Source organism: Neophocaena asiaeorientalis, unplaced genomic scaffold (assembly GCF_003031525.2).
Source record: "Neophocaena asiaeorientalis asiaeorientalis breed wild unplaced genomic scaffold, Neophocaena_asiaeorientalis_V1.1 scaffold134, whole genome shotgun sequence".
NCBI lineage: Eukaryota > Metazoa > Chordata > Mammalia > Artiodactyla > Phocoenidae > Neophocaena > Neophocaena asiaeorientalis.
Window position 1 is genome coordinate 8,546,647 of NW_020185339.1, and position 72,089 is coordinate 8,618,735.

At 39.7% G+C, this 72,089-nt stretch overlaps 2 protein-coding genes across 4 annotated transcripts; one reads left to right on the plus strand and one right to left on the minus strand.

Annotated features, from left to right (window-relative positions):
- Positions 1-1,610: 1,610 nt before the first annotated feature.
- KRR1 (KRR1 small subunit processome component) lies at positions 1,611-18,363 on the plus strand. The gene is made up of 10 exons (XM_024736502.1): positions 1,611-1,698; positions 8,809-8,981; positions 10,320-10,454; positions 10,651-10,776; positions 10,864-10,947; positions 12,255-12,311; positions 13,988-14,158; positions 16,159-16,236; positions 16,342-16,435; positions 18,051-18,363. The coding sequence occupies exons 1-10, from the start codon at positions 1,614-1,616 to the stop codon at positions 18,191-18,193; spliced, it is 1,146 nt and encodes a 381-aa protein (XP_024592270.1). The 5' UTR covers positions 1,611-1,613; the 3' UTR covers positions 18,194-18,363.
- Positions 18,364-18,847: 484 nt separating this feature from the next.
- On the minus strand, positions 18,848-52,157 carry GLIPR1 (GLI pathogenesis related 1). 3 transcript variants are annotated; one of them, XM_024736503.1, is made up of 7 exons: positions 52,068-52,156; positions 36,902-37,175; positions 35,856-36,101; positions 26,431-26,543; positions 22,252-22,337; positions 19,402-19,428; positions 19,052-19,302 (listed from the first exon to the last, which is right to left on the minus strand). In XM_024736503.1, the coding sequence occupies exons 2-7, from the start codon at positions 37,073-37,075 to the stop codon at positions 19,148-19,150; spliced, it is 801 nt and encodes a 266-aa protein (XP_024592271.1). In that variant the 5' UTR covers positions 37,076-37,175; positions 52,068-52,156; the 3' UTR covers positions 19,052-19,147. The 3 variants fall into 3 exon arrangements, with proteins under 3 accessions (XP_024592272.1, XP_024592273.1, XP_024592271.1); XM_024736504.1 differs by lacking the exon at positions 19,402-19,428 and having other exon boundaries at positions 18,848-19,302; positions 52,068-52,157; XM_024736505.1 differs by lacking the exon at positions 52,068-52,156 and having other exon boundaries at positions 18,848-19,302; positions 36,902-37,169.
- Between the last annotated feature and the right edge of the window lie 19,932 nt (positions 52,158-72,089).

Genomic DNA, 72,089 nt, shown 5'->3' on the forward strand with positions numbered 1-72,089 from the left:
GTGTCATGTTCATCAGCTGTTTGGATTTGCTCTACTATAAACTTCTATATTTGTCAGGGTTCTCCAGAGACACAGAATATAGAATTACTTAGGTGATTATGGAGGCATGGACAGTCCAAAATGTGGGCTCTTGGCAGGGTGGGCCAGCAGGCTGGAGACCCAGGGGAGTCGATACTGCAGCTCAAGTCCAAAAGCTATGAGGCAGAAAACCGAGCCCTCCTGCTAACATATTTGCAACAACTAATCCTTTTGGTATAGTAGCCTTTCTGGAGCTATTAAAGGTCAAACTGCTTGGACCTGAAGTCTAGCTCTCCACTTACTGGTGACTGAGTTCCTTAAAATAAGGATACCAAAAACCTGCCTCATAGGGCTTCTGGGAACACTGAAGCTGTTGCTTCTCACTTTATAACTTTCACCTGCTGTTATTTGTTCTATTTTAGGTTTTAGGGATTTATCCTTTTTAAAAAAAAATTTTTTTTAATTTTAGCAAATTGCTAAGAATATAGGGATGAAATCACTGCCTGTCATTTAGAAGACACACAGGATAAAAGCAAAAACCTTTACATAATTATGTGTCTTGTGATTTTCTGTCCCTAAGTAATTGTTTATTTTATTCATGTATCTTATAAAAGAAAATCTTTTATAGAAGACACAAAAGGGTGATTTTCAGATAAACGTTCCCCCTTTCACTAATGCAAGAAATTCAACCTATCAAACACTTTCCCTATTTGTGCTGCAGAAAAATTTTAAAACGGCAAGCAATAAGACCATTCATCAAAAGAAGTCTTACCTTTATCGTGTGTAAGAACTTTTAGGTTCTGAGAAGTATAAAGATTTGTAGTAGAGATGAACCTCACATCTTGACGTCAGCTATATATGCAGTGTTGGGATACACAGGAGTTAGTCATTTGGGGAAATGTTAGGCTAGGTGAAAAACTTCAGAAGGGTCGCTTAGTTACTACACCTCTGGCCTAGAGAAATGCCACGATCCAAGAAAGTAACCATCAGAAGCAATGACTTTGAAAGCTTACTTTCCAAAACAAAATCAACCTTAGAGAGGTTTTAACTTTGTTTTTGTTTTAAGGATTAGAAATAATGCAAATAAAGTGCCCGGCACAAAGTAGTCTCACAATAAATGGTAGTTATTACTGTCGCTTCTTGCCATCATGGACCGTATATTCTCATATCTGTACCACTTCCCAACGCCTAGCACATATTGGTCGATCATATAAATATTTATCGAATGAGTGAACGAGTGATATCAGTACGATTCAGGTTGCACTCCGGCTAAATGCGTTCCGCGTTAGACCCTGAGGCCAAGAGAAAATGATAGATAAACCCGTCTCCGACTCACCCCCAGTGCTAAACTACAAGTCCCAGCATGCTGTGAAACTCCGTAGTTGCAGCGTCCGGGAAGAGAAGTCTCCGGCTCGCCATTGGCTCCGCGGGAGAAGCGTAGTAGTGTATGCAAATACGCGGGCTCTAGCTTAAGCACACACGGAGACTGCGCAGATCTCGTCTGAGCTCTGCGGAACTCACTTTGAGCACGCGGATTTTAGCCGGTAGGATTTAAGAAAGGGTTCACTTCCGGTAGCTCCGGAAGCAGTTTGAAGATGGCGTCCTCCAAGCAGGACGGGCAAGCTACAGCGTCTAGGAAAAGTGAATTTCGTAGCCAGAAGCCGAAGCCGGAGAGCCGAGGTGAGGTTGTTTGAAAACCAAAGACTGGGGTTTGGGGGTTTTGAGTTGGGATTTTTTCCTTTCGCTGGCTGGGAACGTGTAACGCCGCCTTGGAACGTGTAACGCCGCCTTGAAGTTAAGTACCTGTAATTGCTGAAGGCTGGGGTTGTTGGCCGGACTCGCAGGAACGACTGGCCTGTATGGCGCCGGCGCGTGTTCCTAACTAATTGCTTTTGCTGGAAGCCCCCAAAGTAGGGGTCTTGCTGGATGCGTCTTCTGTAAAAGAATGAGGAAGGCGCTTCGGGACCTTAAACTTGCGGCGGTGTCTGTAAATCGTTGGCAGAGTGAGGGGTGGGATGAGGTGGGAGTAGGAGGTCGTTATGCATATGAGTGAACGAGTGATTGATAATGAAGGACTGAGACAGACATAGTGATAGAAGGAGATACCAGGCGTGTTTTTAGTGCTAGTTTGTCAGCCAGGGAAGAAATTTTGGAACGTTTATTATTGTTCTTGTTTATCGGGTTGCTGAAGTATTGCCAACACAATTCCTGTTCTTTCAACTGCGTTAATTGCTCTCTTGCTTTGCAATCTTGTTTTATCCATTAACTTCTGTATGATTGACAGAAAGAGAGGCCAGAGAAATAGCCCGGGGCCTGCTCAACCAGACTTACTGGAAGTGTTAAAAACCTTGAACTCTCATTCTATGGGCATAAGGGAGATATTAAACGTGATTCGTTGTTGTTTTAATTAAGTGTATGGCAGAGAGGACAGTATATATGCAGCTTAAAGAATAAAACCAACAGGTGAAAAGGAGCACACTCAGACCATTAAGTAGAATAGAGCATTACCATTCCCCCAAAGCCCCCTACATGCCCTAAAGTAACCATTCTGAATCGTGTTGATTATTCTGTTTCCTTTCTTCATAATCTTGACCACCTATGCACAAAATGTTTTAATTTCGTCAGTATTTGAATTTTATATGAATGAGAAAGGATTGTAGATATTCTTCTGTGTCTTGCTTCTTAGGCTAAACTTCATTGTTATTATTCAATCAGGGCAATACTTGTAGCTGTGATTTATTCTTTTCCCTACTGTATGATGTTCCCTTGTATGAATACAGGCTAATTTATGTTTTCATTTTCTTTTTCTATCACACACCCACCCCCACCCCTCGCCACTTTCCCCCATTGGTGTCCATACGCTTGTCCTCTACATCTGTGTCTCTATTTTTGCTTTGCAAATAAGATCATCTATACCATTTTTCTGGATTCCACATATATGCGTTAATATACGATATTTGTTTTTCTCTTTCTGACTTACTTCACTCTGTATGACAGTCTCTAGATCCATCCACGTCTCAACAAATAACCCAATTTCATTCCTTTTTATGGCTGAGTAATATTCCATTGTATATATGTACCACATCTTTATCCATTCATCTGTCGATGGGCATTTCGGTTGCTTCCATGACCTGGCTATTGTAAATAGTGCTGCAATGAACATTGGGGTGCATGATTTTTTTTTTTAAATTCTATTTTTATACTAAATATAATATACAATTATAAACCCACTTTAAATCCACAAAAGCAATATAATTTAAACAACAACGTTTTACAGTCTCTTTTTTCTTCTTCAAACAGAAAGTCACAAAATTTATAATCGTCCTCATCAGTTCACTCGGTCCCATGTAATTAATTTTTTTTCATCTTGATCTTTGTTAGCACTTTTATGAATTCATCAGTTTTCTATTAGAGTTCTGAAAATACTTATTCCTTCAGTTCAGCAGTATAGTCAGTTACCAGAAACCTGTACTTCTCAGAGTCTTTTCCATGAATTCCGAAAAGATGAAACCCTTTTATAGGAACATTTTTGCAAAAGCATCAGAGTACACCCAGAACTGTCTGTAAATGACAAAAGACTTAAAAAAATGACCACGGTTAAAGATTTGATGAAAGTTCATAATAATGCAATTGACAGGGAAATTTAGTTATTTCTGAGGTATACATTTTAAAATAATAACTAGAATTATGACCTGTAACATTATACCAGAACATATAAGATTTTAGGAATTTCATGTAATGTCTGAAACATTTATATTAACACATTTCCATACAAATAACCCAAAGTAAGTTTAGTATTCGGTTTTTTAAAATTTAATTTTATTTTTTTATACAGCAGGTTCTTATTAGTAATCAGCTTTATACACATCAGTGTATACATGTCAATCCCAATTGCCCAGTTCATCACACCACCATCCCCACCCCCCACGGCTTCCCCCCTTGGTGTCCATACGTTTGTTCTCTACATCTGTGTCTCAACTTCTGCCCTGCAAACCAGTTCATCTGTACCATTTTTCTAGGTTCCACATACATGCGTTAATATACGATATTTGTTTTTCTCTTTCTGACTTACTCTGTATGATAGTCTCTAGATCATCCACGTCTCAACAAATGACCCAATTTTGTTCCTTTTTATGGCTGAGTAATATCCCATTGAATATATGTACCACAACTTATTTATCCATTTGTCTGTCGATGGGCATTTTGGTTGCTTCCATGACCTGGCTGTTGTAAATAGTGCTGCAGTGAACATTGGGGTGCGTGCGTCTTTTTGAATTATGGTTTTCTCTGGGTATATGCCCAGTAGTGGAATTGCTGGATCATATGGTAATTCTAATTTTAGTTTTTTAAGGAACCTCCATACTGTTCTCCATAGTGACTCTATCAATTTACATTCCCACCAACTGTGCAAGAGGGTTCTCTTTTCTCCACATCCTCTCCAGCATTTGTTGTTTGTAGATTTTCTGATGATGCCCATTCTAACTGGTGTGAGGTGATACCTCATTGTAGTTTTGATTTGCATTTCTCTAGTAATTAGTGATGTTGAGCAGCTTTTCATGTGCTTCTTGGCCATCTGTATGTCTTCTTTGGAGAAAGGTCTATTTAGGTCTTCTGCCCATTTTTGAATTGGGTTGTTTCTTTCTTTAATATTGAGCTGCATGAGCTCTTTATATATTTTGGAGATTAATCCTTTGTCCGTTGATTCATTTGTAAATATTTTCTCCCATTCTGGGGGTTGTCTTTTCATCTTGTTTATGGTTTCCTTTGCTGTGCAAAAGCTTTGAAGTTTCATTAGGTCCCATTTATTTTTGTTTTTATTTCCATTACTCTAGGAGGTGGATCAAAAAAGATCTTGCTGTGATTTATGTCAAGGAGTGTTCTTTCTTTGTTTTCCTCTAAGAGTTTTGTAGTGTCCGGTCTTACATTTAGGTCTCTAATCCATTTTGAGTTTACTTTTGTGTATGGTGTTAGGGAGTGTTCCAATTTCTTTTACATGTAGCTGTCCAGTTTTCCCAGCACCATTTATTAAAGAGACTGTCTTTTTTCCATTGTATATCCTTGCCTCCTTTGTCATAGATTAGTTGACCATAGGTGTGTGGGTTTAATTCTGAGCTTTCTATCTTGTTCCATTGATCTATGTTTCTGTATTTGTGCCAGTCCCATATTGTCTTGATTACTGTAGCTTTGTAGTATAGTCTGAAGGCAGGGAGTCTGATTCCTCCAGCTCTGTTTTTTTCCCTCAAGACTGCTTTGGCTATTCAGGGTCTTTTGTGTCTCCATACAAATTTTAAGATTTTTTGTTCTAGTTCCATAAAAAATGCCATTGGTAATTTGACAGGGATTGCATTGAATCTGTAGATTGCTTTGGGTAGTATAGTCATTTTCACAATATTGATTTTTCCAATCCAAGAACATGGTATATCTCTTCATCTGTTGGTATCATCTTTAATTTCTTTCATCATTATAGTTTTCTGCATAGAGGTCTTTTGTCTCCCTAGGTACGTTTATTCCTAGGTATTTTATTCATTTTGTTGCAGTGATAAATGGGAGGGTTTCTTTAATTTCTCTTTCAGATTTTCCATCATTAGTATATAAGAATGCAAGAGATTTCTGTGCATTAATTTTCTGTTTGAATAAAAAAAATCCCACAAGAACTCAGAGGCAAAAAATATACAAATCAATTTTCACTGCAAATAAAGGACCTGTTACAGTGGAGGATTACTGGACTGAATGTCAATATTATGACATAGTATGAGTGTGTTTCATGTTTGGTAATTGCAATCATTGTTGCTTTTGTTGTGGTCATCCACTTACAATGCTTGGTGTCAGTTTATTTTTCTCTTGTAAAAATAAAATACAGAGTGTGTGTGTGGAAAAAAAAATATGTACAGGTAGCAAATAAACACATGAATAGATGTTTGACATCATTAGCTATTAGGGAAATGCACATGTAAGCTTCAAAGAGATATCACTGCATACCTATTGAAATGACTAAAATTAAAAAAAAATGATAACAGCAAATGCTGGAGAATATGTGGAGAAACTGGACCATTCATATATTGCTAATAGGACCTTAAAAATGATACAACCATTCTGGGAAAGCGTTTGGCAAATTCCTATAAAAATAAATGTGCAATTACCATATGACCCAGCAATTGCATTCTTGGACATTTATCCCAGACAGATGAAACTTATATTCACACAGCAACCTGTATGTGAATGTTCACAGAAGCTTTACTTGTAATAGCCTAGAACTAGAAACAACCCAAATGTTCTTCAGTGGGTAAATTGTTAAACAAACTGGTTCATCCATACCATGGAATATTACTCTGCAATAAAGGGGAACAAGCCATTGGTACTTGCAACAACTTGGATGTATCTTCAGATGTACTTGCAATAACTTGGATGTATCTTCAGAACAAGCCATTGGTACTTGCAACAACTTGGATGTATTTTCTGAAGATACATCCAAGTTGTTTCAAGTACCAATGGCTTGTACTTGCAGTGAAAAGGCAGTGAAACTGCTTTTTGTCATAACTGTGGTGGTGATTACATGCATGAAACTAGTGATATCTGAATAATATCAAAGGATTGTGTCAATGTCAATATCCTGTACTATAGTTATGTGAGATTTTACCATTGGGGAGAACAGGGTGAACAATACAGGACTCCTCTGTATTTCTTAACTTCATGTGAATCTACAATGATCTTAAATGAAAATTTAATTTAAAAAGTAAATGGGGTCAAAATAAAAAATAAAACAAGGAAAAAAAATTTTGTATCCTGCAAATTTACCAAATTCATTGATTAGCTCTAGTAGTTTTCTGGTGGCATTTTTAGGATTCTCTATGTATAGTATCATGTCATATGTCCTTCAAGAAATGTTAAACATTTCTTGCATCTTCTCGATCTTTGCCTCCATTCTTTTTCCGAGGTCCTGGATCATCTTCACTATCATTATTCTGAATTTTTTTCCTGGAAGGTTGCCTATGTCCAATTTATTTAGTTTTTTTTTCTGGGGTTTTATCTTGTTCCTTCATCTGGTACATAGCCCTCTGCCTTTTCATCTTGTCTTTCTGTGAATGTGGTTTTTGTTCCACAGGCTGCAGGATTGTAGTTCTTCTTGCTTCTGCTGTCTGCCCTCTGGTGGATGAGGCAATCTCTATATTTTCATTTTATTGTTGCTGGACATTTTATTGCTCCCATTGTTATTATAAACAATATGGTATAAATATCTGTGTACATACCTCCTTGTTGACATGTTAAGAGTTTCTCTGGTTATGTACCTTACATTGGATTGGAATCCTTGAATTGTAGGGTAGGGCATGTGCAAATAATGCTAAATCTTCCCAAAGGAGTTGTGCTGCTTTACACTCCCGATATCAGTAGATGAGCACTAACACTTGCTGTTACCTGAATTTTTCATTTCTGTCATTTTGTTAAGTGTGAAATCATATCTGATTGTGTTTTTAAATCAGACTTTCCTGATTGCTAATGAGGTTACACATCTTTACATGTTTTGGGGCTATTTGTACTTCCTCCATTGTGAAACTCCTGTTGATTTCCTTAGCCAGTGGGGTTTTTTTCTTTGTTTTTTTAAATTCATACCCATTTAAGTGTTTAAATTGGGTAGGATCTTGGTCAGATATGCATTTTAAGTAATCACTATTGTAGAATTTGAGGGTTTTGGGGGGGGTATTGAGAAGTGAACGATAAATAAAGACTAGCTAATTCTCTGTGATTTGAACCAGAAGTAACAAAGTGGATGTGAGTATAAGAAACAGAAAGCAAGTTTACCTGACTGGAGTGGATAACATGAACTATAAGACCTGCTTCTTAAACTTTAGTATGTATAGGAATCTCCTCATGAGACTGTTAAGAAAGATTCCTGGGCTTCATCCCAGAGATTCACATTTAGTAGGTCTGGATGGAGCCCAAGAACTGCATTTCTAACAAGCTCTCAGTTTATGCTGGTGCTTCAGGCCTATGGATCATATCTTTGAGTAGTACTGAATTAAAGTACAGCTGTTGGATTTAAGAGGTTCTTAAAATTCAGGACCAGGAGTTTTGATAAATGATATGGGAAATAATTTATAGCCCTTAGGAGGCATTTTGTTCTAGTGAGAGGAGACCTAGACTGAGCTTCATATTCCCTTACACAAGTCACTTAAAGTTTTTGAACTGAATATCTTATAAAATGGGAATAATAATACCAGTTCTTCCTACCTTTTGTAGTCGTGAGAGTATACAGAAATAACGGACGTGAAAGCTCTTTGGAAAACCTAAAACCCTGTACTAGTGAATATTAACTGAAAGCGTACACTGGGATCAAGCTTTTGATGCACACACATATATACACACATATATACACACATGCACGTATATATATATACACATAGGCTACACTTCATTGAGTCTGAAAGGTTACTTATATTTAAAATAGTAATGTAAACAAAATGGTGTTTGGATCTTCAACTCTAAGATAGTGTGGTGCAGTAGAAGCTTGTAAGTGTTGACTGTGTACCAGGTGTATGCCAATAAGTGTGGATCGAAGAAGAGTCCCTGCCCTTAAGGAACTGTCTCCTGAGGTGACTGAAATATATACAATTTTAATACAGTATTTTGGTGATAATGACAGAGGCATGTTCTTTGACTGTTGAATAATATAAAAAGCAGGGGAAAAGGAAATGCGAGGAGAGTATTGGGAAGCTTGTGAATGTATGCATACAAGTGTTCAAAAAGTGTCCAAAAGAAGTTAAATCTGATGTATAGATTTTTCCCCCTTTGTAGATGAATCAGAACTCCTCACTGTTCCTGATGGTTGGAAGGAGCCAGCTTTTTCCAAAGAGGACAATCCCAGAGGACTCTTGGAGGAGAGCAGTTTTGCAACTTTGTTTCCAAAATATAGAGAGGCTTACTTGAAAGAGTGCTGGCCGTTGGTACAGAAAGCCTTGAGTGAACATGTATGCATATCTTATGTATTTCTTTGAGATTTTGTTTTTGCTTATATCTTTTAAGTAACTGAATGTGTGCTGATGGATTTTTTTTAAAGGTGCTACCATAGCTGGTTAATTTGATTCCTTTGATATTTTAAACAGACTAGATAATTATCCTTACAGTTCATTTGTTTTCAGTTTTGTGAATAGATTACTTGGAAAAATTCACATGCCTTTAAATATTTAGGGGATTCACAGATGGTCTGAAACTCACTTGTGAACTCCAAATTTCAGAATGTCTGCTACTATAATGGTTGCCACGAACCTGTACAGTTTGAGCCGAGGCATACTCCTGGCATTGTTTAACTTTCCTCTGCTGTGCCCCTAGAGCAGTGTATTTGATTTTATTTTTCAAACTGGATTGAGACCCCTTAGTGAATCAAGAAGTCAATTTAGTGGATATAATGAGCCTTTAGAAAAAAATACATCTGTGTATCACATGTGGTAAGGATAAGTATCATTTAATGAAGCTTTTGGTTCACCTGTGTGTGTATGTACACTAGATTGATAGAAAATGTATTTCTCAGCTGTGGCACTGCTCTAGAGTCATTTGTGTGCATTAGGTATGAGGGTGGTTTAGCAAACTGCAGGCGTGTTTTACAGCTGTCTACATCGGAGATTAGACTCAATTTTGGGGGTTTTTTGGTAAACTTATAGACACCTAACCTTAGGTTTAATTGTTCGTCATTCACTATATTGAAATATTCTTCAGATTATGCTCACAAGTTAGAAAACAGCATTTTTATTTGCTTTGTTGAAATCTGATTCTTCCATTTGAAAGTTAATGCATAGTTTTAATCACTGTAGTAATCATAATCACTGCTTTTATTTTTAAACCTATGATAATTTGTTTTTACTTTGTATTTAGCTAATACAAACCAGGTAGAAAAAAGTTTGAAAGGGAAAGTCCATTCTCACTCTAGGGAGCAGATTAGAGATTAGAGCTGGATCCAGCCAAGGTAGGGAAATTATATAGATTTACATTTTTACCTTAATTTTAAAACGTAGCCTCATTTTGATTGATATATATTTTTTAAACTAGAGATAATCTTTATTCCAATAAGTATAAATTATTCTAAAGCCAATTATAAATGTTTTCAATTGCTTGAGTTTTTTATATTCTTTGAAGTCTAAAAGTAATCAATTATTTACATTAACTTTCTAGCTTCTTCAAGGAGAGAGTTAATGAATTTTGAGATAGCTTAATGGCAGACAAATTATTAATTTGGTTAGGATCGGCTCTGTAATTATCTAAAATTGAATTCATTTTCAGACAACTGCTTATTTGCTCTTTTTGTATTGTAGCATGTTAATGCAACCCTGGACCTGATCGAGGGCAGCATGACTGTCTGTACAACAAAGAAGACATTTGATCCATATATCATCATTAGGGCCAGAGACCTAATAAAACTGTTAGCAAGGAGTGTTTCATTTGAACAGGTAAATTAAGAATTACAGAGACTTTGCTTTATTTGCCTCAACATTAGAGACAACATATAACACTGTGTCTCCTCCTGCACCATAAAGTTTTCATTTTTGTGCTTAACTGTCATTTTGTGCTTAAATTTCTTGGCTTGCAGAAGATATGTACTTGTCAAGAATATTGATGGAGTTTTCTTTTTTATTTTCCCAAAAGGCAGTACGAATTCTTCAGGATGATGTTGCATGTGACATCATTAAAATAGGTTCTTTAGTAAGAAATAAAGAAAGATTTGTAAAAAGAAGACAACGGCTTATTGGTCCCAAAGGATCTACGTTGAAGGTACTTTTTATTAGTGAAAAAGTATGTCTTCCTCTTTTCTTAGTTTTTAAGTGTACTGAACTTCAACTTATTGCTCTTTTGATGTAGGCGTTGGAACTCTTAACAAACTGTTACATTATGGTACAGGGAAACACGGTTTCAGCCATTGGACCTTTTAGTGGCTTAAAAGAGGTGAGAACTATTTATTCTCTTCAGTTAATTTTCCACAGAGAATAAATGAAATAATATAATAGTTCATTGCATAATATATTGTTTTATATATTTTTAGAATATGCTTTGTTTGATTTTCCATTAGTAAATTCTTCATGTAATTTGAGGGAATTCATGTAATTTCCTGGACCCTAACATATTATGGCCAGCCTTTGGTAACTGAAGATAGATCCGTTTCTGAATTAGGAGGTCTGCACATCATTACTCCCTCCACTCGAATTTTAAGTGGGCATTTAAGGTCTCAGTCTGTAGCAAACATAAGAAACACGAAGTAATTACATGCATTTTTTTTTTTTTGCGGTACACGGGTCTCTCACTGTTGTGGCCTCTCTCGTTGCGGAGCACAGGCTCTGGACGCACAGGCTCAGTGGCCATGGCTCACGGGCCCAGCCGCTCCGCGGCACGCGGGATCCTCCCGGACCGGGGCACAAACCTGTGGCCCCTGCATCGGCAGGCAGACTCTCAACCACTGCGCCACCAGGGAAGCCCCTACATGCATTTTAATGACTGGAGAATTGAAGATCTTGTTCTTTGCAGTAATGTATTCAGCCAGTAGAGGTCAGGCTCAGAAAACTTCCTTTAAGATATATTTTCTTTGAATGTTAATATTTTTATGAACATCTTCTTTAGTTTGTCAGATGTTATGAGAAAATCTGTGGAGCAGATACTGTTTCTATTAACTCCTTTTGAGGCTTTTGTTATCTGTATCTGGCAGTGAGGTCTTACTTGCTTTCCAGGGCCTTTAACCTTAATTCTATTGGACCTTTCTCATAAGTTATCTGCTTTTTTCTCATGGGGCAATAATAACTTAAATATTTTGAATATTTCACAGTTTTGTAGAGTCTAAGTATATTATTTACTTCTTATGACAGATCCTTAAGGTAGTTTTATTTCCATATTACAAATGAAAAAGCTGGAATAGGAAAATTAAGTGCCTTTGTCGTATGAAGTGGCAGTCCCACTATTTGAGTGCATATATTCTAACTCTAAATCCAGCCCTCTTCCCCCTAAATTTTACAGCTCCAGAGTGTTGTGTTAATTCTGTGTATAGCTTTTTATCAGTAAAGTTGAGAGACTTCATTGTATCCAAGGGAGGTTGACTATTATGAAAGACCTAGAAGCCACTCAGAACAGTTGAAGGGACTACAGTATCCAATTTGGTAGCCATTGCCTGGTTCATAGGCTATTTTGTGATATATTAATCCTCGTCTACGTAGTTCACTAAAATCTTTATACATGACTGATTCATTTTTCTTTGCAAATTTCAGGTTCGAAAAGTAGTCCTAGACACTATGAAGAATATTCATCCAATTTATAACATTAAAGTGAGTGTTCCCTGTATACTACTACAAAGTTGTTTTTAGCTACAGAAACGTTTCTTGAAAGTAAATCTTTTATGAAAGCCTAATATACAAAACAGATAAAGCAGAGCTATTTTGGGTAAATTGGGGTAGAGTTCAGCCCACTCAACTCTACCCCAGTCCTATAGTTACTTCTTTGGAAGTTTAGGTCTCTTTGGAGTACAGTTTGAAAGCTATTGAAGGGGACAGTGTAATGTAGTGATTCACTTCCAATACAAATAAAATAAGCTTCATAGGATTTGTAGTAGATGGTACCAATCCAGTTTTCCTAGGGTTTGAGCTCACATACTATATTTAAAGATGTGATCTTTTACAATTCTGCCTTTTTCTTTTTTTAATTAATTTATTTAAAAAGATTTTTGTTTGGCTGTGTTGGGTCTTCGTTGCGGCACACAGGATCTTTCATTGTAGCATGCAGGATCCTTTGTTGCAGCGCACGGGCTTCTCTGTGGTTGTGGCGTGCGGGTTTTCTATCTAGTGGCTGCCAGCTCCAGGGCGCATGGGCTCTCTAGTTGAGGCACCCGGTGGCATATGGGATGCCCAGTGGCATATGGGATCTTCCTTGACCAGGGATCGAACCCGTGTCCCCTGCATTGGAAGGTGGATTCTTTACCACTGGACCACTGGGGAAGTACTGAATTCTGCCTTTTTCTATAAGTAAAGTCTGGAATATTTGAGATTGCATTAAAACCTATTTTGGAATTTAACACTCAAATTATAGGCTCTTCGAGAGAGGTCTGTTATATCCCTGTATGCATAAAGTTCTTGATTGTTCTTGGAAATGTAACCATGGTATAATGAGTTGTTTTATGAGGGATATTTGTTAAACAGTCCTTGAATTTAATGAAGTTAAGTTGAAAAGTCACTCTTAGATTGGGGTGAAAAAACGATTTTGAGTTACATTGGGACATTAAAGATAAAGAGAGCTCCTCTTGCATCTGATGCCTAGTTTGCATCCTCTGATGTTTCAGTGTCTATAAAATTCAGATGGAGTAGGGGAAGTGTGAAAACATTTCGTTTTGTTGATCATGAGAAACTTTTTTTCTTTCCACCATATTTCAGGGTGCTACTGAAAGCTTCCTGCTTGTAGGAAACATCACTAATTAAGAACTCTCCCTGCTATTGTTAGGTTGAATTTTAAAGGTTTTAATGAAATAATGGTTGGAAAACTGAGTTAGTCTTATTTTCATCTCAGTTTATTTTAATAATTCTGTCTAAATTTCTAACGGTTTTCTGATGCTTGGTTAATTATGCATGTTTGAGATTATATATTTTTTGTTTCCAGAATTGGTTTAATCCTACTGAAGAGACTAAGAATTGTTCCTTTTAATTTTATTATTTATAGGAACAATGTTGATAATGTCTTAGGTTGTGAAACATATGACTGCTAAAATTAAAAATGTTTGGGACTTCCCTGGCAGTCCAGTGGTTAAGACTTTGCCTTCCAATGCAGGGGGTGCAGGTTCGATCCCTGGTCAGGGAGCTAGGATCTCACATCCCTCGCGGCCAAAAAACCAAAAAGCATAAAACAGAAGCAATATTGTAACAAATTCAATAAAGACTTTAAAAATGGTCCACATCAAAAAAAAATTTTTTTTTAATTAAAAGTTTACTTTGTTCATATATTGCCATGGTTGAAGACCTTAATGATTAAACGAGAGTTGGCGAAAGATTCTGAGTTAAGATCACAGAGTTGGGAAAGATTTTTGCCACAGTTCAAGCACAAAAATGTGAACAAACGCAAGGAACCAAAGAAGAAAACTGTTAAGAAGGAGTATACACCATTCCCACCACCACAGCCAGAAAGTCAGGTCAGTATTAAATGTTGAATTTCTTTACATGAGGGGGAAACCATTTTAATCTATTTTTGTCAGAAACTTTGAGGGTGGAATTTCTGTGTATGTACGTTTAGGTGTGTAGAGATATAAGAAACTGAAGGTAAGTGTGAATAGGCTTATTTTGAACTAATTGTATGGGGGTGGGGAGTGGAAGCTTCATACTGTGAGTGTAAACTCCGTCAAGGTAGGTGGTGTCAGTTGTGTATCTGTAGCCACTATAAATGTTCCGTGGTTAAAAAAAAGTCAACGATTTAGTCCACAATGCTTTCTACTCTGCTTTAGCATCATTCATGTGACCATGTACTATAGGATTGCTCTGGATTTGAAATCTTAAGTCTAATATCTATCCTTTTTTTAAGACAGGAATGCCTCTAATTTTGTCAACTGTCCTCTGGCATCATTCCCTTTCTAAAATTTCCTTTTCTCTCTTGTCCATCACTGTTTTCTTTCATACTCCCTTTTCTTCTATCAATCACACCTGCCCAACAAAACTAAAACTTGGATCAGTCCTAAAACTTGACTTGTTTCCCATAACATGGCTACTGAACATAGCTGAAGAAAGTCATATCTTTGGATTACATCCCTTAAAAATTCACTTTTCCAATCTCAGATAGGTCTTCAGTATTCTCTGGCAGCTGTGTCCTCTTAATTCTTTAGCCACCCTCGTACTCCAGTAAAATAAAATGCAATGTCATCTGCTAGAAGTATTTGAGACTACGAGGCAAGAACTCTTTCAACTTCCTCTTATCTCACAATTTTTTTTTTCCCATCTGCATCAATCCTTTCTTTTTCTGTTCTTTGAATTCTGTCGTCACCTGTCTTCTGAGGTGTCTTGCTTCATTATTCCCTTCCTTGGCTGTATGTTAAAGTCTTCCCTTTTACGAGTTCTTTGTGCTTAGCATGTAAACCCATCTCTTTCTGTGTACTATATCTTGTTTTCCCCATAGCCCTGTGTTTGTAGTTTTCCAGGAAGGTTTGATGAAAGGTCAAAGGTAAAAAAGGAATGATGATCATAGTAAAAATGGAAGTGTTGGATCTTGAGGTCTATTTTGGAAAACAAAGTGAAGCCAGAAGGAAAGTGTTAGTTGGGGGAAAGCGAGTGATCCAGTTACTAAACCATGCTTCTGTAACACCTGATATATTTTGTATAGCCCTGTACTGTAAGTAGTTGTCATTTTATCTTTTTTTTTTTTTATGACCGTAAGCTTCTTGAATCAGCGATGTCTCACTTGACTTATTCTGTCACTTACTTGCTATGTAATTATGGGCATAATTTATTTAACCCATCCATGCCTCAGTTTCTTTGTACAGAAAATAGGGATAATGATCATTCCTGTCTCAAAGAATTGTTAGTGAGGATTAAGTGAGTTAGTAATTGTAGAGAGCTTAGTATTAGAGTTTAGTAGAACATTGCCTTAGGTAGACCAATTAATTATATGTTGACTATCTACTTAATGAATTTGCTACTGCAAATTAGTACTTAATTAGTCTCCACATCCTGACAATTCTTGCTTTTCATTTTGTATGCTGCAACCTTTTTTTAAAAACAGGCTTTTTCTTCTGTACCTTTCATAAAGTGCTACTTTGCTCTCTTCACTCTTCTCAGGAACCTTCAGTCATTTCTAAATCATATCCCACTTCCCTTACCTGTCATTCATGTTTCTTCATGCTTCCCCAAAACTGTCTTTCCAGTTTCCTCTCACACTTTTCTGAATCATTGATCTTTCACCCCACCTCAAGCAGTCTGTTGTGTATTCCATGAACACATCACCTACTTTCCTACCTACATGCTTTTGTGCATATATATATTCCCCTCAGCTTAGAGGACATTTCCTTCTTTTTATGTTGCTATCTTTATAGAGTAATCATAGTTTTGACCCCACTGTCTTTACCTCAAGGTCATTGTGAATTTCTTAGGAATTGACTTCTCATCTACATTATTTATGAAGTATTGTAAATGCTGATTTCAACAGATTGATAAAGAATTGGCTACTGGTGAATACTTTCTGAAGGCAAGTCAAAAGAAGAGACAGAAAATGGAAGCAATAAAGGTAAGACCATGTCTAGCTTACAACACTAATTGCAAAGTTTATAGATACTTGAATTCTTATTTAACTACACAAGCGTTTTTTAATGTAGTTTTTTTTATTGTGTAGGCTAAACAAGCAGAAGCTCTTAGTAGGAGACAAGAGGAAAGAAACAAAGCGTTTATTCCACCTAAAGAAAAACCAGTTGTGAAACCTAAGGAAGGTAATGCTTGTTTTCCAACTCTTGGTATGCTGTAAGTCTGTTAGAGGAAAAGTAAACCCGTAGTGGATTTGTCTGAAGCTCTTTGAGTGTTAAGAAATAACCATGCGTTTCATCAATTCTCTTAGCATTTCATTAATCACAAATCCTAGGGAAAAGCGGTGGTGACTGAGATAATTTATAATTTAGTAGCAGCTAATGCTTATTTAAGAGTATCCCAGATTGACAGTCCCTTCCTGACCTCTGTGCAGAGGAAGGACTCTGTTGTGAAAGATATAAACCAGAGCAGTGAATCTTCTGTAAAAATAAAACAGTAAGATCCCTGAGCTCTGCTGTCATGCCCTTTAAAAAAAGCTTATCAAAAGTTGTACTTTCTTTACTTGTGTGATCTGTGGCTTAAATTGATTCCTGTACGGTTAACGTGGATTTCTCATCACTTGGGCTAAAAGACACCAACAAAATAGCAGGACGATCTTTCTTACTCAGGGGCTTTTAAAGACACTCAGAAAACACGCTGATGCCTTTTCTTCTCATTCCTAGCCTCATTTTGATCCGTCTTCTCCTCTTTCGCATTTTCTTTTCCACTAGTAAGACGTGTACTTCTCTGTAAGGTAACTCTCCAAAGTGGTCAGTGGCACAGTGAGGGGAGGGAGGTCACCCAGCAGCACTGCACATGACCTGTTGGTCAAAGCCAGATGTAACAGTACTCGTTTGTTAATTTATATCAGTGTTAACAGCTTTAAAAGTATTGTAGTCTACTATTCAGATCCTTGGTTATATAAAAGTTAAAAATATCATAAGCATTATACTTTCTAGTTTGTACAATCTGTCAGTTATGTACTCTGAAGGTATTCAATAGCTAGTTTAATCTCAGTTTATTACTGATTAAAGTGTAGCTATTCCACTTTAGTGGAGGCTTTAAGTCTGCTCTCAAGTTGCTGGGTTGTTTGATGACATTTTATCTTTTGGTTCTTTATGTCCTGAGTGCTGTTCTTTAAATAATAAGAAAAAGTTGTGTTTTTTTTCACTGCTTTTCTGTTTTGTTCACACTTTTTGTGTTCAATACATGGGGTTGGGTTCTGTTAGGAGGACCTCCAGATGCTCTCAGATTATTGTCTTTATTACCAAAATCTTGTTAAATACTATTAGTCATTAATTGAATATTCGGAAAACTAAGTTTTTTAAGGAATACTCAAGTTCCAACTCTCAGATTATTGTCTTTATTACCAAAATCTTGTTAAATGAAATACTATTAGTCATTAATTGAATATTCGGAAAACTAAGTTTTTTAAGGAATACTCAAGTTCCAAAATATGGAAAAAAGAATCTTAAACGATTTAAGGGGAAAAATGTAATTTTAATAGTTGAATCCAGTAATTGGTTCAAATAGTTAAAGTATAATGCCATTTTCGTGTATATTTTCACTAATGTATTTTTAAAGTACTTTGTTTTCTCCTAGTTAGATTTCTAACTTTCCTTTAACTTTCCTTTAAGCAAGTGTTTTATCTTATAACATGATCTTTCAATTGTAACAGTACTCTGAAATTATTGTCTTATATATGTATTCTTTGTTTTATTTGGTATAATCTAAAGAATTACATGTATTGTTTTTATTTAGCTTCTACTGAAACTAAAATTGATGTGGCTGCCATCAAGGAAAAGGTTAAGAAAGCAAAGAGTAAGAAACTGGGAGCCCTTACAGCTGAAGAAGTTAAGCTTAAAATGGAAGCAGATGAAAAGAAAAAGAAGAAAAAAAAGTAACATACATAAAACACAAACAAAAATCCCTGAGCTAGAATTTATTAAGCTATCTCCTTTTGTAAAGGATTTTGAGATACTAGGGCATTAGTTGCCTTATCCCTGAGAAGTAATACCCTGATCACTTTTTTCTGAGTGTTTTGTTCTTTACATAAACAGCAATTCTTTATAAATTATTGTATTCTCCATGTTTTTTGAAAATTTTTATACTAGAAGGTGGTATATATGTGTTTATATGCATTGCACCTAATCTATTCCAGGCACGTTTTATCTAGGCATGGTTTTAGGGGTAATTCTTAAGGTTGTTTATGTAAAGATTTTTGCAGTGTAGCTACTGTAATTATTCATCAAATCCAATGTCTGAGGCCATCGGTTAGTCTTTAAATATAATCATGTCCCAGCATTTGGTTTTGAGGAAAATAGATTTTTCAGTGCTCTAATGGCAACAAGTAAACATTTAGGTTTATCCCTTTTTATAATCTTATTTTACATTTTGTTCCAAGAGTAACCCATAATCCAAAAGTGCAAGGCCTTTTAAATTAATTCCCTTAATTACCATTCCAATATGAGTCTGAGGAAGTAGTAAACCAGAAAGACATCAAATTTGCAAGAGAACAGGGAAAACCAGATATTTGGAGTTGAAGCAGCAGCAACAGGTTACATAGAAATGCTTTTACTGATGAGGGCCAGGACTCGCCTAAATCTAGCTCACTGATTTTACATATTTAGAAGCTAAGGCACACAGGGGGTAGGTTACTCACTGAAAGTCACGGCTGTGGCAGCATGAAAACAATGCTTCTTCATAAAAAGTGGAAAGTAAAGATGAGTTTACCTTCTAATGTTAGGAAATTGAACCATTTCTTCTTTTGAGTAAGGGTTTGCTGCAAATTAGAAATAACACCCAATTTTATTTTTTAAAGCCATGTACAAATGAGGCTTTTTTCCCCCTGGATTGTATTAGTTCAGAAGAACTAAATGAGGGTATTTGTGCTTGACCAAACTGATAATTATAACACTCAGTATTAGGATTGGTGGAGTAACAATGAGGAAAAGAGATGTGTATCTGTTACGTGGAAATATTGGCCAGTCTGGAAACACAACAGAGTAGTAACCTGTGAAACAAACACAAAATATCCTCTTAAATGTTATTCCTCATAATGCAGTAACATAGCTCAGATAGATCTTATACAATTTAAGGTTTATATACATACGTGTCACTTTGTCTCGTTGTGGGTTAGCTATAAAATAAGAAAGAAAAGAAAAGAATAGATACTGGTGAGGCTTTTGTTTTCTTTTTAAAAGCCAAGTCTCTTAATTATAACCATTGACTGTTGCAATCAACTTGTTTATATAACCTTTATGTATAAACTTTTTATATACCACTACTATAAATGGAAAATCATTTTACATAATGTAACTGGCAGATAAAATAAATGCAATTAAAATAAAACAATTAAAAATAATATTAGTAATAATCAGTGTGAGCAATTTATTAAAATATTTTCCTGAAAGTTTCTCCTGAGAAGAATGATACTATCTATGGTCAGTAATGAAGAGACAGTGGCCTCTCTCATACATTCCAGTCTGTCATTAGTATATAAGTAGGGTATTTGGATATCAAAGTCATATTTACTCCTCTCCTTCCACTGAGCTTTATTAAGATTTTGACACTCAGAGCACTGGGAAGAGAATTCCACATCTGCCATAGCCTTCTTATACTTTTTAAATGGTCAGACACCTCTTTTACACTGGTTCTGTGCCAGCTGCTGTTGCATTCCTATGGTGGAATCCATCAAGGAGCTGACCCTCTGGTACTCCTGAGCATCCCTGGTCATCATACCTGTGACCTGACTGGGCTTTGCTGTGGTGAATTGCGACGAAGCTTCTGCTTCTTTAACTTTTCCTGGCAGTTATATCCATGAAATCAAGGTATGATATGCTTGCTAGTTATATTTTTTCTTACATATATATTTTTAAAATGTTAAACATTCAACTTTTGAACATTGAAACAAATGTCATCCATGCACTAGCTAAAATCAGCTTGTGTACCATTGGTGTGCCCAGCACATTTTGCAAACCATCCTGATTTGGCCTCCATTGGTATTTATTGAACCTACCAGTATCTAGAAGACCACAAAGGGATTTTTTTCCTCCAGTGTTTGCCACAATTTGTCAGAGACGAAATCTGATAAATAAAAGCTTTTATCCTCTAACTCTTACTCCCCTGCAAATTAGCGTGCGTTTTCCTTTGTCTCTCTCAAGAGCCCAGGGGCTTTTCATTATTGGACTACAGCCTTAATTTTCTGGATTTTATCCCACAAGGTTAGAGACCATTTCAGGCTAGATCTCTAAGTTTAAAAGCTAAAACTCCAGCAGTTTTCTTCCTGTTATCATTGTGCTGGTGGTGGTGTTACTGTCTAGATTTTTATAGAGAATGATTTTTTTAAGGAAATATGCAAATTAGCAATTATTTGCCTTCTAGACTAGGCACTTTGGTTACAAAGTTGAATGAGATAGGCATAATTCCTGCCTGTTTGGAATTCAGAGTCTAGTGGGAAAGACAGCTAACCAGTGGCAACAGTTAAATTACTTTTTACATAATTTAAAATTATTGTCTCAGTTTTCATCACAGATTCTAAAGAAGCATGAGTGAGTCTTGTTCATGAGCATAAAAACATATCATCTAAAACTTGGGCACAAAGAAGACACCAAAATACCAAGAGTAAACTCAAGATCTGAGATTACAGGAAGGATGAATTTGGGGCTAATAGATAATATTTACTGAGTGATACTGTATGCCAGGCACTTGGTCTAGATATAATTTTTTTTTCATTCGTTTCACGAAACCTGTGAAGAGGTGCCACCATCTACATTTCATTAATGAGGAAACAGGTCCAGACACTTGCCCAGCGTCACAATGGTGGAACTGGAAATTGAACTCTAAAATCTGTGGTTTTAACTCTTATGTCATACTGCCTAACTTGGAAAAAAAAAAGACATGCTTTCGTAGTATTGGAGTAACATGAAAAATTCAGTTAACATTGGTGCTCTGAGAAGGGATTTGTTGCACTATGGCTACATGTTAGTGAGTTCTCTAAACAAAACTAATTATGAGGGAAAGAATGGTTGAACTGGAGAGAAATGACTGGCTCAGAAAGCTGGTAGAAAAAGCGTCTCTGTAGCTGGAGTAAAAATGAGAACTCAGTGTTTACAAATCAGGAGGAAGGGAAAAGCAGTTGAAAAGAATTTTAAACCCAGAAAGGACCTTAGGAAACGTGTAAGCAATGCAACACTTTGGCCAAACAAAAATTTATGCAGTTAAACTCAGTCTATTCTACCCTCCTTCTGCTCCTAGCACCCCGCCCCAGCCCTGCAGCCCTGAGGGGTTCAGTTGGTTACAGATCTGGACACAAAAGTCCTAGAGGATTTGCACAACTGCAGTAGCTTGATTGAAGTTTTCCTTTACACCATGGCAAAAAGTAAAGAAAAAACATACTGAGATGGAAAGGAATGTGTCTGGGACAGGAACCATAAATAGACTCTTGGCCAATTGTGTATTAATATTTCAAAGTTATGTAAAACATCCTTGGAAACGTAGCTTCATTGGCCTACACTGTTCCTCATTAAATGCTGTCTAACTAGTAAAAAGTGCCACGTTGCAGCTTTATTTCATTTGTCTGATTCTAAAGATGAAAATGCAAGTCTTGAGTGCTTGGACAGGTAGTATCACACAATTCAGAATTCTTTTGGTTAACTTGGTTATACAAATTTTTGATCTTGCTGAAATTAGCAAATCTTGGGTCTACAGTTTCCCAGCATCAGAGTCGTTTGTTGTTTTTCTGATTAGCGCTAACTAAAGAATATTATTTGCTTCTTTAAATTTCTCTTGAACCATATATTCATTCCCAGGACAGTAAGCCACTGGTTTGATTGCTACCCTGATGCCACTTTCCCTGAAAATAGCTGTTAGGATAAAACAAATGTTTGCATTCTTAGCTCTGTAGAAAGTTACAAGAGTTTTGAACACATTGTATTATTGGTAGATTGCTCCTTTTACTCACCACAGAGATTGTCCAGACAGTTGTCGTTACTGGGGCAGGCACTGCATGTGGATCCTTTCTTATATGGCCAGGTTGGGTAATTGCCTCTGTGAAGCAGAGGAAAACTGTCCATTAGGAGAGTTTTTGGTTTCTTTTTTTTTTTTTTCCCAATTGCAATTTATTATGGTCCTTGGCTAAATCCTAGGATGGAAGTCTGCAGATTCAGAGGGTTGGTAAGAGAAGAGGAGAGGGGGAAGCAGAAATGGAAGCCTGCTAATATTTGCAGAGTTCATACTAGGTGCCTGTGTTTAGGAACCTATGTCTTAATCATCTCAGTTAATTCTTAAGACAACTCGGGGAAGAAGTTATTTTTATTTCTATTTTACAGATAAGGAAACTAAACCTCTAAAAAATAAAGTAACTTGCCCAAAATCACAAGGTACAGATGTCAGAGTCAGAACGAAACCTAGATTTGTCTGATTTCAGAGCAGTCCTCCCTCTACTTGCCTATGTGATCACTGCCATCCAAAAAACTGTCCATCTTAGAAAAGCCATCATGACCCACATTTTTGTTCTCAGTCTAGCAAACCTCCATAGTTTTTATTGGATGGGAGCCATTTGGCTGGGGAAAGGGCTTTCCAAAAGAATATAACAAGAGGGCTTCCCTGGTGGCGCAGTGGTTGAGAGTCTGCCTGCCGATGCAGGGGACACGGGTTCGTGACCCGGTCCGGGAAGATCCAACATGCTGCGGAGCGGCTGGGCCCGTGAGCCACGGCCGCTGAGCCTGTGCATCCGGAGCCTGTGAGGGGGAGTTTCTAAAATGCAATTTGTTTTCACATAAAAGATGTGATATGAATAATAGATATTACTGAATACTCTTCGTGTACTAGGCACTGTTCTAAGCATCCTCGAATGAATCAATCTTCACAATAACCCTATGAGGAAGATACTATAATTTTTTTAATCCCCATAGCTAGAGGCTGAGGCACAGAGTGTAAGTAATTGACCAAGATCACAGATTAGAAAATGAAATAATAACCAAACATTTTATATCCCCATGAATATCTCTGGAGTAGTAATGACAAAAGGCTGTACATTTATTTCAGTGAACCTGCCATTGCTCTAATCTTTTTCGGAAAGGAGTTCTTAACTTTTTCATGTCATGTACCCTCTGGCAGCCTCGTGGAGCGTATGGGCTCTTTCTCAAAATAGTTTAAAAATACCTAAAATAAAGTTCATAGGATTATAAAGGAAACAAATTAAGTTGAAATAGTTATTAACATGTTAAAAATATTTGTGATATACTAATATGTACTTCTCTATTAGGTAAGAGCTAGCAGGGAGTCTAATAATTACAGTAATTTCAAGGTAGTGATAAAAACCATTTTGAGAGAGATGCAGCAACTAGAAAGTGATATGAACATATCTGTGATACAGATACAGGTAGTGCAGTACGGTCATAGCTATTGCTGATAATGGAGTGTTATCTTCATAAAGAAATGTTACTTTCAATAGAAGTTACTGAAAAAGATGTAACTTTTCTAATCCAAGTTCATGGACTCCTCTCCCTTAATACTATGCATTAATCTTCAGAGTTGAGACATTACTTTTTATTAAAACCTCATTTCCAACTAAAAAGATATGTTCAAATATCATTTGGCTCCAAATTAATTTAGGTTGTCTCAAATTTACCCTTATGCTTATGTTACCCTGTGGAAAATAGTCAAAGGAATATAGTAGAGATTCTGATCATTATAAAAGATATCCAAAATGGACATTAATCATTGGAGTATCTTTCATTGTTAAAAAGCACAGTACTCATTGAGTCGTTAAATTCTAGAATGTTTTTGATGCAGTCATTTATGCTGCTTCATACTTTAATTGTGCATTCCATACTTTAAAGAAGAGGGGAAAATTGCTACTTTAAAAACAAGCTAAAAACAAGCTAAAAACAAGGCAGTTGTGACTTCTAGGGAAATAGAATTCATCTTGGGAGAAACATGCTACTGGAAAGGCCTGACTTGTCTAGATGGGAATGATTAGGACAAAGATATCTACAGTCTCCCAAGGTAATAGAAATAAAGCAAAAATAAATGAGACCTAATCAAACTTACAAGCTTTTGCGCAGCAAAGGAGATCATAGACAAACGAAAAAACAAACTATGGACTGGGAGAAAATATTTGCAAATGATGCAACCGACGAAGGGAAGTTCATACAACTCAATAACAGCAACAACAAAAAAACCCCCCAAAATGGGCAGAAGATCTAAATTGACATTTCTCCAAAGAACACATGGAGATGGCCAATAGGCACATGAAAAGATGCTCAAGATCACTAATGATTAGAGAAATGCAAACCAGAACTGCAATAAGGTACCACCTCACACCAGTCAGAATGGCCATCATTAAAAAGTCTACAAGTAATAAATGCTGGACAGGGTGTGGAGGAAGGGGAACCCTCCAACAGTGAGGGTTTACATTCCCTCACTGGGAATGTAAATTGGTGCAGCCACTATGGAAAACAGTATGGAGGGTACTCAAAAAACTAAAAATAGAGTTGCTATATTATCCAGCAATCCCACTTCTGGGCATATATCTGGACAGAACTATAATTCGAAAAGATACATGCACCCCAATGTTCACTGCAGCACTATATACAATAGCCAGGACATGGAAACAACCTAAATGTCCATCTATGATAAATGGATAAAGAAGATGGAAGATGTGGTGTGTATGTATATATTTGGAATACTTCTCAGCCATAAAAGAAGAATGAAATAATGCCATTTGCAGCAACATGGAGGGACCTAGAGATTATCAAAGTAAGTCAAGTAAGTCAGAAAGAGAAAGACAAATACCATATACTATCACTTGTATTTGGAATCTAAAATATGACACAAACTTAACCTACAAAACAGAAACAGACTCAAAGAGAACAGACTTGTGGTTGCCAAGAGCCGGTGGGGATGTCAGGGAGGGATGGAGTGGGAGTTTGGGATTAGCAGATGCAAACTATTACATACGTGTATAGCTGAATCACTTTGCTGTACACCAGAAACTAATACAACACTGTAAATCAACTATACTTCAATAAAATAAAAACACAGAAAGACAAAGGGACCTAAAGTATTCTGCCCAATAAAGAAGTAGGAAGTTTTAGTTTCCTTGGTTGCCTGTCAGGGCCTCAGTTGTCTTATCTGCAAAACAGGGGTAATAGTAGAACTTAGACTTTTTATGAAGATTAAATAAGTTTAATATATGCGAAGCACTTAGAACTGTGCTTAGTACATAGTAAGCTTTATACAAACGTTATGGCATTGTTTTTAATTATTGTAATCTGTTTAAAACTTCAGTGCCATGGAAAATGCTCATATGTAATTTTAAGTAAAAAATAGAAAACGTGGGGCTTCCCTGGTGGCGCAGTGGTTGAGAGTCTGCCTGCCGATGAGGGGACACGGGTTCGTGCCCCAGTCCAGGAAGATCCCACATGCCGCGGAGCAGCTGGACCCGTGAGCCATGGCCGCTGAGCCTGCGTGTCCGGAGCCTGTGCTCCGCAATGGGAGAGGCCACAACAGTGAGAGGCCCATGTACCGAAAAAAAAAAAGAAAACGTGTATTTCCATCATCTCAGTTTTCTAAGTATGTGTACGATGCATAAGCACACATATATAAGTTTAGAGGAAGTTGGAGGAGAATGTCATGTGTCTTCCCATTTTCCAAAGGGAGAAAAATGATGTCTGTTTCAAAAACAAAACTGTCAAAAGTAAATGAAATAAGTTATATAAATTGAGAAATTCAATTCAGAGTGGCTTTTTCTGCTTTGAAAAGTTTTTAATAAGTTAATAAATATTAAATGGAATATTAATCTTCCCATCTTGTGGTGTTATTACAATATCCAATTAATCTATGTCCCTGAAAACATTTTAGTTTTCCTACTCTTAAAAATGTGTTCGTGTGTGTGTGTTTATATAGTGTTTATAAAGGTGTACACACAGACACACACAAACACAAACGCACGTACAAAGAAAAAGGTATCAGTGTAAATGGAGTAAATCTCTGGGCAGAGGAATTAAGGGTAACGTTAATTTTCTCTTTTACACTTTTTTTTTATTACCCAGATTTATTTTCTATAATGAAGATAAATACTTTTAAAATAGTTTTTTTTTCCTTTTCCCAGAAAGAGGTTAATTTGGGCACTTACCCTGGTCCATAGTTGCATATAAAATGTGCTCCATTGCGAAGACTTTCAAAGCCAGCAACTCGAGAACAGAACTGTACTGCACAGCCAACTTTGTAACTATCTGCCCAAACAATCTGAAAGAAAATACGGATTGTTAAGAAGAGAGAGATACTAAAATGAACACGAGTATGATTAGGCCTTCGTAAACACAGGCATATTAACTCTACTTAGGTAAAGCAGTTACCACCAGGGAAGTTTTAGGTAGTCAGAATTTGGTTGGAAATTGTATGTGTATAATAAACGTAAATAATAACTAAGCTAATTTTGACAGCTAGTGCAATGAAGAAATAAAACAGGCTAACAGGATAGAGAGTGACTGCTGGGGAGAAAGAGGGCTGCTTTCACTTGGGTGTGCAGGGAAGGCGTCTCGAGTGTGGAGGCGGCATTTGAGGTGAGGCCTGAATGATGAAGAGGCAGCGGTCAAAATGTGCAGGAGACCAACTGATGGAGGAAGAGCATCCGTGCAGAGGGAGCCCTTGGGGCAAAGGCCCTGGCGTGGAGTCTGCTTGCGTGCAAGAGTGGCAGAAAGAAGGCAAGCAGAGGGCCTTCCCTGGTGGTTAAGGATCCGCCTGCCAATGTAGAGGACCCGGGTTCGAGCCCTGGTCCGGGAAGATCCCACATGCCGTGGAGCAACTAAGCCGGTGCACCACAACTACTGAGCCTGCACGCTAGAGCCCGCGAGCCACAACTACGGAGCCCCTGTGCCACAACTACTGAAGCCCGTGCACCTAGAGCCTGTGAGCCACAAATACTGAACCCACGTGCCACAACTACTGAAGCCCGCATGCCCAGAGCCTGTGAGCCACAACTACTGAAGCCCGCGCGCCTAGAGCCCGTGCTCCGCAACAAGAGAAGCCACCGCAAGGAGAAGCCCACGCACCCCAACGAAGAGTAGCCCCTGCTCGCCACTAGAGAAAGCCCGCGTGCAGCAACGAAGACCCAACACAGCCAAAACTAAATAAATAAAGACAAGCGGAGCTGGGATCCAGGAGTGGGAGAGAATCACAGGCAATGAGGTCAGAGATAGAGGAGCAGCTCATGGGGAATCTTGTAGTGGAGGGAAGGAGAGTCCCTTTTTCAGGTCTTAGGAAGGTCACTTTGGCTGTTAAACTAGATGGACTGAGAAGAACAAGGGTGAAAAGAGCGAGGGAATTCGGGAGACTGCTTCACTGGTACTGGAAAGAGCAGATGGTGACTCTCACTTCGGTGATGGTAGTGGGGTTCCCTAGAATTGACCAGGTTCATGGTTCAGCTTAGGGGTAAAGGTGAAAGAATTTGCTTTTGGTTTAAGGGTGGGGTAAGAGGGAGAGAGAAAAATCAAGTTAATGTTTGGGTCTGAACAACATTTGCTGAGACGGGGAAAATGAGGGAAGGAGGAAGTGGGTGGGAACACAGACAAGGGGTTCTGTTCAGTTCCTGGTACTCTTGAGATGCCCGTCAGACGACCATCTGCCGGTCAGAGGGCAGAGCATGGCTCAAGACACAAACCTGGAAGACGTGGGAATGGATTAGATCTTGTAAGCAAAGATAATAAACACCTAAATGAGAGCATGGGATAAAGAAAAAAAGAAAAACAGCCAGCAAAACATTGAAAGGGAGTGGCTAGTGGCATAGGAGGGAAAGCAAGAACAGGGCCAGCTTCCAGGAGAGGGATGTGCTGTCCCACTGGACCCCGTGATCAGAAGGGCCCCATACCTGGTTTAATTCAGTGCTGTCACGCATTTTAGCACTTTCAGTGGCACTTTTCCCATGATTTTTGAACAATGGGATCCACGTTTTCATTCTGCATTAGACCACACAAATTACACAGCTCATTCTAACTGAAACTGTTTGCTGTAATAGAAGGCTGAAGAAAAAAGTATTTAAAGTATTTTAAAAATCTAGTATGTGGGGGCTTCCACATGGGCCTCTCACTGCAGTTGTTGGGAGTCCGCCCGCCGATGCAGGGGACACAGGTTCGTGCCCCAGTCCGGGAGGATCCCACATGCCACGGAGCGGCTGGGCCCATGAGCCATGGCCGCTGAGCCTGTGTGTCCGGAGCCTGTGCTCCGCAACGGGAGAGGCCACAACAGTGAGAGTCCTGTGTACCGCAAAAAAAACAAAAAAACAAAAAAAAACTAGTGTGGATTTAAGCCAGCAATTAAATGCACTGCTTTTTACAGTGATACGAAATAGAATTTTAAATTATTTTTACATATATATATTTAGCAACTTTGTGACTAGTTGTACGAAATACAGGGAGATGAATGAGCTGGAGCCAGTGGGTGCCTTCACAAAATGTAGAGAAAAGCAGTCAAGAAACCATTAGGCTACGGTTTTGAGCTCTGTGAAGGGGAAGCAGAGGGAGCTCAGGGAGTTTACAGCAGGGATCCTGCTCTGAGTTAGTGAGGCCGAAGCTGAAAGTGAGCTCGTCTGGGAGGCCAGAGAAGATTCCCAGCAGAGGGCACACCTGTGTGAACCAACCCCGAGGTGGGAAAAGACTCACAGGACTGAGACAAGGCCGGTGTGTCTGCTGAAAAAGGTTAAATTTACTCAAAAAAAAAAAAAAATCAATTAAGAACAGCTCTCTGGGGAGAGAGTGTAGAGTAGGGGAAGAGGGTTAGGATGGAGGCAGCTCCTCCAAGGCTCGTGGATGGAGTAGGAGGTGGGGGAGGAGCTAGGGAGGGCTGGGCAGTGTCGGGGTGGGGGGTGCTGGGACACTTTGCATTCTGTCCTCCTCCTTGTGTGACAACAGGGGAGGAGCTGGGGAGGCAGGTACCGGTCTCCCACAGAGGATCAGTGCTCTCCTTTGGTGAAAGACGGCCCTCCCTGGTTGAGGTGGGGGTGTCTCCCTTCCCATCTCACACCCTGGAATCCCCTGCAGGGAACTCCAGGTAACCAAGTAAATCAGGCCTCTATCTCCCCGAGAGCACCTAGTTTTATGGCCATTCATTCTCAGGTTTGATGCTTGTACTTTAATTTCCCAATCATTTTTGTATTTATTTTAAAATTTCTTCATTTCTATTCACTGCATCTCAAAGTGACTTCCTCTGGGGTGCTTTGTTTAAAATGCAGATTTCTGGGCCCATCTCAGTCCTACTGCATGAGAGTCACTGGAATTGTCCTTGAAATCTGTATTTTTTAAAAATTGAGATAAGTGACATACAAAATTACATTAGTTGCAGGTGTATGTACAATACTGAATCAGTGATTCAGTATTTGTATATATTGCAAAATGGCCACCACAATAGCTAGTTAACACCTATCACTACACATGGTTACAAGTTTTTTCTTGTGATGAGAACTTTAAGATATACTCTTAGCAATTTTCAAATACATAATACAGTATTGTTAACTCTAGTCACCATGCTGTACATTACATCCCCAGGACTTATTTATCTTATAACTGGAAGTTTGTACCTTTTGACCACGTTCACCCATTGCACTCATCCCCCACCTCTGGCAACCACCAATCTGTTTTCTAAGAGTTCGTTTTATTTTTTTAAGATTCCACACATACACGAGATTGTACGGTATTTCTCTCTCTGTGTCTGACTTAACTTCACTTAACATAATACCTGTAGATCTATCCACGCTAATGACAGGGTTTCCTTAAGGAAAATGTAGTATATTTATATACACACACATACACACAGGCACACACACACACATTGGAACATTATTCAGCGAAAGTTTCTCTAGTTTAACAAGTTCCTCAGGTGATTCTCATGCATGCTAACAGGCCACGTTGGGAGTACAATCACCTGAGTCAATCATTTTCTATTACGATCCTCTGGTCGGTCTTTGAGCACTTTCCTCCAGTGTTGTATCTCAAGTCTCAAGTACTCTTAATCTTTGGGTTCCTCCCACACACACTTAATGCTTTATGCTATTTCTTTTATTCTACTTTCTTTTACATTTCTGATCTCTTTTTTTCCAAGACAGTGCAAACCTTAGCTACCATTCATCTTGTGTTTTACTTGGGCTCTCTTTAAATCAGGTTGTAATTAACATAGAGGCCACATCCCTTTAAATCAGGTTGTAATTAACATAGAGGCCACGTCCATTTCAGGTTATGAATTTTGGCAAAAGCATGTAGTTGCGCAGCCGCCACCATATTCCATATCTAGAACATTTCCCCAAAAGCTCCCTTGTGCCCCTTTGTGGTCAGCTCCCACCCCCAGCCCCTGGCAATCACTAAATCTATTTTCTGTCCTTGTGGTTTCGCCTTTTCCAGAATGTTATATAAATGGAATCCGTTTAAATGTAGCTTTTTCAACCTGGCTTCTTTCACTAAGCATAAGCATTTGAGATTCACTCCTGTTGTTGAATTCATTACTAGTCACTCTCCTTTTCATTGCCGAGTAATATTTATTGCATGGATGTATCAGTTTATCCATTCAAGTTGGCCTCTTTTTAATAGCTTCATGGGCATTCAGGTTCTGGGTTCAACTCTGTGGGCTCTGGGGTTACAAAGACCAAGTTTATATTTCAGCTCAGCCACCCACTGTGTGACCTTGGCCTCAGCTTCCTCGTCTATTAAATGAGGGTAACACCACCTACTCCACAGGCTTATTTTGACATTCTAAATGGGCTAATAAGAAAGTGATTCGAACAGCTTATGGAACATAGCAAGCTCTCAGCAGATGTTCATGTTTTATTCTCTTATGACTTAATTTTCTTCTGCTTTAAAAATTTTGAAACTTTTTTTTTAATCAGGCAGATTCCTGTTGCATGTTTTCATTTTTTCATATGGTAAACAAAAATAATTTTAAAAAATTAAGAGCTACTCACTGAGAATTTTCCTAGTGGCCCGGTATGTTCAGCATGTTACATGCAGTATGTTTAACCTCATAACAAATCAATAAATACATACTGCCCCAATTTTTCCTAGATGAGGGGTGGAACTTAATGCTAACTTGACCACAAAGTGCTGTGAGGACAGTCCATGCCCTAAGCAAGATGCTTCCAGAGTGCTCTCCTTTTTAGCAGAATCAGGAAACTATACCTAACAAAAACATTGCATCTGGGGAACCCAACCCAGTGGGGGCAGGCATGTCTCTTCCTTCTAGCTAACAACCCCTATACACCATCTTCCCCTTTCAATTCTCAGTATGAGTCCATCTGACTCATTATCAGTAATATGCAACATGTACAAAATCAGCTAGACAAACTGAAACATCGCACACTTCCGTTCATTCTGGGAGGATGTAAAAATAAAAATTACAACGGATGGGGATAAAAAGAAATGAGATCAATAGTGCCATCTAGTGGGCATTCTTAGCACTATCAAACCTGAGCTGCTGCCCACCCAGCTATTTTTTAAAAATATTTATTTAGTTATTTGGCTGCACTGGGTCTTAGTTGTGGCATGCGGGATCTTTTAGTCACGGCACGTGGGATCTAGTTCCCTGAGCAGGCTAATTTCCAGCATGAATTTAAAATGGTCCCCTGCATTGGGAGCGTGGAGTCTTAGCCACTGGACCACCAGAGGAGTCCACCGCCCAGCTTTTTAAGTCAAACTATTCCCAAACTTTACGAAGATGAACTATCGGCAACAAAATATCTAAGCTAAATAATCTTCCATATTAATACACCAGAATTCTTCCACAATTTAGATCTCTAGTGAAGACAGAACTAAAGCGTTGAGTTAACATGTCAGGAAATATCACACTTTAATGAAGTAATAATGCATCTGGGGGCTTCCCTGGTGGTGCAGTGGTTAAGAATACATCTGCCAATGCAGGGGACATGGGTTCGATTTCTGGCCTGGGAAGATCCCACATGCCGCGGAGCAACTCAGCCCGTGCGCCACAGCTGTAGCCTGCGCACCACAGCTAGAGCCTGCACGCCACAACTATTGAAGCCTGTGCGCCCCAACTACTGAGCCCACGCACCCCTACTACTGAAGCCCGTGCGCTCTAGGGCCCGCGTGCCGCAACTACAGAGCCCAGGTGCTGCAACTACTGAAGCTCACACACCTGGAGGCCGTGCTCTGCAACAAGAGAAGCCACTGAAATGAGAAGCCTGTGCACCACAGTGAAGAGTAGCCCCAGCTCGCCGCAACTAAAGAAAGCCCACGCACAGAAACGAAGACCCAATGCAGCCAAAAAGAAAATAATGCATCTGAATCTACTGTCTTGACTCTGTAAAACCACTGCTCATTGGCCAAAATCTGAAAATAGCTTGCTTCTTATTAACAATTAAGATGAGGGTAAGTGGGAAGTTATAAATACCCACTTGAGGTAATTTCCAGCATGAATTTAAAATGGCAACTGAGTAAGCCTGGACCTCCTAGCAAGATTTCTTGCAAGGATAAAAACAAGAAGTCTTCAAGCTGTCAGAGCCTTCTTCCAATTGATGGAAAAACAGCTCATGGAAGAAATCTAAACTTTGTTCAATGACTACTAAGTACTACTAACTTTACTAGATAAGCAACATATCTTATATCTGAATCCCAACTCTTCCTCTTACTAGCGAAATGACACTGGGATAACAACTTCTTGACCCCTCTGGGCCTGTTTATTCATCTATGGATAATAGCATCTCTTAGAGGTGTGTGGTGAGAGCTGAATGAGATCTTAAATGTAGAGAACGAAATACCACATTCACTTAAAAAGTAGTTGCTGGTGCTGTCTCTTCCCAGACCCAGAGGTCCCTGGACATCCTCTCCCTCATTTGAGTTGGGGGGTAGACTGTAGTGGTCTCTTAAAGAGAACAGGTTAGGATCACTCACTTTGGCTCTGCTACCTGTCTGAAAGGAACTGGATTTTAGGAAATGTTTTCTTATGTCCCAAATATTAGCCCTCTTTTTTCCCCCCTAGATGCAAGAGGAAGATTTACAAGTAAGCTCTGTTAATTTGGGGAGGGCCATCTCTGAGATCTCAGGCCTCTATGACATATAATAAAGTTTCCTCCTCTTGTTTTGACTTCCTGGAATGATGGACATGAAGTGTCTTTTAACTTGCAGCGTTTAGGAGACTGTTGTCAATTTAACAGTCTTTGGGTCACTGTGTATTTGGTGGGTTAAGCTGCTTGCCATTCTTCTGAAATGCCAAGTTCATTTGTACACATTGTACATCTTCTACACCTTGTTAATTTTGCCTGGAGTTTTTACATTCCTTTTCATTTGACAAACTCTCACTCAGTTTAAGAACCAACTTACATGTCTCTTGCTGTATGAACAAGTCCTGTGTCTCCATACCTCCCTTTGGCCAGGTCAGTTGCTCTGTCCCCATTGCTCCCATGGCACCTTGTCAGTTTCTCCGAGCTGCATAGCTATATGCTATAATACACCCACTTACACACGTCTCTTCCAAATAAAAGTCACCTCCTAAGGGTCAGGGGCCATTCCCAGCTGTGTCCCTCATTCCCTGCCCCACAAGCCATTTCTCCTCCCTCTCACTTCTCTGCGATCGTACTCCCAAGTAAAATCTTAGCACGTAAGCTATTATCTCAGGCTCTGTTTTTTCAGGAGTCTGGACTAAAACACATGACCTGTACCTTACCAAGTGCCTAGAATAGGGGAGAAGCTTAAACACTGAGAGTCAGCACCTTCAGACTGACAATTACTTCTGGAGATTAATACCATAGTGCATAATGGTACCAGATACCACTTGTAGGCACTCTGGATTTAGCTTCCTTGCCCTTTAGGATTTGTGGGAATCCAATGAAATTTACTTTCTGGTTTGTTAATATACACCAAAATTGATGGCTTATTGGGCAAGTCTAGGGGAGACCTTATATTTCCAAGAAAGGGACCAAGGCTACTGATGATTTCATAGCTCCTCCTTGATTACAATAACCTTAAGATGAAAATTTCACTGAAATCAACCCTTTCCCTCTCATTATAACAATTTCCTATAACTGTGCCAAACGTGTTTCATCTATAACACCACCAGTGAGGTCAGTATCTTTATAAAGCTGAACTATATTGAGTTTTTCTACCAACATTTTGCTCTTTAAAAACACCTAATATTCCAAGTTAACTGGCTTGTTAGAAATGCTTTTGCCCTCAGATGTCATTTCAACAATTTTTTTCCACATTAAAACCAGTCAAACATAGGTTCACTACCTTTAGTTATTGGTTTGACAAGGACCACCAGGAAATAAAATAAATAAAATGTGGCCAGTATAGGGAGGCAGTATATTAAGAAGATCATAGAAGACTTTTCCTAGAGATTTGTTTCCACCATGTTGCAAATGTGAGTTAGAGTTAGGAAGCCAAAAACAGCTTGAATTAAAAAAAAAAAGAAAAAGAAAAAAATCTCATCGAGAAGCTCTGAATGTGGCTACTGACACTAATACTGTAGATGTGGGTACAAGGGAGCTACAGGATTATTTGTACAAATTTATATGTTGGCCTCTCTACCGGGTCTGGGACTTTTTTTTCCTCTTCATGTGGCACATCATAGATTCTTAGTCCATGTTTGAAAGACTAAGAGGATATGGAAGCATCAACTATTATTACCACAATTGTTTTTTCTTTGGGCCACACCGCGCAGCATGCAGATCTTCCCCGACCAGGGATCGAACCCACGCCCCCCTGCAGCGGAAGCACAGTCTTTACTACGGGACCACCAGGTACACATTGTACATCTTCTACACCTTGTTAATTTTGCCTGGAGTTCTTTTCACATTCCTTTTCATTTGACAAACTCTCACTCAGTTTAAGAACCAACTTACATGTCTCTTGCTGTATGAACAAGTCCTGTGTCTCCATACCTCCCTTCAGGGGAGGGAAGTCCCCTTCAATTCTTATTGATGCTTCTGTCTGAGAGGCTTATTTCTCCCAGTTTTATAGTCCCAGAACAATTGACTCAAATTTCCTAGAGAATTCGTACCTGGAATAAATCCATTTACTCATAAGGTCCTTTGATTGCTCACAAATGGCACAAAATACCACGGGAAGACAGGTGTGATCAAAATTATTCAAAGGCTGTGCAGATTGGTGGGCCTCACATTTTACCTATGTCCATGTAACTACACTCTTCAAGCACTATCTCCTCTGGTATTGGAGTCTGTTCCATTTATTTATTATTATTTTTATTTATTTTTTTTTTGCGGTACGCGGGCCTCTCACTGCTGTGGCCTCTCCCGTTGCGGAGCACAGGCTCCGGACGCGCAGGCTCAGCGGCCATGGTTCACGGGCCCAGCCGCTCCGCGGCACGTGGAATCTTCCCGGACTGGGGCACGAACCCGTGTCCCCTGCATCGGCAGGCGGACTCGCAACCACTGCGCCACCAGGGAAGCCCTCCATTTATTTATTTTTAAAGTAAGCCTGTAACCCCTACTCTCTCATATTTACAGGGACACTATATTACTCTATATTTTTCTTAACACCAGATTCCAGCTTTCTCCTCACCCTTGAAATGACAGCTTCCAGAGAATATAAGGCAGATACTTACCTGAGTATAATGGCCACAGACCTTGTCACATTTCTGAGTCTTGAAGTCATAGTATTGAATTTCGTTGTACCAGTCTGTGACGGCTGAAGACACAGAAAAGAGGTACAGAGACCCAGTCCAGAGGTTTTCTCCCAGTGAAGTGAAATTTGGGTGCAGCTTGTGGGGTAGCTTCAGCTGTATGTTGTGTGCAAACTGACAGTTCCTTGCCCATGCTTTTGCAATTTGGGCTAGTACTGGGTCCCAAGTCTGCAGAAATAAATATGAAACACTAGGAGGGTCAAGAATGGAGCCTGTTACCCAACGCTGTAACCGCAGTGAGCAAAGTGGGAATTTGCATGGGAGGTGAAGCACGATGTCCAGGATGGAGAAGGACCACAAACATGTAGGTCCTCCATACGTGGAAGACCATATTGTGGTCTTCAAGTTTTGACTAGCGTTAGTGGGAGACATGATAATCTAGTTTCGAGGAATTTAGAATCAAAGTGAGTGACACAGAACAACATTTCGCTGAAGGTCTATTATGTTGCAAAATAACATGCTGGTTTCACATATTTTCTGTAATTTCATACCTACAATAGCCCCTATCGTAAGAAGCTCAGAAAGGTTAAAAACCAGGCCAAAGCCACAGACCTAGGATTCAAACCCAAGCCTGACTGAATCAAAATCCTAGCCTTTCCCCCAGACGCCCTGCGGCCTCCCTGAGACAGTCAGCACTCTGCCGGCAACAACAAAAAGTCAACTTAGAGACAAAAAACGAAACCAAAAAAACCTCACAAAAATTAACAGGCAAAAAAGAGACATAAATTGCACCTGAGGACGTGTGCAAAGGACATGTCCAAAAAGAGAAGTAAAACATACTTGCTTTATAACAAGAATTGAGTAGGCAGAGAGAAACTGGGTTCGTTTTGATCGCAGGTGGTGAATTTAAAGCACACCTTCATCACCGCGAGAGCCCTGGTCAGGATTACTAAGGATTCACCACCAAAATCAATCCACATTAGTTGTTTTTGACTGACTTCTGCCACAAGCACTCATGTTTTTCTTACCATGTATAGCATATCACTGGCTTTTGGAGTCACTTCTGATCGGAACTTGTTGTGCATTCGAACACAGTCTTTGATGAAATCTTCATTTTCGATATCTGGCAAAGTATTTGCTGGAGAGGAAGAACTGGAGACCACAGAGAGCATCCAGGCTGTCACAGCAAGTGTGACTCGCATGCTCAGACTGTCTGGCGTGGAGACCCGGAGGCTGGAATCCAGAGGCACTGCAGGTCCCGAGGGTCGGTGAGCCGGTTTTACAAAGCACAGTCGACTTCAGCTTTGAGAAAACAGAAAGCAGAACATGAGTTCATCACAAGTGTGAAGAAAAGGGTTTCTCCATATATGGTTTGCAGCTCGTTTTGTGCCCTTAACCCTGTCTTTTCGGTGGTTCTCAGTGACACAGCACCTATTGCAACATGGATTTTTACGAGGCTACATCAGACTTTCTTTTGAGTTGGGGGATGTTTCCAAAGGAAGTTCTGGAATCTCCAGAAATAATAGTCCCAATTTTTACTGAGGTTCTGGCGGTTAAACAAAAACATCTTATTTCAATAAAGGTCTTGCCAAATACTTTTTAAAAACATTTTTTTTGGAGTCACATCAGCACACCGTGGTTAGAATATCTGGTTAACATCATCGCTCGACCTAGAATTCATTCACAATGGTGAATGGGATGGGGTTACGTCGATTTTGTCCATTCCCCTCCCCCAAATGAAAAAAACAGTTACGTGGACTTTTGGAGGCAGCTGGCTACTGCTGCCAATGGATTCCTAATTTTGCAGCCTTTGCTAAACCTCTGTCTGCTCTTCTCCTAGATCACAACACAGAGCCTATTTCCTGGCCCTTCAGAGGCATTAATCAATCTCCTTTGAAGCTTTAATATTAGCTTTGTCCACATTCCAAATTCTTGGCTTACCTAATTTTGACAGACCTGTTCATCTGTACTGCCATGAAAATAACGGGACTGCGGCAGGCACTCTAGGACAATCTTCTGCTTCTCAAGATACATCCCTGTAGCGTGTTTCTCATGCCAGTTAGCTCCTGCGGCATTAGGTGTGCCCCATGCTTCTGTGCAGTGGCTGCAGCTGCCGCCTTGATTGACAAAGCCAGTGTGCATGTTAGGCTCCCCTATTCATCTCTATGTTCCCCAGGCGGTGTCAGCTATTCTACAAGTTCAAAGGATACAGCAACTCTCTACACGGTGACAGGCCACTTATGAGCTGACTTTCTCATCATCTTACATCGTTGTAACCGTTTGAATCCAGCCACTTTACTACCCCTCCCTGACGGAGAGCCCCGCTGTATCACACATGATTGCCTTGCAGCCGTAGAAATGGTCTCAAAGGCACGAGAGGTTCTCTCAGACACCCCTTTAGGTAACCCAGCCTGACTTCTATTTTGTGATGGCTCCCGTCAATGAAGTTTCTTGGGAAACATAACTGCTTACGCTGCAGTTTCCCCTCGTGGGACGCCTGCTGCTCATTCTGATGCCACAGGAAAATCAGCCCTGGCTGCTGAGCTCATAGCTCTTACTAGAGCTTGCACCTTAGCAGAAGGGAAAACTGCCGCTATTTACACAGATTCCAGATGTGCTGTTGGAGTCTGCCTTGCTGTTGGCACAATTTGCAGATCCCGTGGCCTCTTAACTTCTGCAGGTAATCTTATTGCTAATGACCATACAGCAGCTGCCTTATTACAAGATAGTCACCTCCCTTCCAAAACTGCTGTTGTTCATGTTCAGCGCATACCAAGGAAATGCTGTATCTTTAGGAAATGATCAGGCTGACAAGAGTTGCTAAAATCCAGCTCAAAATGGACACCCTTCTTCCTTCTCTACCGAATTTTTAAACTTACTTTTATTCTTGACTGATTTTATCAACTGTTAAGCAAATGCCCCGCAGTCTGAAAGAGGCAAATGGGTGCAAAAGGGTGCTAAACAATTACCAGATGGATACATCAGGCCAAATGAACTTCCTATAGCACCCTTTCCTTTAACCTCTTCGCTTATATCCCATCAAGTGGGATATATGTGCAGATGGGGGAGAATTAAGGAAATACAAGACAATTGGTTTTGCCCTGGCATCCATAGAATTTCTGACCAAAGTATTTCCCTGTGTACTACTTGTAAATCTCCCCAAATTTCTGGGAAATACCTGGGATACCCCAAGAAATCCTCCAAGGCCCACATTCCCCTTTGTGGCACTCCAAATGAATTTTATAGATTTCCTCCCGCTTTAGGCTATTCTCACTGTTTGGCTGTTGTCTACATGTTTCGTGGATGGACTGAATCCTATTGGACTACACATGCCTCAACCACAACAGTGGTAAAGACATTAATAACTGAGGTTATTCCTCACTTTGGCATTCCTTTATGGATTGAATCAGATCAAGGAACTCATTTTACAACATAAAGCACTTGCTTGCAAAAATTCCGGGGTACTCATTACAATTTCAGACCCCGTATCATCCTTAACCCTCAGGGAAAGTGGAACGTAAAAAATCTAGACATAAAAAAACTTTAGGAAAGATCTGTCAAGAAACCGGACTTAAATGGCCAGAAGCTTTGCCCTTGGCCCTTATAAAGATCCAGAATACTCCAAATAGGAGACACGGACTGACCCCTTTCAAAATGGTCTTTGGATACCCAATGTCCATTGGTATTTCTAAACCTTCCATTCCTGGGTTAAGTGAAGATTATGGGAATTTAGGTGAACAACCTGATGATATGACTAGCTAGATACAACAACAAATGTACATGAAGAAGGTAAAAGGGGCTTGGCTTCCATCAACTGATAAGCCTCGCCATCCTTTCGACCAGGAGACCAAGTGTACATCAAGGTCTTTAGAAGAAAACATGTGCTGTCACCTCCCTGGGAAGGGCCTAATGAGGTACTGCCAACCACCTACACTGTCGTCAAAAGGAAAATCCTCCTGGATCCATGCAAGCCATGCCAACATAGGCCCAGAACATCCCTCTCAAGACAAGTGGGAGACAGATCCCCCAGGTGACTTTTAAAGATTTCCAGGGCCAATTCCCAGGCCCCAGAAGCAGCCAGCATCATGAAGTAGACAGCTTTTCCCAAGATCACAGATCAAGAAGCCTCACTTTCACCTATCTCCCTTTCCCCACTTTTAAGACTCCCTATACACACACATTAAAAACCAAAACAAAACACTTTTTCTTATTAACAAATCCTTTCTCTGCATTTATTAATCATTTATTAGAAGGCTAGCTGGAGAGCACTTGTCTCTATCTTATTTCTCCTCTAAGTCTCCACTCTGGGCTCGTTTTCAACCTGTGTTTTGTTCTTACTAACCCTCCCTTACCCCCTTATGCTAATTTACCAAACCCTGGCCACCTAACTCAGCCTGAGTGTTGATTATGTCAACATCTGGATAGTGCAAAAGAGCCTGAACGAGTCTGGGTTCCTGCTGATGTGGACGTGGTGGGCTAAGTACATAAGATGGATGAGCGGCAGGGTATGATATCCATGACAAGAAAAGCATCACTCTGCATCTTTTTTTTGTGATACGCGGGGCTCTCACTGTTGTGGCCTCTCCCGTTGTGGAGCATAGGCTCCGGATGCACAGGCTCAGCGGCCATAGCTCACGGGCCCAGCCGCTCCGCGGCATGAGGGATCTTCCCGGACTGGGGCACGAACCCGTGTCCCCATCATCACTCTGCATCTTTTTTTTGTGATACGCGGGACTCTCACTGTTGTGGCCTCTCCCGTTGTGGAGCATAGGCTCCGGATGCACAGGCTCAGCGGCCATAGCTCACGGGCCCAGCCGCTCCGCGGCATGAGGGATCTTCCCGGACTGGGGCACGAACCCGTGTCCCCTGCATTGGCAGGCAGACTCTCAACCACTGCGCCACCAGGGAAGCCCTCTGCATCTTCTTTTAGTGAGTCATTTGGGCCCCAGAAAAAAATCTGTAGAAGCCCACAGACTGTCCCTTACCCAGATAAATAGGTGAAAAATTTTCCCTTTGCATTAAAAGCAAACATGACACTGGACCTTTCTTGGGTGACATACCAGGACAATATTGCAAATCAAATTCTGTGGTTTGATTCCATAGGTGACATCTTTAAACCTCTCAAGGAAATTGCAAATGACTCTAGCACCACCATCTTGGGAACAAATGTCTGCCAAATCACCACGTGTCCCGGATGTCTCAGAAGTCGCCCTTGTACAATTCAGGATATTGCAGCTGCCCCCATGATCAAGCTGCCCCAAACCACAAACTATACATGGGTGGATCAAAAATCTGGACTTACTTTGGTTAGGTGACAGAAATAAGCTTTACAGCTGCCAAAACCAGACAACAGACCTCCTATATCAGCTATTTTGCAATCTGTTTCACTCTCACATGTCGACAGGAGCGCATGGAGAATGGAGGCGTTTGGACACTACAGCACCACTGGCAAAAGTCATGGAATACCCCTGGGAATTACAGCTTCCATTCTAACCTTGTCTGTAAACCACTCTAGTCTTTTTATTTTATGTGACAACCAAATGTATAAAGGGTTCACTGACTAAATGGTCAGGACCGTGTGGATTTGGATACCAATCTCCTTCTGTCACCAAATACTCCACCCTAAATGCCAGCCAAATTACAAACATGAGTTCCTTTGTTCATAAAGTTGTGCCACATAAACATGCTTGCCGAGAAATCACAGGCAATCTGCTGCGTATCCCAGTCCCAATGTCTTTTCAGCACTGAGGGTCTTATTGCCAAGCTTTAAAGATTATGAATTGGAAAAAGGAATCTCTCTGCAGTAATGGAAGAAGAGTTCAATATTGCTATGCAATCCTGAAAATACTCCAATCATAAGTTAATAGCTTAGGGCTTCCCTGGTGGCGCAGTGGTTGAGAGTCCGCCTGCCAAGCTTTAAAGATTATGAATTGGAAAAAGGAATCTCTCTGTAGTAATGGAAGAAGAGTTCAATATTGCTATGCAAACCCTGAAAATACTCCAATCAGAAGTTAATAGCTTAGGGCTTCCCTGGTGGCACAGTGGTTGAGAGTCCGCCTGCAGACATATGTATATGTATAACTGATTCACTTTGTTATAAAGCAGAAACTAACACACCACTGTAAAGCAATTATACTCCAATAAAGATGAAAAAAAAAAGTAAAGAAACATTACAGAAACCTAAGGTGGAATTATTGTTGCCACTAAGGTAAGATAGAAGGCCCACTCCAAGAAGGGGCTATCACCATAGATAACTGTAGTATAATATAAACTATGTGTGGTAGACAGGAAAGAACCCGGCAAGGCCTGGTGGGTCAAAGTCTTCTTTGAGTCCCACTATCTCTAGATGTCCCAGCAAACACTTGTCTACCAAGCATTAACTCTTTTCATCTTCTTGTGGATTATCTTACTTCCGCTAGAAGTCCCAAACCTCCACCTCCTTTCTCCTTGGTCCAGAAGGACATATATACCTCATCTTGCCTTACTACCTTTGTAATTTCTCATGCTTATGTGAATTCCCCATATGTACATGTTAAACTTGATTTTCTCCTCTTAATCTGCTTTTTGCCATTTTAGTTATATGACCAGCCAAAAAGAATCAAGAGGGGAAGGGGGTAACTTTCCCCTCCCCACAGATGCATGTGTGTAATATATGTGTGTGGAAGGGGGTGACAGAGTGTGCCCATGAGAAAGAGGGGGGCAGAGAGAGAAGAGTACAAAGAATACTGGTCTCAATTTCAGATTTCAGTTTAAGCTCTGTTGCTAACTAGCTGTAAAACCTCGGATGAATTATCCAACTCTCTAACCCTCAGCAGCCTGTTCACTGAATGAGACTAAGAGGACCTTTTCTGTTATACCTTCTTAATCAGAGAGGGTTTGGGAGGATCAAATGAACTAGCTAACATATTAATTCAACACAACTAAATTCCTGCTCTGTGTATTCAAGTTAGTAATACAAGATGAAAACATAGTCACTGCCTTCAACAAGCCCACAGTGGTAAGAGCTGTGAGCTGGTGGTGACAAAGACGGGGAGAGCTGAAGACCAGGGCAGAGGAGAACAAGGGCTAAGAACTCACAGGTGAGGATGCTTAACCCATTCTGGGAAAAGTAGAGATGGCTTCCTACATATAGCAGTGAGGTCTTCACTGAGCTGGGTTGGTGTTGATCAAATGAAAAAGGGACGGAGAGATGAAGGAAATTGGGGGGATAGGAACTGGATTTCTAGTTGTGAAGTTGGAAACATGATGTCACGGCAAGAATAGAGAAGAGCCAGTTCACACTCTCTCTATGAAGATGACTTCAAGTATTGCTTATGTCTGGTAGGAAACATGGTACCTGGCCTCATGGAGACATGATGTCATGGCAAGAATAGAGAAGAGCCAGTTCACACTCTATGAAGATGACTTCAAGTATTGCTTATGTCTGGTAGGAAACATGGTACCTGGCCTCATGGAATCTAGAATCCAAATGGTGCTTTTATGCCCATCAGGAAGAGCAGTAAGACTCAGATTAAGGAGGACTTCTGGATTCTGCCAGTGATTTGGATTTTATCACAAAGCTGCTGGGAAGTTACAGGAGAGATTTTTAGCTATAGGGCTATTGGTGGGGTGTAATCTGGTTTTAGAAAACATCAGTGTTTTAGAAAATCAAGAGATACGGAGAATGGAATGGGGTAGGGGAGGTATTAATATCTAATGGCAACTCTTAAAAAATAAAGAAACATTACAGAAACCTAAGGTGGAATTATTGTTGCCACACACATGCACAAAAAATCACCTCACAAGGTACTCATATATTATAATTTCAATATGTCCAGGCTGCCTAATTTATACCAGCATTCCTTTCCATTATATTGACCTAGGGTAAGCATCTCCTTGTGTGGGGTTCAGAGGCAACCTTTTGATCAAGGGAGTGACAATCAACAGTCAGACCTTCCTCCAGCTTGAGTTGGTAACCAGGTCTGAAGCCTGCTTTCCATCTTGTTCTGGGTCTCTGAACTAGATTGCCTGGGTTTTGAACACAAGAACAAGAGAGGTGAGAACTTGCAAGCAAGGAAATTCAGTGATGTTTTGTGGTTGCTTGAGCAAACCACATTGTACATGTACAACTCCCAAGAATGAGCAATATTATCTTGGTGATGAAATAAACTAATTACTTTTCTCTAATTTCCAAAAATAAGCAAAATGGAGCCTGCTATTACTGAGACCATTTTTTACATGATAATGCAGAGCATTTAGCTCCTCAAAGGTACAACCCTCAAACTTCTTAATTCATACTACATTCCCACAACAAAAGCCCAAAGAAGTCATTTGCTCAGAACAGGAACTTTTGCTGTTTCAACAGGCTCACAACTTTGCCAAGTCTTTCCTTTTCTTATCTTGGGTCTTCACCATGATCTCCTTGAAAAGTATGCGTGTGTTAAGAAAGATATGTTTTCAGGGTTTCTCTCTGAATAGTGGCACTTTTTTATTCCTTTCTGTGTTGTTTACATTTTTTGTTTTTTAACAATAAGCATATACTATCTTTTATAATTAGAAAATAAGCTGAAATTTTTATTTCAGAGAACCATGGGATCTGTGTAATTGTTAAAAAAAGAAACCACAGGCCCAAAATGGAGTCACTTATGTTGAGCTCACGAAGACTTAATACCTAACCTAACTGCAGTTAGAACCTCCCCCAGAAATGTACTCTTAATTGCTCAGTCTGGAATTTTCTAGTCAGTGCCAATGAGGTCATCTGCCACATAGCCCCTTTTCCATCAGCCAAAAGAAGATGAGCTTTCCATTTTGTACAGCTCCTCTGAGCTTCTGTTAGATGGGTTGCTGCCCAATTCATGAATTCTCGGATTAAGCCAGTTAGACCTTCACATTTACTCAGTTGAATTTTTGTTACTTAACAGATTTGGTGGCAGTGACAGTGGGATCCAAAGTTATCTTCTGATGGCATTTAGGGACAAAGAGAAACACAGGTGTGGTACCCCATACAACCTTTGAGTTCACTGTCTTTCCTGTTATTTTCGAGGGCCACTGGTAAGTTCCTTTTGGTTTTAAGCTCCACTCTCTTTTGTATGGAGCTCCCCATCTAACTGGCTTTCTGCAATTCCCTATTTGGTTGGAAACTCTGACCTTGGTTTTGTCTCCCAATCCCCAGATTCCATGGTGGTTACTGGCCAGAGGTGACTGGGTCCAACTTAAAAACCAAACTGAGTCTGAGGTTGGACTGGGTCCCACTTGAACTGGACTAAGTCCAGCAAAGTCTAGTTGATAATGGGAGAAACTTGAGAGTCACAAAAAGCTGCAAAAATGCTTGGCATGCATTGAGTATTTAAGAACTGTTACAGCACTCACCACTTAACCTGAAAACTCCCGTGGTTAGGGTAAGTTGGTCACAGAATGGGTTAGATTGACACTAGGTCACCCGCCAACCTCTAAAAAATGTCTGTGAGAGAAGGTACACTGTGAAACATCACACAATTTCCAACTCAGCAGCACACTTTTTAGATGTTAGTTTGATGCTGAGAGACCCAAAAGTTTAACTAAGTAAATCAAAAATGGGTTCCTTAAAATCCAAAGAGTTAAGTGCACTACCTTACGGCACACCTACCTATTTTATAGGTAAGAACTATTTGTCGTGGAAGCTCCAAGAATTTGGCTTGGTAACCATGAGGTTGGGGGTCAAAGTTTGGCGGCTGGACAGAGATGTGGGTTAATCTCCATTTTCAGCCCAGGTCCTACCAAATTGCTGCCAGCTCTTGGGGAGTTACAACGGCCACGACAGACCATTCAGATTAGACAAGATCATTTAAAAAGTGCACTTAAAAGTAAGGGTTCCCAAATTAAGCAAGCAGAATGGGATACCTATTTTAATTAGTACACAGAGGAATCCAAAAGGCTTCAAAATTCCAAAATAGCTTCATAGGGGGAAAAAAAAAGATTGTTGCAGAAGACAAATGAAGATTTAAAGACAGGAGATCATAAGTAAAAGCTCACCAAACCATTAGCTTTACAGGTACAACAGCTTCAGGGCCAAGCACCTAAAATACCTGGTCCCCCCACAGGGCACATTCCTAGGAGCCCTGTCATTAAAACACTGGCCTAGGGACTGTTGTTTTAGTTGTAATCAACTGGGACACTAGAAAAGAGGTTGCCCTTCAAGGGCCTATGATGATTTGTCAACATCAATTCAAATGCCTTCATAATCCACCCCTAAAGGTATGCCCCCTTATAGGCCCCTTCCAGAACTGATGGGACTCCAAGACTCCAAAGGATTCCCTGGGAAAGTGCTATGCTATTTTCTTCAATAGCCAAGGGAAGTTAAAATTTAAATGAATAAGAAACCAGTCTGCAGAGGGGATTCCTGGAAAAATTGGCAGAAGCCAGTTGAAGGGTGAGAATTCTTACCACAATCTCCTGAATCTCTGTCATGCTCAGCTGAGAGAGAAAAGTAAAATTTCACGTTGTCCCTTTCTTTCCAAATCCAGACCTATTGGTTATTGATGCTTCCTCTCCCAGGGACAACTGTTGCATTCTTTCTTGTCTAGTTTTGTGTCCTAAGAGCCTGGCTTGGCGTTCTGCCTGCCTGGGACAAGCAGGCTATGGGTTCTCTAGCTATCTATGGGAGTGCCTCTAGATCTTGGGAAGGGGGTAACTTGCACACTAAGATGCCTTTTGGGTCCGTGGAGTTATTTAATACCTGCCAGAAATATTTATTGTCTGTTCCAGCTGAAACCTGGCAAGATATTTGAAAACATTTAATAACTTTATTTTTATTTAACATCTTCATTGGAGTATAATTGTTTTACAATGTTGTGCTAGTTTCTGTTGTATAACAAAGTGAATCAGCTGTATGCAAATGTATATCCCCATATCCCCTCCCTCTTGCGCCTCCCTCCCACCCTCCTTATCCCACTCCTCTCCGTGGTGGAAAAGCACCGAGCTGATCTCCCTGTGCTATGCAGTTTCTTCCCACTGGCTATCTATCTTACATTTGATAGAGTATATATGTCAATGTTACTCTCACTTCGTCCCAGCTTACCCTTCCCCCTCCCCGTGTCCTCAAGTCCATTCTCTAGGAGTCTGCCTTTATTCCTCTCCTGCCCCTAAGTTCATCAGAACCCTTTTTTTTTTTAGATTCCATATATATGTGTTAGCATACGGTATTTGTTTTTCTCTGAAGGGATTTAATAACTTTATGATCAGAAATTTGGCCAAATTGGAAACTGATATTCAGAGCCTAAAGGGATTTTTTTTTAAGCCTCCTCCTGTAAGCTAAAGTGAAACCACGTCCCCAGAGAGAAAGAAGACCTATTTAAAACCCTCATAAAAGGATTTTGGGTGGATCAACCTGTGGTGTCATTTAAGTTACAACCCAATTGCTTAAAGACAGTTGCTCTTAATTCCTTATCTCTAAACTCCTTGTAAAACTAGAAATGCAGTTTTGGAGACAGTTCAAAGTTCACTTATTCCTTTACCAATCCCAAAGTAAATATTAGCCTTGGGAAACCAAAGTCCTTCTTGGAGGAACTTGCATTCCTTCCCTGTGCTTTGAGATATAAATATTCTATAAACTTAAAGGAAGTAATTCTTGTTAGAAGGAAAACAAAAGGGGAAAAGGTAATTTGAAACTTGGGCAAAGAGAAAAATCTTTTAATTGCTTCTCCACAGATATATATTGAAAGGCTTTAACCAAGTAAACTTAACTTACTCCATCTACCAGAAAAACTTAGATTCAACTTTTATAACTAATGAGCTTTACATGATTGTACCTATCTCATGGCTGAAATTTCAGAACAAGTCTATAAGGTCTCTGCATCTGTCTGTATGTTCATGTGTGTTTATATAGATAGATGTGAGATATACATCTAACACTGGATGGTATTGCTAAGATTAATTTATAGAAGAGCTCTAATTGGCTTAAAAAGCACTTATATAAATTAACAGAAACTAAGCTAACGTGATCTAGGATTACATTGTGTTTATATAGGTATATAAGTATTTTGGAAATTATGTGAAATTCCTGAAAATCTGATATGTCCTGATATAATATTATCAGTCCTAATGCCAGTTATCATCTATTGGGCTGCATCCCTCAGGTCTGCAAGTCCTGTACTTGCCCAGCCTCAAGATCAAAGAAAGAGCTCAGAGATGTTACCCAGTCCAAGCTTGTACTGCTCACCCTCTGGCCAGCTAATAAATCAAGAGACAAGTTGTCTAAGTGCCCATCACCGGATGAACGGATAAAGAAGATGTGGCACATATATACAATGGAATATTACTCAGCCATAAAAAGAAACGAAATTGAGCTGTTTGTAATGAGGTGGATAGACTTAGAGTCTGTCATACAGTGAAGTAAGTCAGAAAGAGAAAGACAAATTCCGTATGCTAACACATATATATGGAATTTAAGAAAATGTCATGAAGAACCTAGGGGTAAGACAGGAATAAAGACACAGACCTACTAGAGAACGGACTTGAGGATATGGGGAGGGGGAAGGGTGAGCTGTGACAAAGCAAAGAGAGAGGCATGGACATACATACACTACCAAACGTAAGGCAGATAGCTAGTGGGAAGCAGAGTTGTTGGGCTTCACTGGTGGTGCAGTGGTTGAGAGTTCACCTGCTGATGCAAGGGACACGGGTTCGTGCCCCGGCCTGGGAAGATGCCGCGGAGCGGCTGGGCCCATGAGCCATGGCCGAGCCTGCGCACCACCAGACCAAGATGTTGGGCTCGTGTCCCAAAGAACCATCTTGCCTGAGTTAAAATTCAGGCTTCTTTTATACTAAAAGTGGAGGGAGTGAAGACCAGCATTTCCTGGTTCCCATCAGCCTCTGGGGGGGTTGTGTTAATTTCTTCCCTCTGGCTGTCATTCACAGGTGGGCCTGGTCAGGATGTTTTCTGTGAGCTAAACAAAGGTATTTTAGCTTAATGCTCATTACCTGGGAGGCAGAGTTCCCCGGGAGATGGACCCTTATGTATAACTTAGGCTGACGGGCAACATCCCTTTAGCGATTAACTTGAAATACAAAAGGTTCTTCCCTATTACAGTACCCTGTCAATATCCCTTCCACAGTCTTGTGGGGAAAGGGATGAAGACTTCCCTGGCTTTCTGCTGAATGGAGGTGATGAATATTCCTTAGAATCTTTAGTCAGGCCTCTTTTTTTTTTTTTTGCAATACGCTGGCCTCTCCCATTGAGGAGCACAGGCTCCGGACACGCAGGCCCAGAGGCCATGGCTCACGGGCCCAGCCGCTTCACCGCATGTGGGATCCTCCCGGACCGGGGCACGAACCCGTGTCCCCTGCATCGGCAGGTGGACTCTCAACCTCTGCGCCACCAGGGAAGCCCTAGTCAGGCCTCTTGCATCTGCAACTATTTGAACCTGATGAAACCCCTTAGCACTTTGTTGTCTAATTTGTAATTGAACTTGGAGGTTTTGTTCCAGTTCCCAATACATATAATAAATTCCCGCGCTGTTTATTTGGACATAAATAGGTAGGTTGACTCTTCTCCAGCTACAATGAAACTACCATCTACTTCAGCTGGATAGGCAGACCTGTTGGGGGCAAACTCACGAAGAGATTAGTATACCCAAAGTTTTAATGTAATTGGCAACTGCTGGGTCTCTTAAAGCATTTATAGATTCTCTCGCCTGGGCAGACACCTGGAAATGGCCTACCATACAATATTTCAAAGGGGCTTAATTTAAACCTGCTTCTGGGTGCCACCGATCTGTATCAGGGCGACTGGCAAGGCCTTATCCCAAGTTAAATTAGTCTCGACATATTTTAGAGATGTTCCTTTTTAAAAGTATGATTCACTTTCTTGGTTTTTCCTGTTGACTGTGGTCTGCAGGATGAAAGTAATTTTAATGCCTCAACCCAAATCCGGGGATAATTTCCCTTAGGAGTGCTTTAACCACTTCAGAGACTTCTGTCCAGGTGGGATATGCTTCCATCCATCCTGAAAAAGTATCCATAAACACTAGCAGGTTATCAGGAATTTCCTGCAGTTCAGGGTATTTGAGTAAAGTCTATTTTCCCGTCCTCGGTGTGGCAGGTTCCTGTTTTGAGTCCCCATCTAGGGAGGTCTGACGGCAGTCTTTTTATTATTTTTAGACTGTGATGTCAAGCTGTTCTGGTGGAAAGCTTCAGGGTGAGGTCCATCAGAAAGTTAATCAGCTCATTCCCCACTGTCAATTTTTAAATGGGGCTCCTGTGGGGAATTAGACGCCTCAAGTCCAAGGGAGCCCCTGGGCTTCTTTGTTCATCATGTTCCTCTCTTTCTACTATGAGAAAGTCTTTTACTGTTTTTCTTATGTTTTGGCCTAGGGCAATCTGTTTTCCAATGTTCTTTCTGCTTACAGGAAGCACATGTTTCTTCTGGAATAGTGGCTTACCTCTCTTCAAGAAACTAGCCTTCTGGGAATCCAATACTGCTGCCAAAAAAGTGGCGTTTTGTTTGCATCTTCTTTCTTCTGTTCACCCTGCTGAACACTTTAAAAGCAACATCCACCAATTGAGAAGGATTTATTCCAAATGCACCATCTAATTCTTGCAATTTCTCCTGGTATCTGAAGCACTTTGCCCTCCCCGCGCCCCCCCAAAAGGGGCAAGTTTACCATTCTTTTATTTTCAGGGGCCTCACAATCTGCATTAAGATGATGTCAGTAGGCCTGATAAATCCTTTCCAAAAACTCAGGTCTTCATTTGTGTTTTTGCTGAGTTTCTTGAATTTTGTTCAAACTCTTTTGCTTTGGTTCCCTCTTTCAAAGCCCTGCCAAGATGCACTAATAAGTAGTGCTCTAATAAGGGCATTCTTCCCTCATTGGGGCTCCAAGTTGGCTCAGCTGTGGGTGCTGTCAGTTGGCCTTCAGGTGTAGAGGACCCTCCCTATAAATGAGTGTTGCAATCTTTCCAGTTAAACAAGTCTGAGAAACCCAGCTGGCTGGTCATTTGCATTTAGCCCTCATGTAAGATAACAGAATGGAAAGTGCCTTGCCCTGGGGGTGGCTCCTGGCTCAAACTGGGTGCCCTGTTGGGTCTTAGATGGCGATACCTGGCCATGTCCCTGTGCCCCAGAAACTAAACACGGGATTTTTTTCTTTTTTTAAGTTTACTGAAGTATTGTTGATTTACAATTTTGTGTTAATTTCTGCTGTACATCTAAGTGATTCAGTTATGTATAACTTTTTTCATATTCTTTTCCATTATGGTTAATTGCAGGATATTGACTGTTGTTCCCTTTGCTATACAGTAGGACCCTGTTTATCCTTTCTATATAGGATAGTTTGCATCTGCTAATCTCAAACTCCAAATCTATCCCTCCTCCACACCCCCTCCCTTGGCAACTACAAGTCAGTTCTCTATGTCAACACAGGATTTTCTAATTGATCCTTAGAAGGGGGGAAGTCATGAGCTCAGTCAGTGGAGTTAGGTTTGAAGCAACATATTCTCACTCTCATTCCCTTCCTTTTATTTTCCCTGATGTAATAGCACAAATACTTGAACATAAAGGATTTCATCATTCTTCCCCGCTTCTGTACAAAATTGCTATAGTCATTCAAAAGCCACTGTAAAACTATAAATAGCAGTTGATCATCTCTAACCATTAAAGGGATGCCTTTTTGCTTTGGCATCAACCAGCCAGGATTACAATGCAATTGAAAAGAAAATTGGTTACTGCTGTGACACACAGTTTAAGATAATTACTAAAAGTATTAGTGATATCATTTACCAGGATATTCCAGGACTTTAGAAGTTCCATATAATTTCCAGAATGCGTATATTAAGTGTTTACCCATGATATAATCTAAGACGTTTTATCACCATTTATTTGACAGTGCTTCCCACGTAATTTAACATACCAAGTAAGCCTAGTTAGTTTAATATTCCTCTCTCTGAGATTGAAAGAATCCAAATAATTTGAGGTGTTCCAGGGACCCTTTGGAAAATCTCAAAAGTTAACTAGAGGTCAAGTGAGCTTCATTTACAATTTGATCTTTGGGAAGCTTGTCAAAAATATCAAAAATTTTAACCAGTGATAATAAAAGATCTCAATGGCAAATACAGATCACTTAAAGAAACTCAGTTACCGTTAAGTTCAATATTTCAAGAAACCTTTGTCCTCTCAGAGAACCAAATTCAGGTTTTGTACCACTTTACCTTTAAAATTCTATTTCTTAAGTTCAGTATTACCTTAGCCAATCCTGACAATGCACAAAACTCTTTCAGCGTTCCTCCTCCACAAGCGTTCCACAACTTTCTGTATCCTTATTCATCTGTTCCTTTCTTTTCCATTTAGAAACAACCAGCTCTAGGACAGAACCGCCTTTTTCCCTTTAACAAAATGTATTGTCAGGCTGAAACCATACACGTCAGACTGGAACTTGAACCCAGACTGGAACTTGAACCCAAGCGGCCAGGACTCGAATCCAGCCAAAACCCACAGTCTTCCAACTGAGATCACACACCTGGTTTCAGGACTTAATGAAACATCAGGTTCTTGATGTCTCATCGCAAAAAGAATTCAGTGAGAAACAAAGTGATAGGTAAGAAGTGGATTTATTTAGAGAGAAACACAGACAGAGTGTGGGCCACCACAGAAGGGGAGAAAGGCACCAGGGTATGGAGTTGTCAGTTTTTATAGGGGTGGGTAATTTCATAGGCTAATGTGCGGGAGGAATATTCCAGCTATTTTGGGGAAGGGGTGGGGATTTCCAGAAATTGGGCCACCGCTCACTTTTTGACCTTTAGGGTCAGGCTTAGAACTGTCATGGTGCCTGTGGGTATATCATTTAGCTCGCTGATGTGTTACAATGAGCTAAACTGAGGCTCAAGGTCTCATGGAAGTCAACTTGTCCGCCATCTTGGACCCATTTGTTTCTAATCAGTTTATGTCATGTTCTCGGGCTATGTCATTCTTCCAAAGGTTGTGCTCTGTCCTCTTCCCTCCTGCTTCAATTCCTCATTCCTTCTTTGCTGAAGACAAACATCCTACATTTTTTCACACTGAAATGTTTCCCTTATAATTCTTAACCTTAAAACCTTAATCTCTAGTGAAAACCAAGATGCAAGTAATTGTAAACTGTCATACCAGCATTTCCTGATTGATAAACTTATGTTCTAATATTTTGTCCTATTTGAAATGACCCAGATAGTCAATGAATTCTTTTAACTTAAAGTTACAAAAATCTGGAGAGACTATTATACATAGACATTCCCAAAACATAATTATTCCTAGAGTTCACCTAAAACTTTTACCTCATTTACCTCTAAAAGTATTATACTTAATGTTGATAACCCTAAAGATAGGTCTGTATTAATCAAACCAACAAGCTCAAGCTAACTTTAATACTAGATATTAATTCAATACCGAATATTTCCTAGATCACATGAACCCAAAATTTATTCTGGCCAGTTTTATATTTTGAGCATTTATATAAGCACTTAATTTCCTTTAAGTCAATCAAGCAGAGCTCTTTTACAAATTAATATCGGTAATGCCACACATCTATAACACACCTACAAACACAGACCTCATAGCTCCCATTCCAAAATTTCAGCCATGAATCAGATACAAAATTTCAGCCATGAATCAGATACAACAATGTAAAACTCAGTTACAAAATAGATTGGATTCAAATTGGGTTTCTGGCAGATGAGAAATCAAGCTCACCTGTTTAGATGGCTAAGCCCTTTTTACTAATATTTATGGAAAAGACAAGTCTATTTCTATTTGTAGCTTTTGCTGATTTTAGGAACCAAGTGGAAACTTTTTCTTCCTGGAAATGTCCCACTCTTCAACAAGGAAAGGTGGGGGTTTTTTTCCTGTTCTTTTCCTCCATTTGACATCAGTAAAAGTTTTAAATATCACAAAGCTGATTTGGGTGTGAGGCAGGAGACAGATGGGCCCTCGGGGCAAATAGATTTCGATACTCCCAGACCAGAATAACAGGACAATTGAGAGCGGAAGCTGGGCCCTGCCCAGATAGAAGATAAGAGACCACATATTCTTCATTTTCAAAGTCAGGAGACCTCCCCGACTACACATGTGCAGAAAGGCTCCCTGGAGGTCAAAAGGGGAGTGATGCCAAGTTGCCCGAACCTACCCTTAGGCCTCTTCGGTAGAATCCATCTTGGCTAAGAGCTGCGCGTGCACACATGGGAAAATCCTGAGCTATACCAAATACAGACTTTGAACCAGGCAAATCAAAATGATTGGCCAAAGGAAACCTGGAAGAAATGCCCCATAAAAGTGATTCAAATTGCCATGAGGGAGGGTGCGATTCTGAGCCCGCCCGTGTGTCTATCCACATGTACTGTACTTCTTTTTTCTCCTAATAAATACTTTATTTGTTTCACTACTTTCCGTCTTTGTGGGAATTCTTTTTCTTTAAAGCGATAGGGCCAGGGCCTTGTCACTGACCCCTGGTCTAGTGGCTAGGATTTGGTACTCTCATTGCTGTGTCCCGACCTCAATCACTGGCCGGGAACCGAAACCCTGCTTCAAGCCTCTGCAGGCCGAGGCCACCCAAGATCAGGTGTAAATGGAGAAACAGTACTAAACAAAATGAAAAACGCAAAGGGCAAACAGAAAATCCTAAATAAACCCTCAAGTTTGGTCGTGGGGTTTTACACATACCAATGACACAGGAGACCATAAACAACGTAATTAACACAGCAACAGTAGCAGTACATGGTGCACAGGGTCCCAAGATAACCCTGCCTACACCCCTTTGTGGAGATCCTAACAGGTACTGTGGTCACACAGTGTTACAATAAAATAGCATCTTCCTCTCACCCGTGAGTTCACAGCTATAATCAGATCACTTATCCAAAATGCGCCACAGAGGACTTTCTTTAGGGATAGTTGAAACATTCCCCATTTTTTTTTTTTTTTTTTTTTTTGCGGTACGCGGGCCTCTCACTGTTGTGGCCTCTCCCGTTGTGGAGCACAGGCTCCGGACGCGCAGGCTCAGCGGCCATGGCTCACGGGCCCAGCCGCTCTGCGGCATGTGGGATCTTCCCGGACCGGAGCACGAACCCATGTACCCTGCATCGGCAGGCGGACTCTCAACCACTGTGCCACCAGGGAAGCCCCATTCCCCATTTTTAAAAACAGCAATTCAAGACAAAACACAAACTGCACACACAAATGCTAGTATCCAAATAAATGAACCAGTTCACAAATCCGGTAAAAGTCCAAAAACTCTCTCTCCAACAGGTACCCTACTCAAATACAAAACAGATTCGCTTATTCCGGAGAAAAAGCCCCAGATAGAGAGGAAATAAAGTTTCCAGCTATACACACTGGACGGACTTACCCTGCTGCATGGAGCCTGTCAGCTGCTCCCAAGTGTTGATTCCTTGTTCCAAATGCCAAGCACTGGGGCAGCCGGTGCTGCTCTGGGGAATTTTTTTTTTTTAATATCTTTATTGGAGTATAATTGCTTTACAATGTTGTGTTAGTTTCTGGCTTTGAGAAATTTTGAAGGAAAGATCCTCAGGACAAGTGATCCCGCAGCTGCTAGGGCCTTACCCGAAAATTCCCCAATCAGGCCGGCTAGCCAAGAGAAGCAAGGATCCTGGCTGGCTGTGCCACAATTTGTTTCGTAGTCCAAGCTTGTACTGCTCGCCACGTGACAGGCCAATAAATCAAGAAAGGAATTGTTAGGGCAAGGAATGCCGACTTTATCTGGGAAGTTGGCTGACCAAGCAGATGACGAGCTCCTCCTCAAACAACCATCTTGCCTGAGTTAGAATTCAAGCTTCTTTTATACTAAAAGGGGAGGAAGTAAGTCCCGTATTTCCTGGTTCCCATCAGCCTCTGGGGGGGTTGTGTTAATTTCTTCCCGCCGGCTGTCATTCACAGGTGGGCCTGGTCAGGATGTTTTCTGTGAGCTAAACAAAGGTATTTTAGCTTAATGCTCATTACCTGGGAGGCAGAGTTCCCCGGGAGATGGACCCTTATGTATAATTTAAGCTTACAGGCAACATCCTTTTAGTGATTAACTTGAAACAGAATACAAAGTTTTTTCCCTCTTACGGAGACAGAGACGTCAATGGTTTAGTGGGTAGGGGGGGATTCTTCCGTGTCTGAAGCAAGGTCCTGGAGCAACACCCCACTGTGTGTGGCAGACAGCAGGCAGGACATGGCAGTAGTCCTTGCTACGGGGAGGTGGGTAAGGGGCGGGGGCACTGGGGCAAAGGGGAGAAGTTACCAGTTATAGAGGGAATTGACCTCAGGTTAGCTCTTTGGTTACCAGGGAAAACAGCAGAGGAGTGTGCCCTTAACTGTCTGTCCCTTTGTGTTGTTTTGGGTTTTTTTGCGGTACGCGGGCCTCTCACTGTTGTGGCCTCTCCCGTTGCGGAGCACAGGCTCTGGACGCACAGGCTCAGCGGCCATGGCGCACAGGCCCAGCCGCTCCGCGGCATGTGGGATTTTCCCGGACCGGGGAACGAACCCATGTCCCCTGCATCGGCAGGTGGACTCTCAACCACTGCGCCACCAGGGAAGTCCTGTCTGTCCCTTTGATAAGCTATCCCTAATCTTTAGGACAATCAGTAGCTGGGGTCTGGGACAAGTATCTAGGCATATACTGATTAGGATCTGTGATTAAGAGGAGGGCTTGCCTGGTGGCTTGAGCCTTGGGTACACACGTCACAGCTAAAGAAGTCTATACCTGACATCTGCTCTGGTACAAATGCTGGAGACCTTCAGATCACATTGATTAGGAGGAGAAGTAGCTGATATCAGTGTAGACTGCTTCCTCTTGAGACAATGGAGTTTTCTTCTCAAGCAGAGCCAACCATATCAAATTAGATTAGTAACACACACCTCACTGTCTCTTGCTCACAACTGCCTAAAATAAGACCACAACGCTTTGCAAAATTGCCCTGCAATAAACCCTCACTTTGCTCCAAACACCTGCTGTCAGAGTTTGGCTTTCTGCGCTGCGGGCACACCAGCCCATTGCTTGGTTACAATCTCCACCTATGATCTTTCCCATCTCAGTACATTACAGCCCAGTCTTCCAAATTCTCAGGCCAACATCTCGGAGTCACCCTTGAAATATGTCCAGAATTCAACCACTCCTCACCATGCCCCTTTTACCAATCTATCTTCACCTCTCACCTGGATTATCACAATGACCTCCTAAGCCGTCTTCTCGCTTCCTCCCCTGTCCCCTACATTATATTCTCCTCCCAGCAGTCAGAATTATCCTTTTACAGTATGAGTCAGTTATGTCAATCCTCCGATCACTTGGAGATGGGCAACATGAGGAAATAGCCTCAGCGTTTTTTCCATTTTTGCTGGATGGGTGGCATCAGACACGTACAGCTTCTGGGGTTTGCAGTTTAAGAGTAGCTTTCTAGAATTGCTGACAGCCAGCAGTTGTAGAAACGTCCTGTTGCTGGCATTTCTTACATAGCATCATTGGTGATGATGGTTTTCTTATCAACCAGACCTGGGCATTGCTTTAGGAAGCTGAGTCTGGGGATTGTTTCTCCAGCCCCCTCAATCATTCTGTCAGCTACCTTATTTGTTTTAATAAATGATTTTTCTGCTTAATTTTGCCAGAGTGGCTTCTTTTGTTTGCAGCTAAAAATCCTGACTTCTTTTTTTTTTTTTGTCACACCCAGTGTCTTGCGGGATCTTAGTTCCCCAACCAGGGATTGAACCTGGGCCCTTGGCAGTGAAAGTGCAGTCCTAACCACTGGACCACCAGGGAAGTCCCAAGAATCCTGACTTTTTGAGGAGGAAAAAACAAATCTATCAGTCCACCTCAGGAGACCCTCCCCACCTTTTAACATTTTGGTGTACTTCTTTCAGTGTTTTACGTTCATATATATACATTCACATACATATGTATGTTTTCAAAATCTATATAATACACATGCAGAAATTTGTTAAATGAGGGCATAATTTTATGCAATTTAGTGTCTTGCTTTTTTCTCTACTTACCACCATTTCATAAGTATGTTTTTTGTTATTATGACTTTTCACAAACATTTTGAGGGCTGCACAATGTTTCCTCAAACCTCTATGAGTGCCTCATAACTTACATAGCAAATTATTGTTGGATATTCAGATTCTTTCCAATTTTTCTTTATTATAAATAATGCTGCTGTGGATATCTTTATATATAAGGCATATATCGTAGGATTGATTCCTAGAAATAGAATTACTGAGTAACAAGGTATGAGTGTTATAAAGATTTCAGATACAGAATGTCCAATTACCCTCACAGAACTTGTACTAATTTATACTTCCATCATCGTCATATGGACATTGAGACCATATATTATGTTTAACATCAGAACTATGTGTATATATGTACCTGTTTGTGCATATTGTCAAAGAGAACCAGAGCCAGACACTAGTTAAAGCAGTAAAGATAGATTTAATTCAGAAACTATTGCAATCGGGGAAATTCTTTTTTTCCTTTTGTTTTAATTTACCCTTTATTATTGGAGGTGGAACAATTTTTTTTTTTTAACATATACTTGTATCTTTTCTTTTTCAAAATCTTTTCCCATTTAGGTTGTTACATAACACTGAGCAGAGTTCCCTGTGCTATACTGTAGGTCCTTGTTGTTTATCCATTTTAAATATAGCAGTGTGTACTTGTCAATCCCAAACTCCCTAACTCTCCCTTCCCCCCACCCTTCCCCCCAGTAACCATAAGTTCATTCTCTAAGCCTGTGAGTCTGTTTCTGTTTTGTAAATAAGTTCATTTGCATCATTTTAAGATTCTCCATATAAGTGATATCATACAGTATTTGTCTTTCTCTACCTGACGTTTCACTCTATGACAATCTCTAGATCCATCCATGTTGCTGCAAATGGCATTATTTCATTCTTTTTAATGGCTGAGTGATATTCCGTTGTATATATGTACCACATCTTCTTTATCCGTGCATCTGTTGATGGACATTTAGGTTGCTTCCCTGAAGAGACTTCAGTTTAGAACTGAGCTCAATTAAGAATACAAGGCAGCCAAGATTGATAGCCAAGGAACAGAGTTGGGGAGGAAAGATTTGGTGGATGGAAAATTACTAGTAGCAGGCCAGAGTAATCAGGTGGCAAGGGTGGGGGAGGAGATATTTGATGAGCTATTTAGAGTGATCAGATCTGAAGAGTGGGGGAGATTTTCTCTAAACTGATTTGGCAGGATTCTTGCTAAAACTGGGCTATGCACATTTGGCAAGGATGGGGATAAGAATGCAAAGTCAAAGCCTAGTCAGGAACAGGGCTTAGAGAGGTCTGACTAAAGAGTTTGGTCAGGGAGAGTGTCTTGTCTATATGCGTATTTGAGTGCTTCCCGTTTTCTCTCCCTTTCTATGCCGGATTTTGGTTTATCATCTCCTAACTTTAGCTGACTTTGAGGCATATTTTGTCCAAAGAGGAGGCCACAGTGGAATTTCTAAATTTTGCCTTTGATCTGTTGTACGATATGGCAAAAGAAACAGCACCCAAGCAACGTTATAAGCACTGGGATCAATTCTGCTCATACTTAAACAGAGCGGTCACTTTTAAAGTATGAATTCAAAGATAATGTTAACATGAGAATTGAGTAACGTAAGATTTCTAAACTCTTAAACATAGCTGCACTTGTCTTTCTATAAATATTTCTAAACACTTTCTTTAGCATAGATATGTTTCAGAGGAAAGCATTTACTGAGGGTTCACCTCCTCTTGTTGCATTTCTTAATTTCATAAGAGTCCAAATTTGAGTTAACTCAATTTCAGCATAAAAGTCTGCCTGGTGCTTCCTTTTCCGTTTCACTATGGAGTAACGCTGTTCTGATTTCGTAAGGCAAGAGAGAAGTTTTTACCGTGTACTCCGTCAAGTTCCTTCGGGGCCTCTCTGCTGGGGTGACCTCAGAGAATGACTCATATGCTTCAGTGTTTATACTACTGGCCTCAGCAACTGAGCTAAGATCTCTGTACAAACTGCAAATTGTGTGCAAGAAAATCAGCTGCCACGTGGAGAGGCTGAGGGGCCTGGCGTGCAGTTACCTTAGCACTGCGCCTTCACTTTCTGCCTTTAGCTTCTGCCCTGCCCAAGACTGGGGAAGCCTACTAATCGCATGCTGGACTACTCCACTTACTCCAAGAGGCAGGTATCTTCTGCCAGTTCGCTATGGTCCATTCACAAGACAGAGATCCATGACATGGCATAGCATCACCCAGCCTGTTCTCAGTTAATGTTTACTTCATTATGGTCCTGGAAAGTATGTATTATACAGCTACATCTGGGGGCCAACATTAAGTAAGTTGCTCACGTTCACACAGTTAGTAAATGAAAGAAGTGAATTAAACTTAAGGTTATCTCTCTTCTTTATACCAATGACTCACACACCTGGTGTGCATTAGAATGTCCACACTGTAACAACCCATCACTGCTTTTAATCAGCTCTTCCCAATGTTTTAATCAACAGAATTTTATTTCTCACATTTCTGGAGACTGAGACGTCCCACCATCTGTGTGCCAGCTGGTTCGGCTCTTGGTGAGGCCCTCTTCCTGGCTTGCGGAAGGTCACCTTCTCACTCTGTCCTCACATGGTGAAGAGGGAGAGGGAGAGGAAGAGGGGGAGAGAGAGAGAAAAGACACTGATCCCATCATGGGCGCTCCACTTTCACGACCTCATCTTCCCAAAAGCCCCACCTCCTAATACCATCACACTGGGGGTTAGGGCTTCAACATATGAATTTGGAGGGGACACAAACATTCAGTCAATACACCCTCTAATTTGGAATCCCCACCTCAAATCATAGAAAGTAAACAGAAGCTTACTTGGATATTGGATAAGATGTGCTCTAGAGGTAAAGCACTTTCGAGAGCTCAGTCTTTAAATCTGTGCTGTCTAGTGTTATAACCACTAGCCACATGGGCTGATGAGCACTTGAAATGTGGCTAGTCTAAATTGAGAGGTATTTGAAATGTAAAATATACATCGGATTTGAAAGAATTTGTATGAAACAAAGGGTATAAAACATCACCTTAATACTTTTAATATTGATTATGTGCTGAAATGATAATATTTTGAATTTGTTGGACTAGATAAGATCTAGTATTAAAATTAATTTCACCTGCTTCTTTTTACTTTTTTAAGTAGCTACAAGAAAATTTAAAATAACACGTGTGGCTTGCATTATATTTCTTTAGACAGTGATGTTTTAAGTAAATAACCCATGACGATCAGTATGAATATACTGACTAACACAAACGTATGGACTGATACAGTTAAGGAATATCAGGAACTAGGAACTTTGTGTATAAAACTGTACTTATAAGAATATTTCATTTTTTATAATTCTCCAAACTATATAGTAAATTCTAGTTTCTTATCAATATGAGATTAAAATTAGAATGAATTTAGTGACAAGCCTAGTCCACCTCATTATCAGAAGGTTTTATAGATTCTGTCCTAAATATTCTTGCATAACAATTAAAATATAGCAGCGTCATTATCCAAGTATTCATATTCAAGTCACCACAGTTACAAGGTGGCACAGGTCTAGAGTGGCATGGACATATATACACTACCAAACGTAAAATAGATAGCTAGTGGGAAACAGCTGAATAGCACAGGCAGATCAGCTCGGTGCTTTGTCACCACCTAGAGGGGTGGGGTAGGGAGGGTGGGAGGGAGACGCAAGAGGGAAGAGATATGGGAACACATGTATATGTATAACTGATTCACTTTGTTATAAAGCAGAAACTAACACACCATTGTAAAGCAATTATACTCCAATAAAGATGTTAAAAAAAAAGACACACAAATTTGTTAATAAACTTATATACAATTACTTCCCATTCAAACATTCCTATTCCCTTATCACTAACATCTAATCTTTGCACTTTCATTTTTTAAAAGAAAACTCCATTTAAATAATTTTCTCGCACATTTTATTTTGAATTTTTGATCATTTAATGTATGTTTTCTTTAAACAGTCTTTTTCTGATACAGTACCAGTTATCATAAGATAATTATGATGGCCACGTTTTCAAAATCATTATAAATTCAAACACGATATAAATGTACTTTCCAAATCAATAAATATCCAGAAATGGATAAATATTAATAGATCAATGCTTGTGTTTATGAAGTGCTTACATTATACTGAATAACACTGCTAGATTTAGTCATTCCTGAATTAAACTTGTTAGGCATTCTAAATATAAACTGAGTGTTTACAGGTAGGAATACAAGATATAAATGGTCAAAGAGATAATGTAGCCAATATAATCTTGTAGCATTGAGACATCCAATGTTAACACTATTCAACTAGCTACACATTTTAGTCTAGTTAACTTCTCACTTCTGAGAAGGAAATTATTTTGAACTTGCTCTACCCTAAGGAAATGGTGGTTTCAACAGCAATTTAGCTGTTTCCTTTGAACTTTTATTTTTTTCAGTTTCATTACTAAAATCTTCTAAAGCATGTTTTGTCAGGTGTGGTTCTGGGCGACTACGCTCTGTTTTTATTACAAGCCTTATAGGATTATTTGATTTCTTAAAGTATGCATATGTATATCTTTAATATAAATAAAATTTAAGAAACAAAAATGTTTTTAAAAGCTTTATTATCATTGTTGTGAGTAAAATACTGTCCTTTGTCTCTGACCCAGAAGTCTTGCATTTTCTCTAAGTATCCTTGACTAACTTGTTAACTTGCTGGCAGGATACAGTCTCAGACCTTTCACAGTTTTTGACAGGAAGCCATTTCAAATATTTTTCTTTATTCTTATGTTGGTTTTGGAAGTGGACTCATTCAAGAATTTGCTCATTCCATCTAAATTGTTGAATCTATTGACAAAAAGTTATTCATTATGTTCACTTATCATTCTTTTAATTTCTCTAGACCTCTAGTAGTGTCCCTTGTTTATTCCTGATACTGGTGATTTTTGTTTTCTGTCTCTTTTTTTTTCCTCAGTCAGCCTTTCTCATTGTAGGTAGGCTCAGCCAGGATGCCATGAGCCTGACAGTTGTAAGGAGAGTTAAAAGCTTCTGCCAAAGTCAGTGCTAGGAAAGCTGAACCAGGCCGAAAGAAAGGATTGCAAAATGTAGCCGGTCAAATCAGAAACCAAGACAGGAAATTTGTCAGTGGGCAGGGTCTGAGGTCATTTGATGATAGTCCTTTTGTGAGGCACACACCTGTCACCATGAGACTGTAACTGACAACTTTGCAAATAGGTGTGGAAATGGAGAAAGTCACACTTTGATTTAAAACAGAAAGAAAACAAAAACCAGAACTAAAACACATGCTATTTGTTATTTAAAGTAAGATGCCAGCTGCTTGTGTTGAGCTGCTAAGATGTGCCAGTACTAAATCACTGATAAACATGATTGACTTCATTAAGCTTGCATGAGCAATTAGGCCAGGGGAAGCAGGCCATTAACACAGCGGTTTTGTTTTGAGGTTGTTTTTGAAGTGGGGGAGGGTTGCACAAAAACTCATCTACCGTGGCTTAACTACAATGGGCTATACTTTTTCTAAAATAATAGTTAAGTCCAAAGGTGGGGAGTCCAGGGCTGGTGCAGTGGCAACATGATGTCAATGTTTCTATCTCTTCCTATTTTTCTGCTTAATCATCTTTAGCATGTGGCTTTTCCACTCATGCTTCTTATCTCATGGTCACAAGACAGGTGCTCCTTCTACAGCTTCACATCCACATTCTAAGTATGAAGAAGAAAAAGAAAGGAAGGGATGGTGCCTATATCAGACTGGGGATACGATGGAGATAGCTAGTTTCTGCTTTGTGTAGGAGGCTGAAAGATAAAACTACTTTAACAGAAGTTATTCAGAGAGATATCAGCATCCCCAGTCAAGGCACCCATTATGGATTGCATTGAGCCCCTTCAGAAGATATGTGGAAACCCTAACCCCATGAACCTCAGAATGACATTTAGAAATGGGGTCCTTACAGATGTAATCAAGTTAAGTTGAGGTTGTTAGGATGGACTGTAATCCAATACAACTAATGTCCTTATAAGAAGTGGAGAAGAGATACAGAGAAGAGAATTCCATGTGAAGACACAGAGGCAAAGAGAGAGAAGACCATATGAAGATGGAGGCAGAGACTGGAATCATGCTGTCACAAGGTAAGGAATGCCTTGGGCTACTAGCAGCTGGGAGAGGGAAGGAAGCTTAATCCCTTTGAGGCTTCAATGGGAGGACAGCCCAACCTACACCTTAATTTTGAACTTCTGACCTCCAAAAATGTGAGAGAATAAATTTCTCTTGTTTTAAGCCATCCAATTTGTGGTAGGTTGTTACCCTAGCCCTAGGAAACTAACATAGCATTCAACCCAGATTTGAGGGATGTTAATTCTTTTTTATTTTTTAAAAAATTTATTTCTTTATTTTTGGCTGCATTGGGCCTTCGTCGCCGCGCTCAGGCTTTTCTCTAGTTGCGGCGAGCAGGGGTTACTCTTCTTTGTGGTGCGCGGGCTTCTCATTGCGGTGGCTTCTCCTGTTGTGGAGCATGGGCTCTAGGCACGTGGGCTTCAGTAGTTGTGGCACACAGGCTCAGTAGTTGTGGCTCACAGGCTCTAGAGTGCAGGCTCAGTAGTTGTGGTGCACGGGCTTAGTTGCTCCGTGGTATGTGGGATCTTCGCGGACCAGGGCTCAAACCTGTGTCCCCTGCATTGGCAGGCAGATTCTTAAATACTGCGCCACCAGGGAAGACCGGATGTTAATTCTTCAGTTCCAGAACTTGAGAGGACAATAATAAGATAGAACCTGCTTAGATGAAAGTTTTCTTGGGTGTCATCCTGGGAGGGTAGCAACATAAACATGATTATACCCCTCTAAGGGAATCAGAAGTAGAAATAGTAAAGAAATAAATAAACACAGAGTACTGAGGTTTTAGAATAGGACAAAGTTTTTAAGTTATTATATTTATAAAAATACTATTTTTGTCTTGCTTTTAAGTTATATAAATAGTTCAATAGAACACCTCATTCTAAAGCTGCAATTATAATCTATTTTTTAAGGAGAGGTAAATATTTAATACATGTTTAATAAAATTAATGTTCATAATTTTTATTAGAATATAAATAATAAATTTAGCATTAAAATAGGTACAGAATGTTTATGCAAAAGTCCTTTTGACATTAAATGAACTATTAAATGAGACCATTAACCTTTATTTAAGTCCTAATAATTATGCATAAATTACAAAACTATTAAGCTGGACTCAAATATATACATACACATATTACCTGGTTATAATACAGTAATGTATCATGACAGCAGGAGTTGAGGAAAAAGCAAGGAATGAGGGAAAGAAGGCCTCAGGGAAGAAATAGAAAAAAGAGTGGAAGAAGAGGAGCCAAGAGACGGAACAAAAATAGTGTCCCTTAGAGGAAAGTAACTAAGAAATGAGTGACAGTACAGAAATACATTAAATGAATATGGAACTAATATCTTGAATTGGAAAACTACATTGAGAAGTGTCAGTTTCACTAATGTATAATATAAATTGAATACAATCACAATTATAATAATCCCAATGAAAGATACTAATGATTTGACAAAATAATCCCAATTCAGAAGATTGGGAATAGCAAAAAAATTTTGAAAAAGGAAAGGATAAGGAGAGATTCCTCTGAGAAAGATGAGAAAATGTACTAGATTACTATAATAATAAGAAGAAGAATCTTACCAGTGTAAGAATGAACAAATTGGCCTCAAACTTCTCAAATTCATTCTAGTCCTTTTACTCCACCCCAAGCAGGACTATTAAACTTCATTAATCATTTGCAAATATTTTCTCCCATTCTGAGGGCTGTCTTTTCATCTTGTTTATGGTTTCCTTTACTGTGCAATAGCTTTTAAGTTTAATTAGGTCTCATTTATTTATTTTCATTTTTATTCTCATTACTCTAGGAGGTGGGTCAAAAAAGATCTTGCTGCTATTTATGTCAAACAGTGTTCTGCCTAAGTTTTCCTCTAAGAGTTTTATAGTGTCTGGCCTTACATTTAGGTTTTTAATCCTTTTGAGTTTATTTTTGTGTATGGTTTTAGGGAATGTTCTGATTTCATTCTTTTACATGTAGCTGTCCAGTTTTCCCAGCACCACTTATTGAAGAGGCTGTCTTTGCTCTATCATATATTCTGGCCTCCTTTGTCATAGATTAGGTGACCATAGGTATGTGGGTTTATCTCTGGGCTTTCTATCCTGTACCATTGGTTATATTTCTGTTTTTGTGCTAGTACCATACTATCTTGACTACTGTACCTTTGTAGTATAGTCTGAAGTCAGGAAGCCTGATTCCTCCAGCTCTGTTTTTTTTTTTTTTTTTCAAGATTGCTTTTGCCATTTGAGGTCTTTTGTGTTTCCATACAAATTGTAAAAGTTTTTGTTCTAATTCTGTGAGAAATACCATTGGTAATTTGATAGGGATTGCATTGAATCTGTAGATTGCTTTGGGTAGTATAGTCATTTTCACAATATTGATTCTTCCAATCCAAGAACACGGTATATCTCTCCAACTGTTTGCAAATGAAGCAACTGACAAAGGACTAATTTCCAAAATATACAAATAGCTCATGCAGCTCAATATCAAAAAAACAAACAACCCAATAAAAAAATGGGCAGAAGACCTAAATAGACATTTCTCCAAAGAAGACATACAGATGGCCAACAAACAACATGAAGAAGATGCTCAACATCACTAATTATCGGAGAAATGTAAATCAAGACTACAATGAAGTATCACCTCACACCGGTCAGAATGGCCATCATCAGAAAATCTACAAACAATAAATGTTGGAGAGGATGTGGAGAAAAGGGAACCCTCTTACACTGTTGGTTGGAATGTCAATTGATACAGCCACTATGGAGAACAGTATGGAGGTGCCTTAAAAAACTAAAAATAGAAATAACATGTGACCCAGCAATACCACTACTGGGCATATACCCAAAGAAAACCATAATTCAAAAAGACATATGCACCCCAATGTTCACTGCAGCACTATTTACAATAGCCAGGACATGGAAACAACCTAAATGTCCATTAACAGAAGAATGGATAAAGAAGATGTGGTACATATATACAATGGAATATTACTCAGCCATAAAAAGGAACGAAAGTAGGTCAGTTGTAGAGACATGGATGGACCTAGAGATTGTCATACTGAGTAATATTGTCATACTGGAGTAAGTAGGAAAGAGGAGAACAAATATTGTATATTAATGTATATATGTGGAATCTGAAAAAATTGGTATAGATGATCTCATTTACAAAGCAGAAATAGAGACACTGACATAGAGAACAAACATATGAATACCAAGGGGGAAAGGGGGATGGGGTAAATTGGGAGATTGGGATTCACATATATACACTATTGATACCATGTATAAAATAGATAACCAATGAGAACCTACTATATAGCACAGGGAACTCTACTCAATGCTCTGTGGTGATCTAAATGGGAAGGAAATCCAAAAAAGAGGGGATATATGTATATGTATAGCTGATTCACTTTGCTGTACAGTAGAAATTAATACAACATTGTAAAGCAACTATACTCCAATAAAAATTAGAAAAAAATAAACTTCATTAGTCATGTGTCATTGCACTGGCTGGGCCATGTTATTTGGAATGGAGCATTCAAAGGAAAAATAAGTAATAATAAACATGGGTGTGATCTCTTCACTATTTTTCTTCCATGCTTGGGCACATCTCCTTCTGGAGTCTGTAGTACTTCTGTCTTTACTCACTTAAGATATGCCTGGGATACACATGTGCTTTATTCATTTGCTCTGTTTCCTCTGGTATGGCTTTCAGTTCTACTCAATGCTAAATCCTGAGATCCAGGGATAGGTATTGGGGAGAGAGAGTGCACAGGCCATAGTTGGACATAGCTTAATCAAGCTCACTATGGTTCTTCAGTGGGAAGAAGATTTTGGGGACAAAATCTTTGCTAACAGTAAAGAGTTACATTGCCTTGCATAATTCTCACTCAGCTAGAGAGTGTGTGTTGAGGAATGGAGGGAAGTGAGATAGCCATGATACTACTAGGTCTCTTGGTTAACAGCATCTCAGTTGTATTATGCTCCTCCAGAGAAACACAACCAACAGGACATATATAGATATGTAGAAAGGGATCCATTATGAGGGATAGGCTCATATGATTACAGAGGTTGAGAAGTCTCATGATTTGCCATCTGCAAGCTGGAGACCCAGGAAAGCTGGCAGTACAGTCTTAGTTCAAACCTGAAGGCCTGAGAACTAGTGGACCCAATGGTGTTAAGTCCGAATCTGAGTCTGAAGGCCTAAGCACCTGGAGTGTTGATGTCTGAGGGCGGGAGAGGATGGAAGACCCCGCTCAAGCAGAAAGCTAATTTACCTTTCCTCTAACATTTTGTTCTATTGGAGCCCTCAGCAAATTGGATAATGCTCACCCACATTGGTGACGGGATCTTTTTTACTCAGTCTACTGATTCAAATGCTCATATCTTCTGGATATACCCTCAAAGACATACACAGAAATAATGTTTCACCTGCTATCTGGGCATCCCTTAGCCCAGTCAAGTTGACACATACAATTAACCATCACCTCAGTATAATCCATTTCTTACCATCAACCTAACTAGACATATCAGTGGAATAAAATTTAAAAATTCAAAAATAAATGCAAGTGTTTATAAGAATTTAATATATGGTAGCATTTTATCAAACTATATTCTCTTGAACACAGACCAGATATGTGAGAAAGTACTTAATGATAAGAAGGGTGAAAAGCTCTTCATATTCTAAACACACTTTATTTATTTTTTTATGATAGGTGTTATTTTTAAAAAATTTTTATTGGAGTATAGTTGCTTTACAATGTTGTGTTATTTTCTACTTCTACACACACTTTAGAGATTCCTAATTCACATTTAGCCTATCAAAGTCTCTGAGAATTCTTGTGGTATCTAGTAAAGAAGTCTGTTTAACTTTTTAAATTCAGCATTTTCAACTGCAGAAATTTCGAATTCAAAATTGTATTTGGCCAGAATTGCAGTGCAAATTTGTTTTGGTCTCGGTATGTGCCTAACGTATCTGGGGATTAACTGACTATTCAAGAAGTGATTTCAAAGCAACAATCAATTTGGCAAAAACTGCAGTGGCACATTGCTTCAATTAACTGTAGTAACTATGGTGTTTCTGGTTTCTGCATACAGAACCCTCCCATCTATTACCTCTGTGTAGCCAGGGTTTGGCTGTCTATCATGATGCCCTGTTCCTCCATCTCCATGTACTGGAATATGCACAGAGCCTAGATTGGGCCAATCAGAGTCTTGCTTGGTCTCTCTCTGCATTCTCTGGGTATGGTGATTGGTTCAGGAATGAGAACATGGTCCAAGCTAAGCCAATCAGTACTTCTTGAGTTTTGGGCTGGAGCTGGTAAGGCAGATTGCCCCTCTTTCTTTGTGAGATATAAGAATACAGGCCTGGGGTTATTGACAGTGAGATTTAAAACAGCACCATAGACAAATATAAAGACAAGTAACAAACTGTAGACAGATATTGCTACCCACATGATATAGCATGGTTATCATCCTTAAATATAGTCTTATTTATCAATAAGAAAACGATAAAAGCTCCAACTGAGGACTGGGTAAGAAATCCAGACAAACAATAGAAAAACTGAAATGGTCAATAAGCCTAAGGGAAAAAGAAATACTACCTCAGTAGTATTAAAAAATAAATTGAAATATGAAGATAGCATTTATAATCAATCAGATTTACAGACAGTAAAAACAATGATAGCATTCTACATTGGACAAGAGGTGGAAAACAGGTAATCTCAGCCACTAATTATAGGAGTATAAGTTGTTAACATTTTGTGAACCGTTACTGTGGTAAAACAAATCAGATATCTTCAGCATTTGTATGTCTCGATATCCCAGTTAATTTATCCCAAGGAAATAATTGGACAAGTGCTCAGATATGTGTGTTTGTGGCAGGGCTCAGAGTTATTGAATCAGTGCTGGAGTCTTCTCTCAAGATCCTTCCTTAAGGGTTGCGGACATACAGAGTAAGAATGCTTAGGGCACATTCTTTTCTTCTCTACTTCTTTAAAATGCCAATTTACTGTTGCCTGATTCTCTATCTGCATCTTTCCTTTGCCCTATTGGAGGAGATATATTTGAGAAATACTCCAAATGGTGAACAGCAAATATGGTATGACCAAACTCTCTCCTCTCTTCATTCCAACCTACGTTCCAAACTCCATGGAGTTTCCCTTCCCCTAGGTAGGGAGACTCTGTGAGCATGGTATCTGCCTTAGTTATGAGAGACAGGGCTGATCCAGCCTATTACTCTTATTAATGAAATCCTAGTAGTCGCATTTGTATAACAAGTCACAGATTACTGGAATTCTAATGTTTCCATCTTGGAGACATGTAACTGAATCTCTGCTCTTAATATAATGACTGTAATAACAATTGCCTAAAAACTTACCTGGGTAATTATGAGTTACATCTTTCATCTCTATCCCCTCATTGTCAACTCCAACTCTTAGAAACAATTCAACTGGTGATCTACCTTTATCATCCTTCAACGTGAATTGAAACACATTCTTTTAATCTGGAACATTACTTAATGCTCTATCACTCCTCCTATTTTGGCTAGTAATTGCTTAAAGTGCCCATTTAAATTTTTACTTATTCCTCCGCTTTGTGTTTGATATGAATTGTTGAGAGGATTACTTCACCATTGTATTTCCTTGTCCTTCCTTCCTCTTTTTTTTTTTTTTTTTCTTTTTACATTTTTGGCCATGTCATGCAGCATGTGGGACAGTTTTCTGACCAGGGATCAAACCTGGGCCTCTGCAGTGAAAGTGCCAAATCCTAGCCACTAGGCCACCAGGAAACTCCCTGTCCTTCCTTTCTTATACTGTTTGTGCTATAAAATGCTACTTCCTGATCTGATGATATCTAAGTTTGGGTCTGTATTTGTGGATAGTCTTGCCTTTTAGCCTTTTTTGTCTTTGTCAAGGCCTCAGTCACAAAGTCAAAACCAAAAATATTGTCAATACTGTCAATACCAGAGAAAACCTATTTATAACTTGTTGCTCCCATGGGTGATAAACCTGTTTACTGACTGAAATATAAACATGTCTTTGGCTGTTTAGAAGCTGGACAATCCCAAGGAAGAAGAGCAATTTCTGGAGATGCGTCCATTGAAACATAGCTTACAGCCCTGAGCACACCCATCTCAGGAAACTAACACTGCCAAAGCTTACACGAACATATATATCTTATCTCAATCACGAGCAGACTTCTCCTCTGAATGTGACTGATGGGCATCAACATGACTAATCTGTAGTTTTAGATAAAGCTCATGGCTTTTTCTTTTTAAGTCCAGCATCCAAATGAGGTTATTTTAAAGTCTGGTTCCCTGTATCCCACTTGCCAAAACAAGTGGTTAGATCACTGGTCATTGACTGAGTCATTATACGTATACATAAATATATCTGTCTATCACTATCTATCTATCTATCTATCCATCTCATCTAGCTATCTCAGAAGGGGTTTATGCTAGCCACACTGCATATATCTCTGTCCATTTTGCTGATATACCCCATCTTTTTTTCTTTTACTAGAAATTTTCAGTTAGCTGGTATTCTTTCAGACACAAATCCTCTCCATTAACCAAGCATTGCCATCCATAAACTAAGCTCCCTCACTTTTTTTTTTTTTTCTGAATACAGAAACTCACACGGTGTAGTATAAGCCTTCAATATCAGAAGTAAATCCTCTCACAAGGACAGTCTTGGTCCCTGGAAAGTGACTTCCTCTTATTTGTAGACAGGTTTCTGAATATATCATTTCCATTTAATCAATTCGCTTTGATGAGCTGCTTGTGTTTTTTTTGTTGTTATTTAAATGCTTTTCTGACAACGCCCAGGTTCTTCTTGGAATCTTTGATCTTAAAATTATTGGAGTCCCTCATTAGTAGCTTACATGACAACATGGGGGTTAATCCATGTATAATTTATAGTCAGCCATGTGGATCCATGGCTCTGCATCAGTGGATTCAACCAAACATGGACCATGTAGTACTGTATTATTTATTACTGAGAAATATCCACAGATACGTGGACCAGGGCAGTTCAAACCTGTGTTATACACGGGTCAACTGTAGTCTTGAGTGTGCTCTGTAGAATGTCTATGATTGTACTTCAAAGGGAAAACGGTGAGTAGC

Excerpts from the sequence above, each read along its gene's own strand:
- KRR1 (XM_024736502.1), top strand. The coding sequence starts at position 1,614 with ATGGCGTCCTCCAAGCAGGACGGGCAAGCTACAGCGTCTAGGAAAAGT. Across the intron at positions 10,777-10,863 it reads CCAAAGGATCTACGTTGAAG|GCGTTGGAACTCTTAACAAA; the intron begins GTACTTTTTATT and ends CTTTTGATGTAG. Across the intron at positions 16,436-18,050 it reads AGTTGTGAAACCTAAGGAAG|CTTCTACTGAAACTAAAATT; the intron begins GTAATGCTTGTT and ends GTTTTTATTTAG.
- GLIPR1 (XM_024736505.1), bottom strand. The coding sequence starts at position 37,075 with ATGCGAGTCACACTTGCTGTGACAGCCTGGATGCTCTCTGTGGTCTCC. Across the intron at positions 26,544-35,855 it reads TCTGTGGCCATTATACTCAG|ATTGTTTGGGCAGATAGTTA; the intron begins GTAAGTATCTGC and ends ATTTTCTTTCAG. Across the intron at positions 22,338-26,430 it reads ATATGCAACTATGGACCAGG|AGGCAATTACCCAACCTGGC; the intron begins GTAAGTGCCCAA and ends TCTGCTTCACAG.